The following is a 71,128-nucleotide window of genomic DNA, read 5'->3' as shown; positions in this document are numbered from 1 at the left end:
AGTATACTATATTTTTATCTTGGTAATACCTTAATAGATAATACCCTGGTATTACTCAGGTAATAATATAGTATAATTAGATAAATTATGGTTAATTATGAATGTTTTCAAGTTTAGGAGCTGAAGATTATATTATATAAAAATGCTATTTAAAAATTAGGAAAAGTACGGTTCTCATGAAGGGTTGCAAAAAATATTTTAAAAGACAGAGTTAGCATTGGAGAAACTATCTGTATATTTCTGCCATGAGATTTTCACAGTTATTGTGAACATCTGCTTTCATAAAGCAGCACTGGTTCCTTTTCTAAAGTGCTAGCATAACATTTTTCTTCTTTTCTTGCTGTCCTGTTTGCCTGTGCTCATCCGTTCCTTTTTTTTCCTTTGTCAATATCTATTTTTATTTCATTTAATCTCATTCTTTTGTTTCTAAAAGCACTTCCCCATTAAGTTTCAATTCAAAGCATTCCCCATAATGCCGTTAAAAAACACTTGCACGAAACTGTTGAAATGCATAAATACCTCATAAACAAGTGGCCACACACCCTACATCTTTTTGTCCCTCAAAATCTGTACTGTTTGCTGTGTGAGATCGCAGGAGCTTATTAATCTTTAGGTGCCAGTCTTGAAATAGCTCTTTAAGTCCTGTTCAGCTATGAACACCTTTTGCTTGCAGCCATCCACATAAAGCAAGTTAAATGGATGCTGCAAGTTCCTGTCCTTTGGAACGGGGAGATAACTTATATCCTGTATAAATCAGAACAGAAGCATCCTTTTGGCCAGATATGGGACAATGGATATCAGACCTCACAGCTTTTGTCTGTAGAGCAGTTGTCTCCAAACTGGGGTTCCTGCACTCCAGGGGGTACACAAGGCAATCCACCAGGGTGCAGGAAAAAGTATTTTTTTACCATTAAAAATAAAATTTTAAAATAGTGTTTATTTTGTCTTTATGTCATCCTTTTTTAATTTCTATTTTGTGTCTATTTTGTTATGTACATAACATTAGTACAGTAGTACACATATATGCTTTATAAATAAATATATATATCGGAGTGCATACTCAAAAATTTTTTACTCGTAGGGGTGCACGATGAAAAAAACTTTAGACCGCTGCTCTAGAGCATCTAGTTCACCTTGAGCACTATGTAGCTGTTACATCTGTAATGAATAAAATACACATATAGTCCTCTACTTAGGCCTGTATCTGTGGCATGAAAGCGAAATCCTATCAGCCATTATAAAAACAAGTATCTTCTTTCCCCCTATAAAAATAGGCTAAATCAACTTCCAGCTGCGCCTGGTTGTGCAGTGCTTGCTCATCCTTCGCAATTAAGACACAGTGGAAGCTGAGGGAAGGATGTTTTGACTCCTGCTGTCTCATAAGGGTTTCATGTCACAAAACGCACATGGGGCCTATTTAATTGTTTTTGGTATTCAGCTTATAAATGGCTGAACCTGTGATCTGGTCTTACAAACAGAAGGAAGCACTGACTGTGCAAGGACAGTTTGTCATCTTTTCTTTACGTAAGCTGGAAGAGTTAGGGATGTGTTACTTGGCACCCTCACCCAATTTGAGGATTGAACATTATGTTTTCTAATTCAATATATGTTATTATTACAGTTTACTTTTTTGTGGTTTTTTTCAATTCTCATAGATTTTTTTTTTCTTTTTTTCTTCTGAAGGTGATATATTCAGTACACACTAGCAAAATGCCATTTGCAGAATGACATGTAGACTGCAGGTTGCAACAAGGGAAAGGTGAATAACTGACAGTGAAGTTTTGAATGGCAGTGGCAGTTTTGTCCATACAAGCATTGCAGCAGCTCATCTGTAAAACAAGGCACATCCTCAAATGCCTGTTTTTTTCTGCTTTCTCTCATTCTCAGACTGTGGACTGTGTAGGGCAAGGACTGTGTTTTTGTTCTCTGTCTGTATGGTGCCAATAATTACTTCTATTGCCTCAAAATTATGCTCTTCATAATAAACAACAACTGTACTAAAAATAATAATCACAGCCACCACAACAGCAGTACTTAGGGATGTCAAATGCAGACGGTCTAATCCTGTACTGCTAAAACAGCTTCACTCACCACTGGAAACTGCCTGGAAGGAACCAGACTGGGAGGACTGACACAGCTGTGGGAGTGTGAGAAGAACCCCGTGAGCAGGAGCAGAGGCCTCAGGGCAGTGGATGCACCACTTCCAGTAGGATTTAAATTATAATTTTGTATTAGCAGTAGGTTCGAAATACAGTGTCAGTCTCTTCTCTACAGGTATCGAAGAGAGCCAGCCTTTCTGTTCCTCTCCGTTTACTTAGTCACCATCACTGCTAAGAGCTTCACAACCTCTTTTGAAGGGGGAGCCACGGGAGGCTGCCCGGAGCAGCCCCTGCGGACCCCGAGGGCTGCCAGGCTCCAGTTTTGCAGTAGTTGGGCATAAATGAGCATTGCCATCTGATGGCGGAGCCTTGGTACTGCACAGCAGCTCCCTGACAGTGCAAAGCTGACATTAAAGCAAGTGCCTTGTTCTCAAAGGAAGTGTCTATGACTAAACACCAGATTTCGTTTTTTCTGACACCACTTTACGACGGTTTTCTCGTGATGGAAATCCTGTTTTCCTGAAGTAGGCAGGGTTTAAGCAGGAGGAAAGAGATCGCTTTAATTTTTGCAACATTAAAAACCCTTTTCATCCCCGGTCACTGTGTTTCTAGCTTTTCCTCAGAGACAGGATGCTGGAAACTTTTGCTCCGCTTTTGCTTTTTTCTTCTCTGGGCCTTCTGCAGTGTCACTCACAGCCATTCAGACAAGCACAGGGTGGTAGGCAGTGAAACCCCTCTGAGTGCACATGCTGTGATTTTGAATGGTTGGCATTTGCCAAGTGCCATGCTATTGTTTCAGGTGGCAGCGTGTCTTGTGCTTGGACAGACGGTCCTTATATAGACCTTAGTAGTGTATTTCAGCTGTCAGGAGTGGTGGTTTCATTCTCCACTATGCACTTCTGACAGTGGTTTATAAAATTGTGTCTCAGCCTCACCACTGTAAAGTTGATTTTCCAACACTGCCAGGCTTACTGCTCGGCATGGGAAGCCTGCCTTTCCATTCAGGACTCTGCTCCCACTTACAGGTCAGTCATCATCAAAGGAGACATACTGGTGATGTTGGTGCTACTGCTGAACAGAGACAGATTGAAATAGCATTGGATTTGGGACTTGGAAAAGGGAAAAGATTGATTACTACTAATTTATTTTAGGAAGAGAAAAATAAATAGCTTGCAATTCTACATCTAGCATATTCTGTACTAGGATATCAAAGTGCTTTACTAATTGATTGTCTTCACAGCCTATCCTATAAGTGAGGCAACTCTGATGTATTGCATTTCTCTGAAAGCCACAGCAAAGACCAGGCAAATAATTCAACTTCTGTAGTACATAGCTTTTCACTTCCTTGATTTGGAAGATGGTGCTTGTACCTTACCAGTTTTCTCCTGGGAAGAAATGAGGTATTGAGATTATTTCTCCAGTAGCCTGGAAAACACTGCTAATTAGCTTATGCAGAGCTCCATGGTGCTAGCAAGATTTAACCCAGTGAGTCTAAACCCAATGCATATGTATTGCTGTATGGTAGTGCAGACGCACATGCGCAAAACCCACAGTCCTTTGAAAACTGGAACATACCTCGGTCACTTGACCCTTTTAAATCATGACCTTTGGGTTTACTATCCTTTGTCATTCATGGACTTACTGTTACAAGAGCTCTCACTGTTTCAATTTGTCACCTGGAAAGTATCGTCTCACCTTTGTAAAAAGATAAAACATTTAGATGGGAACAGTGCTATCTATACGTGCTGGATATCTGCTCATGTCTTACTCAGCATGCTGTACCGTATTCTGTACTAATGGCTTTCCAGAGAGTGAAAACAGAGGTGCAGGACTTCTGTTCTCATTCATATGCACAAACATGCAACTTAAGTGGAGATATGATCCAAATCTGTTCAACAAACCTTTTGCCTCAGCCTACTCCATCCTGCTCCTAAGTACCGTATCTGAGTATTTTCTCTGAAGCACAACAGCTCTACTAGATCATGGCTGTTCTCTTGCTTGGTTTTGTAAGCTGTTCCCCATTATTTATCTAATTTCATTAGTGAAATGCATGACTTCTCCCCTAGGTTTTCTGAGGTGCTTCTGTTTCACGGGGACCAGACTCCAATCATCGTCATAGGCAATGAGCAGTGCAACTGAAATAACGCAAGACAGGGAAAACAGACTGAGCACCTCCTGGCGAGACAGAGCTTTGAACACTGTGTTTCAATATGTCCACTGTAGCCTCGTGTACAAAAAAAATGCATCTTCATTATGGCCTGCACTCAAAACGCCCAAGTTTTCCTCCACCATTACTCTGTAACATGCGTGTTGCAGCATGCTGCAAACTGAACCTTCCTCTTACCAGAGGTCATGCACAGCATATCATGTGAAGAGGGGTACAAAACAGGGAATCAGTCAGATGAATTTATGAGCAATTTCACAATTACATTCTTAGCCTTAATTAATAACAAATAACTCTGCCATTAAAATTAATGACATTTTAGAGCCATTGATTGATTTGAACGTCCACATGCTTCTTTGTCTCTGTAAGCACTAGGAACTTGAGCTTCAAGTTTTTAGCCTTACTGATCTGTAGTTATGCTCTCCTAACAACACTGCAGAAAAGAGTCCCTGTCAACAATACAGTTAATTTTAATTTATTATTTTTTACCCTTCCAACAGAGGTTTCAGGCAAGGAAACTACACCTCATAGTTCATAAACCTCAAGCAGTATTACAGAAGAAAGAGAAAAAAGTAGAGAATATATCTTTTGCACCGTACTGAATGATTTAATTGCTGTTACTCTTTCTGTCACTAGTAAAATGACTGTGAGTGAAGCATAGTCCTGAATGATACAGATGTGTATGAGTTACCTGCTTGCACTGCTATCATTATCCATACCAGCATCATTATCCTGTTTCTTGGAAGCTGTGAGTGTGAAATATTCTCCTCCACCCCAATTTTTTATCTTAGTCTCAGCCAGCGTGAGAATAGAGAACAGTGTCATCTCTAACATGCCCAGGAAACAGTCACCTAACTACAGTTTGCAGTGAGTTTTCTTGGCTAGTGCTATTCTAAAAAGGAATAAACCATGGTTTATGAATTGGGCACCTTGATGTGCCTTAGACCTTAGGCCAGCCCTAGCTGCAGGCACTTCATATGAGTGAGATGATCAGTTGCTGAACAGGATGAGGTAAAGACATTAAATACCTCTTTCTGCAGGGAAACAGTTAACTTATGGTCGACAAGGGTGGCTTAGGCAGCCGTATGTTCTGCATGGTAAAAAAGAGCAGATGGGATTAACATGAAAGGTTATTCCTAAAGTCAGATTGCCATGGTGAAAGCAGTTCCAAATCTCTATGCTGGTTGGTATCCGCAGGCATGGTGCTGTACTATATTCCTATCCTGATCGTCTTGGGCACAAACAGACCAAACAGTGTTCTGTGTTGGAGTCTCAATTCTTCCCACATACTAAAAGAATATTCTTCCTGGCAGGTGCGTGAAGGCAGCGATCATCTGCCTCAATACTGAACACAGATATTGTTATCTGTACGTTACTCTGTCCAAGGTGTCTTTACCCTGAAGGGACTTCTTTTCTGTGAGGGCAGTTGGTCATGCTAGCTGTTTTCACCTACACTCCTTTCCAGATTTCCCACTGACCCAGTTGACAGCTGCCATCATCTGACAGCACCTTCTCAGACTTTGGCCTTCTGAGCCACTTTCTGCTCCATCACCTTCTGTGTCTCGTCTGAGATCAGAAATCAGGCTTCCTTCACCTTTCTTCCAGTGCTTCTGGAAGCACTTTTCATGAGCTTCCAGGTGCTCTGTGGCCAGGCAGATGTTACATGTCGCTGCCTCAACAGGTCTGGTTCTCATCAACCCAGAAAAACAAACAGGCTTCCAGTCATACCAGGCCTGCCAGAAGTGTGTGTGTGTGTTTGTGTGTACATGCACACACACTTCTCCTGTGCTTCAGTGTCAGCTCTGCAGTTGCACTGCCCTGGCCCCACTCACACAGTAGCAGTGTCTGGCCCTAGTGGAAGAATTCCTTCAGTGCCACAGCACTTCTGAACTTTCCTAGTCTCTCCCTCTAATCATTTATACTTGCTCTTTTAAGAAAGGGGTTGGAGAAACCATTGCAAACATGTCATCAAAGGTGATATATTTTTCTGAGGTGGATGATGTAACAGTCAAATATCCCCTGTGGAGTTAGCGTGCACTGGAAAAATGATGACATGTCTATGTTCCGAGGTAAAGGGCTGGCATCCCTTTTCAGGGGATGCTCCTCCAGTCAATGCTGAATCTCCCACGGGCAGCACTGAGCAGTCTTGGGTACCTCTTCCACCACAAAATTGCTATCCAGTGCTATGAACTCTACAAGCCTCACCCCATCATTGCTTCAGATGCTAGCTTGGACAGTTGGCTAATATTTGTAAGTTGTTTCTAGGGCCAGAAGAACTGGGGGGAACCAAGTGTTTCTGTGATACCTGCAAGGCCATGGTGTTAAGTTTGTACCAACACATTTCATCTAGAAAATAAGTGTGTCACAGCGACGATTGGCCACCACATGCAGTGCCAGGGTCCTGCTGTACCATGAGGCAGTGTGTCTTGCGAGCCACTGCCTCTCCCCTGATCATCAGCATCTTGTCTCAGGGGATAAGGGCACCTAACTCACCTCTCACTAATTCTGGAGCTTAAAAGGAGCAGGGAAACACTGGTACTCACAGCAGGAAGATACCACCTCCGTAAAAAGGAAGAGATCCTGCCTAAGCACCAGTGCTGAGTTCCCAGCTCAGCTGGAGGCAACACCTCATGTGGAGGCTAGATCTTGGCTCTCCCAGTGGCTCTTGCTGGGTGCCACAGGATCTGGGAGCCAGTCAAGACACCTCTGATACACTCAGAGAAGCGGGAGCCTACAGCTCCTGCTGAGCTTGAGCTGCATCCATGCATTTTTTCCTCTTCTTCAAGCATTGATTGCTATCCTGTTTCCTTATAAAAAGCATACAGTAACATTTTGTCTCCTTCAAGAACAGGAAAGAGACTGTGGGACAGTTTCTTTGCTTGTTGTTCAGATCTCTCTCAGCCAGCACGCATATAAAAATCTCTCTTACTATTTCCTCAGAGTCACACTAAAAACGTGCTTCTCCAGCTGGATCCTTGGTATCCTTGTTGTCTTCTGTGTGTGTTCATGCTACTTTCCTCAGACTCACAGAAATGAGTTCAACCAGCAACCCCTGCCTATGTTATCAGGCTCCTAGGGTGGCAGGGCCATACCTTGCAATGTGCTAGGGTTTGGATTATGGCTTCTTATTAGGTTATCTATCAGAAAAATTCCTGGACGGTGAACACTAAAGCAACAGGCAGGGATGCACCTTCTAGCATCCCTAGTCCAGTTACATATGGAGGGAGGAGGAGGGGAAATGAGCGCAGAAATGGCCGGGCTCACACACTCTCCTAAACAGCACCCCTGGCTGCTACTGTGGGAGGTGGACCCTGGGCTAGATACGTCCCTCGGCTCTCCTACCTGTGTTCTGAAATCAACTAGGAACCAGTACACCTGGATACTGGAGACTGAGCAAACTGAAATATATTTCCCAGGGATCAAAACCCTGACATTGCCATCTACACTGGTTTGTCCCTGTCTTGGCGTACTGTGTTTTGGATATCAGCCTTGTGTCGTGTGATGAACGGGCACTGGGAACTGTACTAGCACATTTGCAGAGCGAGGGCTGGGGTTTAGCCTACACAACCCATTCATACCTGCGTGAGTCATGAAACTAAATTCTCAAGCAGTCTTAAGAATTATCCTTTTCATTTTAACCCTACATGTGTACTCATGCACAGGTGAATTTACTTTTACAATAGATTGTTTGACCAGAACAAAAGCATATAAGGTCAAAACAAAGTTGTTCAGCATGCATCTACAGGCAAGACTGATGACAGTGCCTTTTCTGTAGTGCACTACTGCCGGTAAGATCCAGCTGCAGACTAGATCCCTTGCATGCTAGAGGCTGTACAAAGAAAGCACTAAATGGCCATACATGTGTGATACTGTTACGTTGTGGTTTAGCCCCAGTCGGCAATTCAGTACCACCCAGCTGCTTGCTCACCCTCCCCCCCGGGTGGATGGGGGAGAGAATCGAAGAGCAAAAGTAAGAAAACTCGAGGGTTGAGATAAGAACAGTTTCATAATTGGAACATAATAATAATAATAATAATAATAATAATAATAATAATAATAATAATAATAATAATAATAATAATATTGTAATGAGAAGGAAAACAACAAGAGAGCAAGGGAGGAACAAAACCTAGGGGAAAAAAAACAGTGATGCAACCGCTCACCACCCACCGACGGACACCCAGGCAGTCCCTGAGCAGCAATCGCTGCCCCCCGGCCAACTCCCCCCAGTTTCTATACTGAGCATGATGCCATATGGTATGGAATAGCCCTTTGGCCAGTGTGGATCAACTGTCCTGGCTGTGCCCCCTCCCAGCTTCTTGTGCACCTGGCAGAGCACGGGAAGCTGAAAAGTCCTTGACCAGTGTAAGCACCACTTAGCAACAGCCAAAACATCAGCATGTTATCAACATTATTCTCATACTAAAATCCAAAACACAGCACTATACCAGCTACTAGGAAGAAAATTAACTCTATCCCAGCCGAAACCAGGACATGTTATTATCAAAGAAAATGTTTTTGCTCCTACTGCTATCAGTAAAGTGAGCCTACTTGCAGCAAAGATGGGAAGTTGTAAGATAAAATCTGACTTTAGAACGGGATTTTATAGCTATGTAATAACCAGTTAATGGAAAAAGATTTTGAGCTGCTGCTTATTAATCCTATCACAATCAAATGGACTCTATAGCGATCTAAAGTATAGGTTTCTTTCTACCCAACTCTCACTCCCATTTTTAAAGTCATACCATCTCGCAGTAGTGTCCTAGCTGTATGGGTTGAACTTTCTTGCTAGTTTTCCAGAGCTGACCCAGTATGTGCTTGGCATGTCCCTTCTCTACTTTCTTCTGTACTGTATGCAATTGTATCACCAAAGAAATATCAAGTTAGTAGAGCAAAAGGAAATATACAGAAATGCAATTCTTGTATTGTTGAGTTAAATGCTTCTGTTTCCCATTTTCTTTCACTCTCAAACTGTGTGAATTCCCAAAGTAATCAGCCAGTGAAGAAAACAAGTGTTTCTTAATTCTGTTACAAATTTCCTCTGTGGCCCAGGATAAAGTTTTTTCTTCTATTTTCTTTACTTGCCTACCTACATCACAAGGCAATTATATTGATTAGCTAATGCTTATTCAGAATTTCGAAAATGTGGCAAACTATGCAAACTATGGATAAAATTAATTTTTAAAATGTAATAGTTATCAGTCACTTTAAATGGTTTTATTGCCTATACTTTTGGCATGGAAGAGAATACATATGGTAAAAACCAACAGGGAATAATGGTATAAACAGTCACTCAGACTCATTTGTTGTCCCTATTTTTCAGAGGCTTACACAAAAGGAGTCTTTTGTGGATATTATACTGCATTTCTCCATCATGCTCTATAGTATGTATCTCACTAACAGAAGAGTTTCAGGTCAGACCTTCCTCACGCTGCCAATAAAGCTGGAAAAGCCAACCACTCTTTCTTCTGTACCTTTATGGAAGACAGTACTTTTAGTTGTGCTGATAAACATTTGAGATTATCTAGAAATTCTGAATTGAATCATGTAAAGTTAAAATTACCAGAGCTGAAAAAATGCCTAAGTTAGACCTTCACAGCTGACCCTCTGTGACACTGTCCATATAACTCATCCCAGACAACAGGATCTGAAAATCTTGAACAGATTGTACTTTGAAATACAGCAATGTAACTAGGTATTTCAGCCAGCAAATAAGTCTGCAAGAACGTTAATGGGAGACCTGTCCAGTAATCTAACCTAGGATCAGGGTCTGAGAACAGAGTTTGACCTTTTATACCAAGGTTTCTTCCTTCAGCAGTCTTGAATTTTGCAGGCTCCCAGTTTAGATGTAAAAAAGGAACCTTTTTTTCCATTTGGTTGTTACATTGACAAATGTATCGTGGTCATGACATTATGTCACTCAGTGTTGACAAAAATTATTATTTTCTGCAAAGTGAACTGTTAAAAATTATAACTATACTTTGATTACTTTCTTAGCTTAGTATTGAGTGCACTGAGATCTCTACATGTTTTTAGCAGGTTTTTTTTTACTTTTGTTGACATAGACTTGAAATGATTAATTAAAAGACTTTTAGGTAATACATTTTACAAGATGAGAAGTGATAGCAATGTAATATTCAGGTAGCATATTCTTTGCTCTGCTTGCCTGGTAGAATCTTGTGGATAAGTAAAAAATACAGAGGTTGGAAAATTACGGTTCAATATTTGTATTTCAGAGGCATGTAGAATTCCTTTCCAGGATCTACTGTCTGCACGTTAAGTGCTTTGTCACCCTACAGAAAACTGCAAAGGTACCCACTCTCACAAGAGCCAGTCTCCCACCAAAATGCTGACAATGTTCGTAGTCCCACAAGAGGGCAGTAGGCAAGCACGGTACAGGAAAATCCCTTCCACTGGGTTTTCATTACTATCAACCTTATCGTTCAATTCTGCTTATTAATCATAGAGAAATCCGTACAAATTGTCAGAGTAATTTAATGCATAATATCAAATGAATGCCATTTTATGGCTACTATACTAAGAAATTATTTTTTAGCCAATTTGTACTCATAATTACAAAAGTTTAAATATAAGTTTATGCCTTCTGGTGTCTTTCACCTGTGTCCTGAGATGTGAAGTGCTTTGCTATCACAGTTGTACATAAATATTCTGGATGCTGTCCCAGCATAGGAAATTCATGTAGGTGAAATGAAGCACTTTCTGAAGCAAAGGAGGCAAAAGATTGATTGTCCAGCTAGAAATCAGCCTGATAATTTCCCACATGGTACTCTTCCCTGCCTGAAGTTCTGCACATGCTACTGCAGTTCCTCCTGATCCATCTCCTGCAGCAATCAGGACCAGCCTCAGTCATCCCCTTCACACTGCTCCAGCCCTAAACATCATGGCATAGCAGGGTAGAGAGCATCTGCACGGGTGGAGTGGCATACCTTGTGAGTGATCTCAGTGTTACTTGCTGGATCGTACCCTCCGTCCAGCCAGCCAGCATGAAACTTCTGCAGCTGTGAGACTTTTGCACAAAGAAAATTTTTTCTCAGCAGAAGTGGGATCTAAAGCTGCCTTTCCCACATGGACACTCTTACTTCAGGAAAAAAAGGCCTTTGTGAGGGGGTTTCACTCCCGTTGTCTTTTTGGCTTTCATTTGAACCTACAAGAGGTAACCTTCATAATAAAATACCTGGCGATTTCTCATCAGCCTGTGTCTTATTTTCAAAATAATTACACATTTGGGATTTTATGTGCTGGGAGAAAAGTTTGTTTCAAAGAAGTTAGGTGGTTTTGCATGCTTACAGTTCTAAAACAGCTGTGAACCATGTCTAGTTGAACATCATCTGTTTGCAAACAAGGCTGTGTTTTCTTCTATATGGAAGTGAACTGTTTCAGCAATGTTTAATCAACCGGCACTGACCTTTCTTCTCAAATGCCACAAATGCATTTCAATAAATGTTTAACTACTGATTTCTAAAGGGAAAGGTTCACAACATGTAGGATGTACTTTTAATCTTACACTGATTTTATAGTTACCACACAGCATGGTTGCTATAGGGCTGCATAAGTGCTTTAGGAGGTTAAAATTTTTCATCTGTATTTCAGATGTCTTTTGATGCTTGTGTTATCTCCTTTTTCATTTTGCTTCTGACATCTTTCTCTATTGTCCTAAGATATGTGAAAATACTGATAAAGAGGAAAAAAATTAAGCCCATAGTGTAACACTGGCTAAGCTAGTGACCTTTTCTCTTAACGAACGTGTGTTTAAAAATTGATCAGAATAATCTCAGGATATACCTATACTGCAGTCTCTGGCTAGTACAGACACACTTAGCTAGATAGCTTTTCTAGGTAGCCAGTTGTCCCAGCAGGGAACTCACTGCAGGCTGCAGATTCTGCCCCAAAAGTTGGGTAAATATCAGGCAATTTATTGCACTAAGCTTTATGTTCCCACAACTTGTCTACCCTCGACCATTAGATGTTAATTATTTAATGTCAAGTCCATTTTCTACACTATAGTGGAATCCCAGAAATGACCAATAGACACACATATTCTCAGGCCAGGGGTGTGGAAACAGGTTAATCTGTAGTACGTTGAGTTGCCTTGACTGCAGAAGATTATGAACATGCTATATCTGCTAAAAATAATTACGCTACTTCCCCACAGGGGAAAATGCACGTCTGGATGCACCAGTGAGAAACCAGCACCCTTTCAAATGATTGCTCTTTGCATTCACAGCCTGCTTGTTTCTACCTGGCTTCCACAGTAGGAATGGAGGAGTAAAGCTCTTGTCCCACTTACCTCACCAACTCCAGAAGGGCACAGGTTTCAGCTCAGAACTTGCGGAGAGTATGCATAGCCCTGTGAGTAAGGTGAAAGAGGTTAGTTCTGCTCAGGCATGGGTACAACAGCCTTAGGTTGTGACCATTTTGAACTGATCTTGGCTATTTTACACTGAAGTATGGCTCTTCCTGCAGGTTACTGATATATTTGCTAGGGTCTTCACAATTCAGGTAAACTATTAATTGTTCTCAACTATTCAGACTGCAGTAGCTGCTATAGGTGGTTGTAAAGCATTGTTTACCCTTAAAGAAAGAGCTAATTTCAGTGTTTTGTAAATTTTCCAAAATCCACCTGCCACTCCAAGAACATTTTTATGATGCTGGACTGGTAACCACTTGCCAAATACTGAAATATCCCATTCAGAAGAGCATTACAGCTACTTATATCTAATATCTTCAGGATTGTCTATAATTCTGGGCACAGTTAAATTTGGCCAAAGCTGTGTGCACTTGAAGGAGAAGACATTTACACATACATTTGAAGTATGTAATATATAGACATGCAATGTGCTTTGCATGAAGAAAGAACATGTGTATGCAAAGAGCTGCACATTTTAAAAGATTTTTGCCCTGCATTTGACACCACCTGGAATGATTTCAGTCTGTGGTTTCAATTTTAGGATTTGAGACTGTGCTTATCCAACTCATGGATGTATTCTACTGAAAAGTAACCAAAATTTCTGGATTTCTCTCCTTAGATAATGCAAACATAAAATGATGGGTAGTACAACAATACACTGTACAGAGTAGATCATCCGTATCCAGATTTGTATTTGTCAAATTATTGTGTGAAAGAGTGTATCTAGGATTAGGTGTTGAGTGAACTTGGTTTCACTTACTAGTGCGTGATCAAGCCTTAGCAGGAAAATGTATTGCTTGATTTTGCCGTACGGTCAGGAAGGCTGGAGTCAAAAGCAGTGAGATTCAGGAGGGTCTACATTCCTAGGTGTGTTTTGCAGCAGTATTTGTAAGAGGTGCATTAATTTCTAGCTTTTGGAGTGGGACTTGAGCTACATCTTTCTACTGAACAGGTTTGGAGAGTTTGTTACAAAAATGTCATTGAGTCCAGTTACCAGTGGCAGTTTCCCTGCAGCTTTTGTGCCATTTTATGGTGTTATAAATTTTGAACAAATTGTTACAAATGCATCACAAGATGCATTGGTGCACGTGGGGTTAGCATGATCTTTTTAAACAGAAGAAGTTAATACTTGATGGAATCGGTTACTAAATGTGTGTTTTTCCTGTACCGCTGGGTCAGGGTAAGAGCGTTCCTGTGAAGCAGGAGACACTAGCCTTGCTCTGTAGGTTGTGTGCAGTTCACCATAACCCACATGCCAGACTCAGAGTTTTGCAATCAAGCGATGAAACAAAGCGAACTTCTGAATTTTTTGGCCACGCTTTCCAGGAGCATGAGCACTGAAGTGCGAGCACTGCAAACACTAAGAGCTACCACGACCCGTGTCTCGGTTCACTTTCTGTGCCGTTCACATACCGGATGCCTCAAGCGTCGGTTCCCGCCGCCACACACACACACACACACACACAGACACACACACACTCCAATGCACGGGAATGAGACACGTTCTGGTAAAAACAAAAAAGATGCTTGCGGGGTTTCCCCGCCGCGGTTATTTTAGGGGGGTCGGGGGGAAGGCGGGGTGGGGTCCCGCTCCTCATCCTCATCTCCATCCCCGCCTTCCTCCGGCCCGGAGGGATGCGGGGGTGGCGGGGAGGGGGGTACCCCGCGCCCCGGGCTCTCGCCGCCCCCCCCGCCCCCTGCCACGCCCATCGGCCACGTCCCGGCCACGCCCCAGCGGGGCTAGTGGCGGCGGCGGCGGCTGCGGCTCCACTCGCCCGGCGCCGCCACCATGACGGACCGCTCCGCCTTCGATACCAATGTCATCACCATGACCCGCTTCGTGATGGAGGAAGGCAGGCGGGCGAAAGGCACCGGGGAGTTCACGCAGCTCCTCAACTCCCTCTGCACGGCCATCAAAGCCATCTCCACCGCCGTCCGTAAAGCGGGCATCGCCAACCTGTAAGTCCCGGGACGCCGGGGAGGCGAGGAGGGAGCGCCGGTAGCATCCCGCACCTCGCCGCGTCCCCGCGGGTCCAGGGGATCCTGCTGCCTCCGGGCTGGTGGGCATGGGGATGGGGATGGGGGGTGTCACCCAACAGGCATGTGAGCAGTGTTGCATCCACCCTTGCAGAGAGCTGTAACTCCTTCAGCATCTTGGACTCTGATTTTCTCAAGTGAAATGCATCCTATGGCTCTTTAATAATATAAGGCATGCAGTCTTCGACAGATGTCTGCTGCTGATAGACCTTCATGCAAGCCCTCAGCAGGTTTGGGTGCTTTGAACCAGAAGAGCAAACAGACTGAAAGACAAAGGCTGTCAAAATATGGCAGAATTATTGCTCATTGTAGTCAGTACCTTAATATCAAAGCACCATTTTATGCTATGAGGCGCTTAATCAAATTCAGTGGGGTTTTTTTCATATTGCATCATAGCAACTGGAGTTTCTCTATGAAGCTTTGGATGTCTTAAGGCTTTTAGAAAGAGCATTGGTCAGGAGCAGTGGTGTCTGTAGTCAGCCAGTCAGAGGGGAGTTGCTCTGGAGACGCATCAGAAGGAAATGAGAGCTCTTGAAATGTTAAATAAGTTAAAGTGATTGTAGGCAACTAATCCTCCTAAGTACTTTCCATATTATTGATAAGCCAAAATTGTATGCTGATCTGGGCTTTAGACATGGGCTGCTTCATTACGTAATGGAACATGTAGTAGAGAGAAAATGAATTTGTCTCTACAAACCATGTAGTGGAAAATATAATATGCAAAAGGCCTCTGGCAATACAGAGTAAGATTTATTACAAAATGTATCAGGGAGCTGAAAAATTTGGTGACTGAAGTTAATAAAATAGAAGCAACTGCAAGAGAGCATAAAAGTCCTCCACTTTATGTATATTTGACTATTTTTCTCTGTCTTGACTTCAGACTTTATATAACTGTGATGATAGTTTTTTAACCACTATGTGGTAGCCCTTTCACATGTCTCCTGTGTCTATCAGTAAAGACCAGGGTTTCCCGTCTGTGACCTGATTTGTAACAGTCTCAGGTGCCATTCCTTATGTGTCCTACATGTGTGTCTGTTGACAGCTGCCCACAGGTTCGATGCCTGTGCTGATGGCCTTACCTTATGATCCCCTACGGTGGATTTGACTCTCCACCAGTGCTGGGGCAGCCAGCTTCGGACTTGTGAGCCTCCTTGAGCAGTACGTCTCCCACTGTGGGACTGCGTTTTATAACCGGTGGTGGGATTTTACTTGGCTATCAGGGAATGTGAACAAGTAGGGATTGCCAGGGCCCGTTTCTTTGGACTGTCCCCAGGCTCAGCTGTATGCTCAGTGCTGCCCAGCAGCAGAGGTTCAGAACACCTGGGGAAGCTGTCCCTTCCCAGCTGCAGGCTACACGCAGGGCACCCTGCCATTGACTCCCCAACAGACGGGTGTGAGAGCTGTAGCTGCTGGCCGTACCGAGTTTTTGCTCTGAGGATGAGGACTTGTGCCTCCGCTTGCAAGCGTGGTGTTCAAAGTGCATTGTTTTCTAAAAGCACTTTCACACTTCCAGAAAAATGTTCAAGCCACTGTAGCAGAGAGAGAGACAGAGAATTATGCCAGGTCTTTTTCTTTGTCTCATGCGTTAAACTGAAGGAATGCAGTACATTCAAAGTAGCGTGTTCAGCGTTATTATGAAAACCTGAAATACGAGTATTCAGCCTAATCAATGAATCGTAGCTGAAGTACGTAAGAGTCATCTGAATGTGTGCAGAGCTGGCTATTGTTTTTCTCTTCTCAGAGCTGAACTTCCCCTCTCTCTGTTTTGCATGCTTTCAAAATAAGCTATCACAAGGTCTCCTGGTACTTCCTGATGCCAGATGGTTTGATTCTGATTAGCTGTCAGGGTTTTATTTGTGTTTCGTGTTTGTATTTCTCAGTTTTATTCCCAAGGAAATGTTTACTACTTAAAGTCAAAACTGAAAACATTGAACTGTAAAAATGTTGATTTATCTGTGAGCGAAGTGTTTCTACTGCAATTTGTACATCAAATTGCTAACCAGGAGCAAATTACATAGGAAGTTATAGCATAACTACTGTCGTCAGATTCATTGTTACATTTTAAGTTTTCTAATGAAGTCTTAGCCTTTAGGGTATGCAGCTATAATATCAGAGCCTAGGATTCAGGGGCAGTATTAAGGTCTTAAGAGCTCATTAAATAACACAGTTATTGTAATTCAGCCTTTGCAGCCTGCTCTGGCCATGTTTGCCTATAGTTTAGGGACTATTGAAAGGTGATTCCTTGTTTTGTGTTGCTCATGTTCAGCGTCTTCGAGATTTGCCACCACAACTAATGTTAGCAGGTCTCAGCAAGAATCCACTGGACAGTAAATAAAAAACAGGCTTAGAGAACTGATATATCATCCAGAAGTGCTGTTTGTTTTACAAGACTTTTTACAAATATAAGGTTGCCAGAAACAGGGCGCTTCAGAAGATGTAGTGCCCCGTTCTCACAAAATGCTCGCTCTTGCCATTGCTCTAGCTATGGAATTGCTGGGTCTACCAATGTGACAGGAGATCAAGTAAAGAAGTTGGACATCCTTTCCAATGACCTGGTGATTAACATGCTCAAGTCATCCTTCAGTACATGTGTTATCGTGTCAGAAGAAAACAAAGATGCTGTGATAGTGGAACCTGAAAAAAGGGTTAGTAGCTTTAAAGTTTCTCCCTGCTTGATTTCAAATCAGCCTTTACAGGTGTAAAGAAACTGAAACAGAGGTAAAAATTTCGGAAAACATGTACTTTTCTATATTGGCAAATGAAGGGGGATGGGCGTGGGTGGAGACAGTGTCAGTCAACATTTGTCCTTTCTGTTATTTCTGCTCTCAAGAATGATGTTTGTTGGTTTTATTCTTTTCTCTGTTGTTCCCACTTTCTTTTTTCCCCACCTTTTCCTAATTGTGGAGGAAACTTATTTCTTGTTTATCCCATCTGCTCTCTGGAACTATGCTCTGAGCCAGTCAAGCCCTTTTGTAAAGTAGCTTTGTCAGTAGGACACTGAGGAGCTGTTCTGTGCAAGTCAAATCTTGAGTTCTTTAATTCAGGCAAATTCTCTGTGAAGCCCATGAAAGATTTAGCAACAATGAAAGAAAAATAATTTTTACATATTTGTTATTATTTATATTCACAAGTCTGCGTGCACTTGTTGAGTGATAGTTCCTTTTTCCTAGCTAATATTTTGGTGTGATCATGTAAAAATCTGAGTAAAAATTTAGTGAAAACAAAGAACTAAAACATAATTTAGAAACTATAATAACGTTTGCTTTGTCAAAGCAGTTCTCTCCCTGTTGAGAAATCTTCAAAATTTATTTTATAGGCATTGGATGAACAAAGATTGCTTTAGATCTGAACAAATATGCTTTTAGACCCTCAAAGATCACTGAGGGAGCCTCAGTGTTAATGATTTTCTAAACTAAATGTGAGCTAATATGGTGTGTGTGTGTCAGAATTCCTACCTGCAGAGTAGAGCATTGCTGGACTTAAAAGTTTCTGGCATGCAGGGTGAAATCAAATGAAAAGCAAACAAATGCTTACTGTTGTTATACATTATTATTCAAATGACTGTGGATAAAATAAGGGGAAAACAAGCTATTTAAAAGGTACAGTTGATTCAACTCTTTTCCCTGTACTGTCGATTTCCTGTACCTACAGGAATCCTTAATACAGCAATAGGCAGGGACCATTCTGATTTTTGGGGGGAAAAACTCCCCAAAACCAGGATAAGACCACAGACTGGCTAAGGTAATTTCTGAGCATCTGTCCATTCAGAGCACAGAGTTTCATTAAGGAGTTTAAAGTGGAACATCCAGTAAAGTGAAATGTATGGTTTATGAATGTCAGGTGTTAAAAGCCTTTTTAATCTCTCTAATTTTAGCTCTACATGAAAGAGGCTGATCTTCTTCATTTGTCTTTTTCCTTATAATTCAGAAAGGCGTTTTGTTAGAGACGAGAAAGTGTAGCCTAAATGGTAGATATTACAGGATGGCTATCAAAATGGATCGGCATTAATTAAATCAATGAAGTTAAACTAATCATTAAAAAGTATTCTCTCTTTTTTATATATTAAAAATTGTGTAGGAAAACTTCACCTTACCCATCTCATCATCTATTATTTACTTTGAAGATTTTCCAGCTTCTGCTGTGGCACAACACAGTTGTAATCAGGAATGAAATCTGGGCCAAAGAATTTCTAACATTTGAATTCAGGTCCTTCATAATCTATAAAAGCATTTTAGTTTATAATGCTTTGAAAATTTCTGAGAAAATTTACCTACTTAAGTATTTTTATTTGGGGGAAGAAGGTAAATAATGTCACTAATCTAGTTGTTCCCGCTTTTGTATTTTCTAGGGTAAATACATAGTCTGCATAGACCCTCTAGATGGCTCATCAAACATTGACTGTCTTGTTTCCATTGGGACCATCTTTGCCATCTATAGAAAGGTAAAATGCTCTCATGTAGGATAGGAAAAACTATTGTTGTGCACCTTTTGATGAAATATAATTTCATGTGAAGACTTAATAAAACCTAAATAAACTTTTTTGTGAAAGAGACTTTCAGGACCAGCTTTAAGTTAAATCTGCTATTTCACAGACACTTGTACAAAACATTTGTGAAGAATTTGCATTACTCTCTTAGAAGATGAGGTACCTATATGTACATGGAAGCCTGGGTGATATTTAATTAGCCAGCTAAAGGAATTACCCCTTACAAACAAATCAGGTCTTAGATTTCATGAATATTTGTGTTGAGACAAAATACCACGTGGTTGTCATCTACTTGGGGAATGTCCTTTCAGGTTGTCTTGTTCTCTGTACTAATAGTCCTGTTAGCCTGAGGACAAACTTCAAACACAAACCAGAGCTGAAACATGGCATGTGCATTTGAAGTGTCTAATTCACTCTGAAAGGCAGAAACCTTGTCTGAAGGAGCTTGAAATACTGGATTTACATGTCACAAGAAGGGGGAAAAAGTAAGTCAGATAAAACACAGCCAGCTGTCCGTTTTAATCATCTTTCATGTATTGTCATACATCCTGAAGTAACTATTTTCAGTTTCATTTTTGTATGAAGCAAAAGAAAACAAAAAAATCCCAAGTACTTTTGATCAGCTGTGAACTCTGTGAGTCATGTTTCATTGCTTGCTTTTCAACTGTGCCTTGGAGTTTTCCTCCGAGCTGTGTTCATCATCACCTACAAGGAGGTACACAGCTCTATATTATCTCCTTAATCCTTTCCTGCTTCCTGCATTCCAACTAAGCTTATACAAGAGCATTTCTAGATCAATGTGTTTGTCACCTCCGTATAATTTGTATTAGTGCGTCCAGTAGGAATCTCAGTTGTGGATCATGGAAGCATTTGTGCCACCTCATGCATGGATGTGGAGTAGAAGACAGTCTCTATCCCAGACAGTCCAGCTATGTACCAGCTATAGAAATGAAGCAAAGTTGACTATGGTCCTTATTGTAGGTGTCCCTTGATGAACCTTCTGGGAAAGATGCTTTACAACCTGGGCGTAATCTTGTGGCAGCTGGTTATGCTCTCTATGGGAGTGCCACAATGCTGGTACTGGCCACTTCTGCCGGAGGCGTCAACTGTTTCATGCTGGATCCGGTGAGAATGTCTTCTGTTTCTTTGTTTCTTTATTAGGGATAACAAGGTACTGTCTATAAGAACTGTTTGTCCTCCAAAAAATCAAACAAAGGAGCAATTTTCAAGCTAAGGTGGAGAAATTAAGAACACTTAATAACCCATCAGCAATAATGTCAAGAGATTTTTGCATTCTGCGTGCCCGCTGCAGCGGTCCTATGTGTGATTCAACAATGGGAAGGCAGCCAAGTCAGTGAAGCAAATATACAGCATGTGCCAAATCATGTGGTATTTAAAATAAGCTGTTTTCTGCAATGCAGAATGCCCTTTAAGACTTGTCTTTTCCTTAATGCTGGTACCTTAGTAAACCAGAGAAGCAGAAATATTTAACCTTCTTCTGTGTTTTCAGATCCCACCGTGATGTGTAAAAGAGTAAGTGGTGTGTGGGTGCATTTTACATTCTAGCATGCATTGACTGTATGAGTTTTAAAATAAAAGTCATACTGATCATAGCAGAAAGTAGTTTGCTTTAGTGACCCATTTTTTTGTAATCAGTTAGTCAGGCTGTGCCACCTGCCAGTATTAAATTTTTAGAACCTGCAGTGGTCAGGCAGCAGGAAGTATAACTGGGTGCTCCCTGTTAAGTAACAGCTTAAGTAGCTGCATGTATTTTTGTCTATATTCAGATAGCAGATTTAACTTTGAGCATGCGTGCATGTTATTTTGTTTATTTTTAGCACTAACTTGGAAATTTACTTTAGTGGAAAATAAACAGACCAGCCCTTGATTACAGAGATTGGCTCTCTTGACTCCAGGCTCCCAGTTAGCCCAAGTTAAGACGAACTGGAATTTTTTAATACCTACAGCTATTTGAAGATGTTTATGCATTGCCTCAACTGGCAGCCTCAGTTTCCAAACTCCTCAGAGCCGTACTTTTATTGTAAGTCTAGCAAAAGAGTGGTCAGCTAAATAAATTTACAGGCAACAGCATTTTTTGGCATAGAAAAGTGATAGAGAGCTGGGAATGGTAGCATGAAGAAGCTTGCATGACCCCAGGATTCATGCTTTGTCTGTTTTATGCATAAACAAAACACTTCGCATTTAGACTGCAAATACCATTTTTTCATAAGTACTGAATTATTAAAGAAAGTGGCAGCTGTAGTAAATTTTTCCTGAAGTGTGTGTGTCATTGGTTTTTGCCTTGGTTTGTAAAGAAATGAGCAATTAATGTTAACAAATTGTTTTTCTTTCTTATTGTTAGGCAATTGGAGAATTCATTTTGGTGGATAGGGATGTGAAAATCAAAAAGAAGGGAAATATCTACAGTCTTAATGAAGGCTATGCTAAATACTTTGATCCTGCAGTCACAGAGTATCTCAAAAAGAAGAAATTCCCTGAGGTAAAAGATCCTGTTTCAGAGAAACTTTCTGCAACACTCAAGCAACACTCATAATTTCCAGCTTTACAATCACTGTCTCATGCACTGTTCAGAGCTTGTTTTCCTTTCTTGTCTGTTTAAAGTGTATGTTCATGTAGGACTGGTAATTAGAGCAGCAGCTGATGTGACCAGATATTTCACCATCCTTCAGTACTGCACTGCACCTCTTTCGTATCTTTTTTTCCTTCCTTTCTTTTTTCTTTCTTTTTTTTTTCCTGTCTTCCTTCCTGGCTGGGGGCCTGAGTAACAGTGCTGGAGGCAAACCTGGGCGTTTGGTAGTCAAGTAGAGAGGAAGTCTCATCTGGTGATGAAGAGATTTGATCGGCATGTGTGTTGGATTGCTGCTTCCTCACTGCAGCGTCCGAGTAGACGGAGAGCCGGGCGGGGATGGCAGTGGGTCATTGCTCAGTGGTAACACAGGCTGGGTCCTGCGGGGACCTCTCACTTGAAAAGCTGGTGTAGCTTCAGGGCCCGCTTTGTGGTCATGCAGTTTCCTGGTGTCAGGAGGCCTGAAGCTCTGAGGAGTGCCTGTAAAAATCACATCTGTTCTCATGCCTTACACCTATCATCACTGGAGTTGTTACGTCAGCAACGAAGTGTAAACACTTACTATTGTTAAGTGTTCATGTCCCCTCTTGACTTCCTGATCTTGCTTTGAACAAAGACTGGTGTTTTCATCTGGTATCATGCCAGGCTTAAGGTGTTGTTTATTTAGATACTAAAATGTACTTTCTGGAGTATAATAAGGAAATAATGTCAGTAGTCAACTATTAACTTTTTTGTACCAAAAAAGTTGTAGAGGCTGGCAAAAATGGGTAGAAGAAGTAGGAAAGATCACTTCTTTTGATCCTTGATATTTTTTGCTGCTACAAAAGAAAAAAACCCAACATCAATTCCTAGCGTGTAATCTTTTTCCTACTAGAAATACAGTATTTTCCAAGGGTTAGAACACTGATGGAGAGCTGGATGCATTTTCTGCTCTTGGCACTACCACTCATCTATCCTGAAATCTTCTGTCAGTCCTTTTCCTTGGATTTTCCCAATTAGAAAATGAGGAGGAAACTGAGATTTTCTCCAAAACTACTTCAAATATTACCAGTGAATCACAATATGGAGGAGTTAGACGTTAGGACCACTGGAGGGACGGGAATATTACTCTGATGTCCTCGAAAGTTACATTTATTTAAATGTCTTTCTGTAGGATGGCAGTTCACCATATGGTGGGAGGTACATAGGATCTATGGTGGCTGATGTGCATCGCACACTGGTGTATGGAGGAATCTTTCTGTATCCTGCTAACGCCAAAAGTCCCAAAGGAAAGGTAAACCTGAATAAGCCCAATTATAGACAATGTTACATTATCTAGATATTTCACTATCACAGATCAGTATTTTGATTGCAGAACATGTTTTTTATAACTTGGTAGCTTGCATCTCTGGTTGTGTGGGTATGGCCACCCCTTGCACACTGTCACGAGTGACAGCAACCTGTTGTCAGACACCTATCTTAGGGCTGCTGCTAACCTGTTTCAACTGTGCTGACTTCTTTTTACCCCCAAACGTATTCAGATTATGGAACATACCAGGGGATGCACTGTTCAAACTTCTTTCTACCATCTCTCTACCAAGGCTTCTCTCTACCATCTCAGCCCAAACCATGCCGGCTCCAACCAAGTGAAACATTACAAAGCAAAGTAAACAACCCACATTACCCTGAGATTCCTATGACAAACTAGTATGTAAGAAGCCTAAATGCAGTGCACCCCTTACGAGAAGCTCTGCCAAAGAGAAAAACACTTGGATCTCGTACTTGGTAGCATTGCCTCGTCTGGAGGAACTATGCCTGGCTGCCTCTGCCAGGATGACCGTCACTCGGGCAAGGTCACACACTTACAGGCTGACAAGGGGACTGTTTATTCAGCAAAGATCTTTCATCTGTTTTGTAATTGTCTGCAAATTATTGCTTCAGGTTGCAGATAAGATGCAGTTATTCATTAGAGAAACCTAATGGCACACTCAGGGCCAGTGGTTTTCTTTCTTTTCACGCAGGCCTACGTGGTGTGCTGCCTTGTTAAAGGTTGTGTCTTACATACAAGCGTTATCTCTGTGTAAAGAGCGCAATGCAAACATGAGCTATGGAGAAAGCACTCAGACTGGGCGAATCCAGTATTCACTGTGTTTTGTTTGAAAGAAAAATCCACACATTTCATTTTTGAGTCAAAGTTCATGTGAAATATGGAGTACTTGGGGTGCTGACTGGTTTTAAATCAAATGCCAGATATATTTACATTTCATGATGCTCAGCATTGCCTGGGCTGACCACTGCCATTTTGATTTTTGTCTTCTAGCTGAGACTGCTCTACGAATGCAATCCTATGGCTTTTGTTATTGAGAAGGCTGGGGGAATAGCAACAACTGGCCATCAAGCAATACTAGATATAGTGCCTGAGGATATCCACCAAAGAGTGCCTATTGTCTTGGGATCTCCTGATGATGTGAAGGAGTACCTTGAGATAGTCAAGAAGCATTCAGCTAAGTAAAGAAAGCTTGCTGCAGTCACTGTGCAGATGGGGAGAAATGCCTTACAGCTGAACCAAAGAACACACTGCAGTACTGCAAGACTGTCTGACCTCTGTAGCGAGAGAGCAAATGAGCCATATTTTCATAAGATTTTTTAAAAGTGAAATGTGGTGCAATTGCATTGTGCAATGAAAGGCATTAAAAGATTGCATTAAAGGAAGCATTAAAAGTAAAAGCAAGGGGAAAATATGTTTGCTTTTTCATTTATCATTTGTGATTACACAAAAGCCACTGTGTTGCATTCAACACAATACTGTGTTGCATTCAATAACTAGGGGAAGACTCAACCTTCTTAGACAAGCTACAGACTATCACCAGAATATCTGACTCTGTCCTATTCTAAAAATCTTGGGGGGAAGACTCAGCAGCCTCTTACAGTGAGTGACAGTCTCTAGTTCTTTGGCAATAAATATAAACGCTAATGTGGACACCTTCACATGTTGTTTCTAGGCCCCAGAAGTTAGTGACTGTACTTCAGTCTGGGCTTATTCTGACCGAGAGTTAACAATTGTGAAACATGCACATTAGTGTATATTAATTCTCACACATACTGTTAATATTGCCAGTTGGCACTCTATCAGATCCAGTTACACAAGGATGGAAAATGGCATTTTGGAGGTGAATTTTGAAGTGGATAAAGAGCGCGTGTAGACAGCTTGGTACCATTCTGCTGTGATGAGCTGGCTATATTTACCAGAAATTAACCTGCTTGCTTGATGAAAAAATGAACCTGTGTGTTGCTAGCAACCCCCACCAGGTGTTCTTTGTGTTATTTTGGGAGCATGCATTACCATGGAGAAGGATTCTGCTGTGCAAGCAGAAGTAAGTTGCGAAGATCCCCACAAAGCATACTGACATTTAATATGCTGATTCAGAGCATGCTGCTGGGAGCACGACGTTAGTGCTTGGAGCTAGATGGGCTCTCCACCTGTCTGTGTACAGTTTATGGCCATGGCTCACAAGCTTTTTGAATCAGTCCAAATCTGCAAATCTTTGACATTGCTCACTGCCCATTTACCTTCACCAAACTCAAACTAGGGGACATGTGGATGTCGCTGTTGGGTAGAGTGCCACTGTATATTCACTCAAGCCGTGGTCTGGGAACCCCTGTCTATGGGTGCAATGAGCTATACACCTGCCTGTCTGAGGATTTTGGATACAACAGTGCAGATAGCCTGTCTGAGCTTGGTGCTTCTTGTAAAACAAGAATAAAAGAGTGTAGGGGAACCTACAGACCATGGTGCAAAGGCATGCTCTATGGAGGCTCACACACAAAAAATCCTGGTGGCCCTTGTTCTGACATAGTTTGCGTTTCGAGCATTTGGAGGCGTGCTGGCTAATCTTAGACAGGTGTATACATGCATCCGTTCACCAAAGTGGTAGGGGACAAGGCGTTTCTGGCAGGGACTGAACGGCCTGCTTGCTGCTGGAAATGCTATTTCTGATGAGGGTCTGCTACTGAAGACGGGGCTTTCAGGGACCTGAGCCCTTAAAGGATTTGAACCGTCCTGGAGTTCAAATCCTTAAAGGATTTTGAACTGTCTCCACTGAGCTCTCGTTCTGCTTGTGCGCTCGCTTTCCACGCTGTGAGGGCCTAACTCCGGCCCTGCGCAGGATCAGGCTCCTCTGTAAGCCAAACTCTGCTCTGGGAAACAAGCAGACCATGGCTTACATAGTTTGCCTGATATGCACCTGCAAAATCAGGCACCCCACAAGGAGCAACCATGCAGTATACTGTCTAACTTCTGATTAATTCCCCTCTGGGAGAAGGCTCAAACCCACATCTCCCAGTGGGGTGCCCCTGCTGCTGGTCTGGGGGCCAGCCTGGAAGGAGAGGGTGTACTACCCCGACCTACGAGTGCTGTGCCATGATGTGGGAGAGGACTTGATGTGAGCAGACAGTGGGTGGAACAGCTGTGTGCTGGGGTTCTCCTGTGGCCCGGGCTTTTCTTCACAGGCTGCTCTTTCTTGTGCTAGGAGCAATGCTGCTTCCTCTGCCTCTTCACGTGAGGAGCCGACCACTGGGATATGGCCATGCTCTCATTTTTGTAAAAGAAAAAAAATAATGCAATCCGTGCATTCGTTTTGTCTCTTCATTGTGATTTCAAAAGAAGCAGCAAGTCTCTCTCAGGTTTTGATGAGGAGTGGAGGTGCTAGGAGCGGCTGGAGATGCCTACCTTGCACACTGAAACACTTCCCAAAGGAATTGCATATACCTGTCCTGAGCATTTCCTTACTTGCTGGCTCTGGCACGTAGCCCATAGCACTTTGAAAGGCTCCAAGCTCACCAAATCAGCTACAGCAGGCAGCATGCTGAGAAGGACTCTAAACCTCTCTGAGGTTCTGCATGCTGCTTCTAGAGGAAATGCATGATTGTTGTTGTCATGCACAACTTTTTTAGATCCTTAAGTTTTTAATTTGACCTGTCCCCATAGCCATAGCCGGACATATTTTTTTATTTAACACACTAAGCAGAGGACAGTCGGAAGCCCTTACAGATTTTTTTCTGGCTTTCCTTATATCAGTTCGGACTACAGTGCCTCACTAGTCTGTCGGCACAACTTGACAGCCAGTATCCACAGCAGCCATTTTTGTCTGGTTACAGTGATTCCTCGGCTGTATTCTGCCCTCAACCTCTTCAGGAATCCCTGGGCTGCATCTGTCTATTTTTAAGACACCATACTGGCAGCAGGTAAAGGTTATAGAAGGAAAGGCAATACTGCCCGTGTTTGCTAGGTCAGTTTCCAGTGTTTTGGTTTTGCCTATAGGCTGACATTTTATAGTTAGCATTTTTCACATTGCGAGCTGGGTTTTTATTTCTATCTGTAAAACCTAAGCCCACACTTGAACGGCATCCCCGTGTAGCCAGCAGCAGGGAGAACTATTCGGTGATGTCCTCCCGCTGCCCCTTTCAGAGTCGGAGGGTGGGTTTGTCACAGCCTCGGCTTTCGGCCCCCGTTGCGGTACTACCCGCTGCCCCTCTCAGAGGCTGAACCGTGGCATTTGGCGAAAGGTCGCTGGCTCCAATTTCAGCCAGCACCATCCAAGCAGCTAACATTTCAAATCGGTTAGAAGAGGTGTCAACTTTAAGGCGCAGGGCTAGCCTATATGCCAGTGGCAGTGTGATTCATCCCCGAGAGCTCTTGTGTAATCTTTGTATTAGAGGGCAAATGTCCCACAGATCTGTCAAATTGAGGTGTTTATTTTTTTTAACCTTTCCACGCTGTTCCAACCCACCTTACTGAGCGGTTCTCAGGCTGGTAAAGAATCATCACACATTTTCGAAACAATCTGATTTCTCCCTCCCGCACTAGTAATTATTTGGCATTATAAATGGTAATTATTTATATAGCTTAATCATTCAGTTTAGTCGTTAAGGTTTTTATCATTCAGTGGGATCACAGTATTTATCAAAACAGGGTAAAGTTTTCATGCAACCCAGTCTTGCGCCTTTATCCAAGTTTTATTCTTTTATTTCTCTTCTGGTTCCACTGTTGGTTCCAATATTTCTGAAAAGCTTGGGTGTAGACTCTGTGTTCTTTACGTATTAGTGTAAGTTAAGTTCTTATTGAAGGAGTGTTACTTGAGCAGCAGCTCAAAGCATTGTGCTTTATACATACTAAATAGTATCCAGTACCTGTAAAAAGCATTTGGGGATTTTTCAGTTAAAAAAAAAAAGAAAGAGGCAAATAATGGACTTCTTAGCTCTGAGAACACCTTTGAACCACTAACTCCAAAACAAACTTTCTGTTAGAAGATGATCTGAACTTTGTCTTTTTGACCAGTGTAAAAGATCACTTGGAATCAACAGTAAAGAAAATCTGCACGTGATGTTTTAACAAATGTTAGAAGCCATAGGCCAGCCTCCACCCCATTGCTTATTTGCTAAATTGATTGGGTATCCCGATGGTACTCTAGCTACACAGCAGAGAGATTTTGCATTAAAAGCATTCCAGTACTGGTCAGGCTGACAACTGTCATGATGACAAAATAATGTGCAGAATGTAATGGCTGTACTTTAAGCCAGCAGATCTGTTTGCATGTATAATGTGAAACCTGTCCCCTTCTTTTATTAATAGCACCATGTGCTATCCCTGAGCTCCCTAAATGTTATATTTTGGTTTTGTACAAAGCTTGTTCGAAGAAAGAAAGTCTCCTAACCTAGCAAAAACTGCTCTGGAATATTTGTCCTGTGATGTGAATGGTACCGTATACTTTTAATTAAATCACAGTGGTAGAAAAGAGAAAAAGAAGTCTTCAAGATCACTTTCTTCTTCCATTATTGCCTTGGAGGATGTAGTGCAAAATCTACCCATTGCTCCACCTGAGGAGCTCTGCTCGCCATTCCTTCCTCCTCCTTAGAATGAGACTTGAAAAACATCCCCAAAGCTAAGCACACGGGATGCAAGCAGCGCTGAACTGTGTCTTTCTACTTGTTGCTAGTGTTCAGTGCCGTCACTCTCTGAGACGTTTGCTTGAGGCTTGTTTCAAAGTAGAAAACCTTAGCATTCAAATCCCTTTACAGCTCTCCAACTAATGTATTGTTCATATGTGAAGAGGCGCTTTCAGGAAAGTCCAAAGAAATGCTAAAGATTAAAAAAGGAATGCAAAGGGAAATAAAAACTTTTTGCCTACAGCTGCAGTTCCTGTTAACAAAAACAAAGCTAGGTGTATGTTTTGCTACTGAATTTTGTTTCTGTCTTCCTGGCATGATTGTAGTGCAGTAATTTGGGTTAAATGAATTATAACAATGAAACTCAATGAAACTTTTCCTTAACTCCAGTTTTTCTTGTTTTGCTTGTGGGCTTTGCAGATCTTCTGCTTAAAAATAAGAGAGTGCTGCTAATAAGTACAATGAAGGCTACAACATATAATTGTTCTTACTGCCTTATCTGAGTGGGAAGATAGTGCTGTAATTAAAATCTGTAATTCCAGTGTTCCAGATAGCATGTACCTAGCTCACCAACATTTCTGTCTACCTTCGCATTAGCATCATTTGATCCAAGTATATTGCTTGTAAGGAATTGCAAACTTGGACATCCTTATGTTTACATGTTGCTCTACAACAACAAAGCCGACGCAAAATTTCATTTTGTGAGTTATGACACAGACATGCTTAAATCAGATAAGCTTCATTTGTAAATTATTGAAGACATTATTACTTTGTAACCAATCAAGCCACAGCTCACCAGAACTTCTCATTCACGCAAGCCCTATAATATTACAAGTAGCCCAGACTAGGAATCAAGTCATTAAGGTGGGATTGCAGCAGCCCAACCAGCAACATAAAACACCTTTAATAAATGCATGTCTAGATGCACCCTGCACCTCCTGTTGATTCCCCTGGGATGTGTCATACACCGTCAAAACCCTCCTCTACGGAGGAGGCCAAAAGGGGGTGAGCAAGCAGGGACTAAGGCGATACGGGGGGGGGAACTTCACTACCCGGAGTCGGAGCGCAGTGGGTGCTCTGCCGCAGGGCACTACGGCACGCGTGGTTACTGATGCCTTATGCCTTCATTTCTTGTACCTTGCAAATTGTGTGCTTTGACTTGGCTATGCTGAGCTCGTTGCTAAGCCCCAGCTACAGGAAAGCAGTTTCCAGCAAAGCAGCCAGCGAGAGTTTTGCATTATAAACAAATGCACAATTAGAATATGTTACTAGATCTGCACATCACTAATTTCAGTGCACGGGGAGGGCGGCCGAGCAGTGGTTGCTCAGCTGTAATCCTGTCTCAGGCTCCTTTCCTGCATCCCAGAGGAGCTGTGGAGCCAGCCTGGGGTGCAGTTATTCTGAGCACTCAATCACATGGTCTCAGAAACATCTTAAAAAACTCTGACCAGCAACGCAGCCAACAGCTTCGCCTCAAAATAAAACAGCTACCCAGGATCTCAACGTGGCAAGAAAGCGTCTCGTCCAGCCGAGAAGATAGCAACTCTGGTACCCAGCAAAAATGTCCGACAAAACCCCCTTCGAAACGGATATGCTGACGCTCACACGATTCGTTATGGAGAAGGGACGCCGCGTTAAAGGAGCGACAGGGGAGCTGACACAGCTGCTCAACTCCATGCTGACTGCCATAAAGGCCATTTCCTCCGCAGTCAGAAAGGCAGGCCTTGCCCACATGTGAGTCCGACCTAGCAATGCGGGGAGGAAGAGGAGGTAGAGAGACAGCTGCTTGCACAGCAAGGCTGGGGAGAGGGCAGGGATTCATAAATGCATTGGAATTGTCTTTTTTAAGATGAGTGACTGTAAGCATGAGGTCAGAGCCTGGATCATCAAGAGTGGGAAGTGGGAGATCTCTCTTTCTGGAGCATTTTAATACTGGGCGCAAGATAGACATTTAGACTAACTGCTGTTCTGTAATATTTTACTCTAAACATGTAAGTCAGAACTTCAGTGACTGCTCACCTCATTATCCCTTGTAAATGTTGATATTGATCTATTTTTAAATCTACTGTGAATTTGCAGAATATCACACCATGATATTTTTAATGCAGAATATCACACCGTGATATTTTCTGCTAACACCCAAGCCCAGTGCTGAGCTGTGCAAATCAGGGCTACGCTTATCTTGGGAAGCTGATGTTCTGCCTGACTGCAGTATAAGTAATGGTCTGAAGCGACAGCCCTGCGAGAAATGCTATACGCTGCCATGCATGAGTGCATATCCCCTTCCTTCCTCAAATAGTATCAGGGTTACAAGTGTGCAGTCTTAAAAGGCCCTATATGAAAACCAAACATAACTATTTGGCATCTAGTTGTTTAGCAAATGGGATAAAGGATTGCCTTAGCAAAGCTGTTCCTAGCACAGCCAGGTGAAATAGACATCAGTGTCATTCTTTTAATGGTGTTCTATCTGAAGTAGTTCAGAGAGCTGGAGCGTCCTAATAAAATTATGCTTTTAAAATATACAGGCTTTGTTATGTATTGAAATACATGTTTCTGTACATGCCTGTATGCACAGAATACATAAAAAAGACAGGGAATATATTTGCATAGAAAAGACAACATTTGTAATTCGTTCTTTCCCCGCCCCATGGAAACACCAAAATGTATGGCACTCTGGGTTTTTTTTGTGCTTCTGTTGACTATTTGGTCAAAGTCCTCAATGATCTTTGCAAATCATGAATTCAATGCCTCAGTACTATCACCCTCACTTTACAGGCATAGATCATAATATGTAGAGAGGACGTGAGACATACTCAAAGTTAACAGCAGTGTCAAGCTCCTATGCCCTGACTGTTAAACTATACTTTGCCTCTGTACTTACTAGGTGAAGCTGAGCTGTTTTGCATCCCTGACTTAGAGGAATGGTTGCTTTTATCTCATTTTTATCTTTCAATATGCAACCTCTGAAGTATTTAATAAGCGGGGAGAACCTCTATTTGATAGACTAGAGGTGGAATAGCCACCTAGCCTATAGGACACATGGCTACTGTGCTAGATGAATCTTCCCTTCAGAAGGAAAACAGCCATTATGTTAAGGAGCAAATGTGTCTTTCTATAAACAAAAGTTTCAGGTGATGAACCAGAAATAGCTAAAGTATCCAAACACACAAGTGAGTAACTTGCACCATGCAAATTACAGCAACTAACCATGAAATTTCAGAAATTCCCATGGCAAACTTTCAACCATGGTGACTGGCTTGCATCCATCTGCATTTGTGAAGTTAGAGAGCTCTGATTTTTTCTAGCTTCTCCAAATAGGAGACTGTGAAATGAGACTTTTTTAATGTTAAAGAGCTCAGCATGGATTTTTAACAAATTTGCCATTCAAAAGTAAAGGAGGACTTTTTCCAAGCCATAGACTTGAGCTGGGAATTTGCCTGAAAACACACTAACTGGAGAATGGGTGCTTAGCACTCCTGAAAATCATGGTCCTTTCCAGTATCTCAAACCTGGCACTCCAAAATAGAGTTCCCCAAACGCTCAACACTTTTTTTCCATAATGAATAAAAATGCTGTATCTATTCCCTGTATGATTTGTTATACTTCTAAGATGCCCAGACCATACATGTTAGGTCTAAACAGTGCTTCCGCAACTGGAAATCTCAGAAATATGTATACTACTATATGCTACATCATTAGTATAATGCTAAAATCAGGATAGGGAACAGAAGCATGATCCTAACTCATCCGAGGATCACCGAATAAACCAGACCTTGATCCTGAGATACAGTTCAGCATGGGGAATTATCTAGGAGTGTCTTTAAAGCTTCTGATTTTGGGGTGGCTGGGGACTGAGTGGACGTGGGTTAAAGGACCATCACGGAGCTCTGAGCAGCCAGCGGCAGGAAGGAATGCAGATGCTAATCTGCCCCTTCTCCTTCCTCAAAGCTGCTGCCGCCTGCTTCCTGGGGCTGCTAGGGAAGGCTGGCACCCACTGGCCTGGCTGTGGGCTCTGCTTCTGGCCTGCAGAACATCCAAGCAGGAGCAAAAGGACCCAGGTAAAGCCCAAAATGATGCCATCACCCTTTCTCGTGCATGCTTTCATTTTCTAGGAGCAGCAACGGTCTCCTAATGCACCTTAGCAGTTTAATACAAAGGTTAGAGGTGTGGGAAGATGAGAGGAAGGAGCCACCCTGACTTGTTTTTTTCCCAAAAACCTGTAACATTGGCCTCCCTCAGGTTTCTTGATATTTTTACTTTTCTGTAGGTTTGGTATAGCTGGCACTGTGAACGTGACTGGTGACGAAGTGAAGAAGCTGGACGTATTGTCCAACTCCCTGGTGATTAACATGCTCCAGTCCTCCTACAGCACCTGCGTCCTGGTCACGGAGGAGAACAAGGAGGCCATCGTCATCCCAAAAGACAAGCGGGTCTGTGCAGCTCCTGCCTTCAGGGGGTTATCGGCTCAGGCAGCAGCAGGTGGCACTCTTGTTTCAAGTATGAAACCTGGGCCTGGCCCCAAAACCAACCCTTCCTGGGGGAATTCAGAAAATTTGCACCATTACTGCATTGTTTTGATTAATAACTGTGGTGGATGGCATGGTTTCAACAGCTAAAGGAGCTGTAGAGGGTAAAATTATTGCTAAAGTTCTGTGAAAGGGGGAGAATAATTATTTTGGAGTTTGTTAACATATCCCAGATCCCAGGTGTAAGTGTACTATTACATTCCCTGACCGCTGGTGTAACCGTTTTGGATTACACTAATATTTAGGCAAGATAAAATGAGATGAGAACCTGGCAGAACTGGGTTTTACATTACATGTCCAGAGGAAACACCTGACTGCTTCATCAGGCTTCCCCCAGGAGGGGATCCTATTGCAGCAAGATACTGCTCATGCTGATGTAACCTACCCTTTCCCAAAGATGTTTTCTTTCTGCCTTCTTACCCTCAAACCTCACAACACAGGCAAATCCTTTTGTTCGGAACAAAATAAAACATATGTACTCAAGGAAGATGCTCGCTTCCAGAATGAATCACCCCGTTTGCTTTCAGGTGATTTCTTGCATTGCTTGGCAGCAGAGGACTGCTCCTTTCTGTCATCAGATTTTGTGCTGTCTGAGCAGAAACATGCCCTCTCCTATTTCTCTGGCAGGCTCTGCAAGGAGTGGGTGTTGTGCTGCAGGGCCAGCTGGGTCAACAGTGCAGCCTTCTCCGACAAGTCATGTCGGCACATTTGGAGGGCTAAACGCATTCATAAAAACATGGGTTTTATTAAGTAAAAGGAAATAATGGTGCAAGACTACGTATCATTTAATGCTTCCCTTGCCACTTCTGTTTTAGGGTAAATATGTGGTGTGCTTTGACCCCCTTGATGGCTCATCCAATATAGACTGCTTGGCACCGATAGGAACAATATTTGCTATCTACAAAAAGGTAAGAGGATGAACGAAGCACACACAGCACGATGCACTTGGTGAAAGCAAAATGTCTTGGGTATATCAACTTGTTTAGTTTCTTTCCTAGGTCCTTTAAGTGTCTTTGGGATGAACAGTGCCTTAGAAAGAGTAGAAGAGTAGAAAGAGTAACACATGAGATTCACGTATGCTAAAATGCTGCCTGAATTCCCAGGAAGGGGACATTCGGCCCCATGAAATTGTTAGGTAGCAGTACTTCCCTCCTCCAGACAGACAGGCACTTAAATAAAACCCTCTCACCATCAGGCATCTGGTTAGGTCCTTCAGTGATGCTTTACTCGCTGCAGGAGAGCTGAGGGATGTCGTGGTGCCTACGAATCACAGTATTTGACTTCCTGGATACTGACCAGTGAGGGCTAATGGTCCCTGCCTGGACTGTATCACGGTTAGCAGTGTGGTGGCCTCCCGGTGCGAGTTGCTATGCCTGTTACAGATGGGGGTTTATAAGCATGCTAATGATGGAAGCCACCTGAGGCGGAAGGAAGCGGTCACCTACAGTGACCGGGGCCCTGCCAGCAAGTCTGCTCCCATGGGGCTGCACAGAACAGCAACTACGCAGCCAATTAACAAACGTTAATAGTTAGAGTCATGCCAAGTCTTGTGATTTGGTTGCTAATCTCCCAGCAGTTGATGTTTTTTCCTAAAGCCTGAGCTCACAGTCATATGACTATGGGAGACCCTCAGTCATCACTGTTGTGAAGTAACATTTACAGTACTTGTGACTGCAAAGAAGACTTTGCAGATTCAGACACTACACTTCAAACATATGAAGATACATTTTTAAAGTCCGCTCTCATCTTTTAACTCATAATTTTCAACTGGCTAGTCCTTGTTTTTTACATTTCTGGTAGGCAATACGCTAATCATCACTATTGAGAATATGCATCTACTAGTAAACCAAGTCGTTATGGCACATCTCAACAGGGCCACGGCACAAGCCAAGTGCTGGCATATGGCTGTCCACACTGTTAATGGTTAGTGCAAACCCCCATCACAGATGCAGCCCAGGCCAGACAACACTGAGATGATGCCTGGGTATGGCTTGTGGAAAGAGCAGCCCAGGGACTACCTCCAGTACCATCTATTACCTTGCTTTTTGCAGGGAAGAGAGTGTATGCTGTATGGATGCAATCCATGTCAGATGCCCTTATGGTAAGCAAAGGGGCCCCCACCCTTTTCATTTATCTTTCTAAAGAAAGCCTAAAAGACTACAGCACTTCCTGACATTTACAGTAGGCAATAGCTGTGTTGTCCACTATTCTTAGAGGTGGTAAGCAGCATCTTACAAATACTAAACATTAGCTTTCTGTTTGCAAGTGTTGTGTTAGGTTACTCTGCGTAGCTATAAAGGCAAGTGCTCAGTGTGATTAATATAGCTTAGCAGGATGAAATACTGATTCGATTTCTCTACCATCTTTAACTCACCTGTTATGTGTGTAAAGACTACGGACTGCCCAGTCTTCCCTAGGATTCTGCTTCAAAATAGAAATATTTCCCAAAGAACTCATGTTGTTCCCAAATGCTCAAGTTTTCAATTAATTTTCTGATCCTTCCATAGTTATTGTTGTTCTAATATATATTAACATATTTGTTGTAAATACTGTTTCTAAGTTACTGGTTTTCATGTGGGTGGATACCCTTCAGCGCTTCATAAAAAGAAAATTACATTGTTTTGTACAAATGCTTCATATCCAAATGAAAACCCTGCTGCTAGGATGAAGCACAGTTCATCAATTACAAGAACAACTTATCAATTTTCGTTGGAAAGTTAGAAACAATGTTGAATTTATAGACTTTTACTTGCATAATTATTGCCATTAAAATGCTAATTCTAAAGTACATGTTAATTAATGTGCCTTCCTCTCAGACAAGACAATTTCATAGCAACACTATTAACTGCAAACACTATTAACTTCAAATCCTTTGAAATAATGAAATAATAGTACGTGCTTTATTGATTGTTACTGAAGGGTAGTGTGAAAGGAATAAAAGTGAGAAGTTTATCCCAGTGGATGATAATCAGTTAAGAAAGAAAATATAATTTCAAGCCATTTAAGGTTCATGAACATAATTTTGGAAAAGCTAGAACAACTGTAATTCCAAAGGATGATCCTTAGCACCTGTCTGATATTTGGTACCTTCCAATTCTCAGATGATTGCATGACTGATTTTCTCACCATGTCAGCACCTTAACTTCATTTCCAAGGGCACACCCTCCAGAACGGAAATATTTGCCTCATTTTAGGAAAAAAAGATAATCAGCACTTTTCTACAAAGGCCAGATGTCGTCAGTACATTTCAAACCTGAAAATGGTTCTCTGGCTGCTCCCAATCCAGAGCCACCACTATGGTGACAGGTACCATTGCCTCCTGCCAGAAAAGCACTGAATCAATTTCTTAGAGAAAACCACTGGGAAATAAACGCCATCTTAGGTTTATTTAATTTTCCACCTGGCTTTTACTTTCTGAAGCATGGGTGGTACTGTTAAAAAGACCAGAAACATCAGAAAAGTGGGGCTGAAGGAGAAACCTTGCTGAATCAGCAGAAGTCAGAGCAACGGATGGGACCTTGACAGTCACTGCTTCTGAGGGGCTCTCAGCTGCTGGAGTGCCAGGATGTGGTGGCAATAAGTACTTTTTGCCTGGATTCTTCCCAATTTTTCATGCCACTGAGCTGAATCTACAACTCTCAATTCATACTCCACATATATGCTATGAAACTCTGCTGCTTTGTTTCGTTCTGGTTTTAATTTGTCACGTTGCCCAGTGCCTCAGATGTATTTTATTCCCCCCCTCCTTCATTGTCATGAGGACAATGTCCTCCCCTCCATGTGGTCCCTCATGGAGAAGGTGTAAGAATTCAGGGCAAATGCAAAGGATACTCATGAAACACGTGATATAAACAGAGACCTGGAAACCAAGTCCCTCCAGAGCTGCTCCCAGTGCTGATGAGAACTCCCTCATGTGATGTGGGCAAATCATACATGTAAAAATTTTCAAACTCAAATATCACTTGAGGGTATCCCTATAGCCAGACTCTGTGGACCTTGTTTCATCTGCTTCACACCAACAATGAGCCAAAGTGACTCAACATTTGTCAGTCAACACTTGTCAGTGCTCCTCTGCAGTCCCTCTGCCTATTTCAGTGCTTTGCATAAAGACCTCTAAATAAATTTTACTGCTGCCATCTCATAGTCAAAATTCAATAGAAAGGAAATCCTTCTGTGCACCAGAAAGAAGTGAAAATATTCAGCAGCTATCAGAGTCTGCTGGCCAGCTTAATTCCCTGGTTTGTTTCACAGTACATGGCACTTGGCAGGACAAAACTCCTGCAGTCCTAACAATGAAATATCAGCTGATCTCTAGGTTTTTTACATTCTGACAAGCTCTGCAAAATGTTTGTTTGAGACTGAGCTTTTTTCCTTCCTTTTGGAAGCTGGCTCCTGGAAACACAGTTGTGAACAAGGATGGAAAACCAAGTGAATTCTGCCCAACTGTCCATCTCCTGAGGGAGGAGTTCCTCTGTTTTTTTCAGAATAGTCAACAAATATGTGGTTTCTCAGCCATATAAACATAGAAAATGCATTTAAGAGCTAGGACTGAAAAGCTCATTTCAGAAAAATATATTTTAAATCAGTATCATATGTAACCAGCAGCTATGTATAGTGTATATACAGCATGTGCTATAAAACAAATGTCTTTACTGTATTTATACAGTAATAATATCAAATTTATATTTATATTACAAATAAAATTAATTTTTATTTAATGAGGAAAGCATACAAAAAGCTAGGAGAATCCTAATATGTTTCCAACTAGTGATGTAAATGTGTGCTTAAGTCTGCATTTCATGTTGCAAATAATTAGCCTACTATAGACAACCATTGCTTTTGATGGTGAGATGTATGTGCTATGGGGATATATTTTTGAAAGAGAAGATGTTATGTAGAGTATAATAGTTGGTTCTGTAAAATATTGTTTAGCAAAAGATTAGCCACTAATAGTTAGTATTCAAAGCTCTGGGATATACAAACTAGTCTTCTTTATGTGCATTATAACCTCTCTGAATAAGCAGCTTGACATAGGGTAATTCCAAGGAATTGCGTACCAGATGTATTTCTACATGCTATATTTCACGTCCAATGAAGAGCTGATTGGCCGCAGGACTTTTTTCCACAGAAGAACTTGGCAAAATAGTAATAATAAAAAGTTTTGAACAAAATACAGTTAAAAACTGTAAGTGAAAGTAACAAAAGTAACAAAATCTTTCAGCTGAAAATGAAAACCTTTTGATGTGGAACCACTGTCTTCATATGCCATGGAAGATGTAGTTTTCATGTCCCACATCTCAGTTTTCCTCTAGATGTTGGCATACAATGATGAACGGGATCCCCAGGTTACCCTTAGCCTTCCACCTTGCCAGGACCCTGATGGGCACCCTGAGAGCTCCAAGCCACGGGGAACAACAGAGAATTTCTCTGTTTGTTGGAGGAAAGGTGTTTTCCTTTGGAAAATTGTGGAAGGCATTCTTGATGTTTTAAAGAATTTACTCAATATTCATCAAATATTTTATTTCCTACACAAAACAGTCTCCACTGATTTTTATTTTTTTAACCAGATATTTTGGGCTAGACCTGCTATTTCTATTTAGCTGCTACTCCATCTAATTAAGCCAATGCAATCACTGAGAAATTGTTTGAGTTTGGAAAAATAAAATGCTAAACCAGGGCCTGAAGAAAGGATCTGAAGGGGTTCTCACTTTAATTCCTCGTGAACCACCATTGAAACATCCACAGAAGATCCACCACAACCGACAAGCTTTTACAGAAACATTAATATGAGGCATTCCCTGCCCATTTTGTAGTCCCAGGAGGTGAAGGCTGGAGCCAGCCTTCCCAAGTACTCTTGGCTGTTCTCCTCTCTTACCCCACCAGTCAAACTCGTGTAAGCCGTGGCTGCGGCACATACACACACACAATAAGGAAATCTGCCCCGCATTATTATTGAAGTGTTGTTTTTATTGTTTCTTATAAGAACTTAACCTTCAGTCCAATGGTAATTTTTCCTCAGGAAACAGATGATGAGCCCTCTGAAAAAGATGCGTTGCAGCCCGGACGCAATATTGTTGCTGCAGGCTACGCCTTGTATGGCAGTGCTACACTGGTCGCCCTCTCCACAGGGCAAGGAGTCGACTGCTTCATGCTCGATCCGGTACAGTCATGGTGTTAATCACATTGTCACTATCTTTTAGAGCTTTCCATGCTTGGGTTTACTCATTTTTGTTACTCCTTGTCTCTGTAATCTAGGCAATCTATTGCCTAGATAGGCGATGATTCTGTTTTTCACCCATGTCCTGGAGCATCCCACCTCCACCTTACAATTATTTAACAATACATGAGTATGTTGGTTGCAATACCTCTGTTTGTTTTTTCTACTCAGTGGAAGAGAGTTTAAGTTAAATAGCATTTGAAACCCTGCTCATCCAAACCAGACTGCTGGTTTGCACAAATACTTAAGAAAATTTACTCTGAACAGTGTCTTTGCCTCCACTTAAAGGACCCCTGCTTTTTTACTGTTCTTGCTTTTTCTGTCTGTAGAAGAACCTCAGCATGTCAGTGTTTAGCCTGGGGCAAGGACCATTTATTGATACAGTTCATGCAGAGTGATGTCTGATTTCCTGAGTGCAATTTAGTTTTATGGCTAAGTCCTCTAAGCTGCATACCCAACAAGTTGCAAAAGCACAACCATACCCATACAAATGGACATGTGCCACCCCCTGGTGCCCAGCCCAGGAGCCCAACAAGGGTTACTGGAGGAATGCAGGAAGGAGATCACTCATTTGAGAAACCAGCATTAGATGTGGGCAATAGCATAGGAGTTCTTTTTTATAAAAGGATGCATTATTATCAAAACTCCTTTTAACCTTTATAAATAGGCTCATTCCAAGAGGGAAGAAGTGGGAGCTGAACTGCTCTGGTTAGAAACAGAAGAGAAGGTGGAAGCTGCACTCAAACTGCAGACAACAACACCTGGGGGTAGCTGACCACACTCACTTTAAGATATTTAGACAAGGCAGTCAAGAAGAGTTCAAAAATCAGAAGGCAGTGTAATTTCTTAAACTGTAACCTTATGATTTGTGGACAGAGATCCACAATCCATCTGCTTTCAGGGCTGACTGGTGTTCATTTGATATGCTAACTATTGTAGTCGAATTGCTTTTTGTTTATACTACCAATGTGACAAGTTTTCATGAAGTTAATGCAGATTTTGTCCTTTCTGCTCTGTTTGAAATGCTGTGAAGTTATACACAAAACTGGTGCTGAAAGGACCAAGCTGTGCTAGCGTTTCTGCCATCTCTAGTGTGACAACTGTTACAGAAAGTCAACAAAATGTTCTGCCGCTTGCTAATGGCTGGTCTATCTGTTCTTCTGTAGGGTCTCGGTGAATTTATTTTGGTGGACAAAGATGTTAAAATCAAGAAGAAAGGGAAGGTATACAGTCTCAATGAAGGTTATGCGAAGTATTTTGATCCTGCAATGACAGAATATTTACAAAAGAAGAAATTCCCTGAGGTAAGAAAATATTAGCGCTGTACCCAATGTGCTGTGCGCTGGCAAGCACCGCCTTCCACGCAGTCCTGGCCAGCGGGAAAGGATTTGAAGCCTCGCCGAGTTCAGCACCGTGTAACCCTTTCGTGCCATCAGGTCCATTTTGAGTATGTATCTGATGTGTTGCTTTCTGGTGCCCTGACATCTTTTATAACTTAGACTTTGGTAAGTAAATTCATAGCTTGTTCATCACCGTGTGGAGGAAAACGTGCTGTACATGAAGAACCAGGTTTTTCGACAAAGCTCTGAAACTGTGCCAGCAAAATGTTGGGGCACTCTTGTTTTCTAGCTTATCTGAATATGCAGCTCAGTCATATGTGCAGCTGGGCATCTGGGGCTACGTACTGCCCAGAAGGTGCTTACAGGGATCTGGTTGGCATCAGCTTCTCCTTCCGGTACATGCTTGCATCTGAGAAATGCAGCATCACTCTTGCACTGTCTACTTGCATCATATGGAGCACAAACCAACCCATAGGTTGAAAAAAAAAGGTGTGAAGCACAATTTCACTATATTCTATTGTTAAGAGGATTATACTGTATCCCTCAGAGAGATAAAGCTGAGAACATCCCATGTCTAATGAACTTCCTCGTGGGGCACATACAGCTCTGTGTGGCCTCTAGTCAATGCTAGGAGGACACAACACAAGCTCTCAGTGTGGAAAGCTGGAAGCTCTCCAGAAAGTGTAGCTATGTGACCAGTATGTCATAATGAAATATGGTGACGCCTAACAGCTCAGGACTGAATTTGGCCAGGAAGCTGGTTTTAATGCTCTTCTTGTTAAAAAAAAAGCCATAGGATTATTTTTTAGGCTATTAGTTGTCAAGAATACTTATACAGGGCTCATGTAAAAATCAGGATGTCCAGCAGAAGACTTCAGGGTGCTGTACAAGGAAAATGTAACAAGTAAGAGTTTAAACCATAGTTCTGTGAGAAGCTCGTTCTGTGCTGAAAATCTGAATTTACTGCATTGGATATAGCTGCAATGCTGACCTTTTATCAAAACCTCTTTTCCGTATTACCCTGATTGTCGCTAGAGAGGGTGTCACATCACAGCATTTTAAATATATCCACTTTGAATATTGGAGGTTATTTTGAAACTTCAAAGTCTGGTTTCAGACCAGCTGTGAGAAGCAGAAGCCCACAACACAACTTTCATACTTCCTGAAAACTAATCCAGCTGGGAAAGAGAAGGAGATCTGTGCTCCTCATTCTGCCCATGTTATGCTGCACTATGTATTCAGTATAATGCACTAACACTGGATTTATTAATCCACTGGATTTATTAATCCACTGGATTTATTAATCTGTGTTTTTGCAAACCACCCAAGTTTTCTTTAAAGTAAAACTCAAACAAATAATCAACCCCAGGCAACTATAGAAAGACTGAAGAGATTTCAAACTCAGTGGAAAGACCAGACAGAGATATTTCAACACAGGCTCAGTGAGGACAGCTCTGTCATGTGATTTATTAAATCCTTAGGTTAGGACATACAGGAAAAACCTCATTTACAAACACTATTTTATCTCGAATCTGTGCTTCATTTGAGGAAAACTTATTGAAAGTGTTGTTTCACTAATGCAACAGAAGTTGGCAGAAGGTATTTTTGTTACTTTAAAGCAAGCAGCACAGTAGTGTACAGGTTATTTGGGGCAGGGGAAGCCTCCTCAAGGGTGCTGAGCAAGCACATTGCTTTGCTGCTCTGAGATGTAGGGTTGTCTGTGTGAGAAGGGCCAAGGCACCAGTGTTATGGCCACAAATCACAAGGAGGTGCCCTGCCCATCTGAAAGCTTGTTATGAACCTCAGTTTTGGAAACAGCATTGTTTCTTGATTTAAAAAGGACGTTATATTTGCATTGTGGGACGACAAGAGAGAGAAGGTGTTGCTACTCTTCCATAGCATGAAACCTGCTTCCTGCCATCATTGGTAAGCCTTACCAGCTACAGCTACATTGGTGATGCTCCTACCTTCCCTGCAGCACCCAGGTGGAAGATTGCACAGCTTTGGTCTTTGTCTTCTTCTCTTCAGCACACAGGAGGTCAGTGGGGGGTATCTGCTGGACAACCCCTGCCTGTGACTTGAGGGGGAACTGACTTGTGGGGCATGGGGGACCCCTTCTTACCCAGGTGGACCACTCTCACCCTATGACCTTCTGGCTACTAGAAGCCAAGAGACTAGGCATTAATTTCAGCTACTTGTCACTGCCTTATCCCTTTTTTTCCTTTGATCCTACCTCTATTTCCTCCTTCCTGTGGTTCTTGGTCAACATGCTGTTCAGATGACTCTCTAACATTTTCACGGAAAACTGAAAAGTTAAACATAAACCAGGCAAAGCAGGATATTGTCCACAACATGTCCCATGTTCTGTATCACTGTCATTGGTGACCAAACATTACAAATCAACCGTTTATGCGGAGAGGAGAGCTTTTCCCTTACTATCCAACAACAGTATCCCAGATCAGACAGTTTGGATTACAAAGCCTTGTTGACCCTCAAAGTTTCTTGTGGACCACCATTCACTTAAGGCATCAATTCTGAATTAAAAGCACTGGAAAAGTGCTGCTGTTCTGCAGGTCAGCTCTAAACCTCCTACCATTGTCATGTGGATCTTAGTTGGAAGTTTTTGTCTAGACACACCTCTTCTGGAACAAGAGTTCGGAGTAAAGCTAATTTTTTGTTAAGCATCACGAAACCTCCTGCTGCTTAACCAGCTTAAAGAGCAAGCTGCTATTTGCAAGGCTGCCTGTAATGCAACACGTTTACTGCAGTCTGCACTGTATAATGGGCACTGCTGGGCCAGGAACTATTTCTGCAGAAATTTCACTCTTAACTCCTTCCCAAAGTGGGCTCTTCCTCCAGTAATGCTTGCAGGCCCCTAGCCTCTAGATGGCACTGGTTCACTGATGGTAGAACTCAGAAACGTGCTGCGGGCACCCTCGTACTTGGCTATTCCACCCATTTTTGTCTTTGCTTCCTACGGCCACAGGAGAAGTTGAGTCTCGTCACAGCTTGTTGATTGAGAGCCACGCAATGGAGATTCCGTGGTTAACGATTTGTCTTAGCAATGCCATCAAAAACTTATCGTCAATAGCACATTTCGGTTTGAAGCATTCTTCTGCCAGCCAGCCCAGCTGTGCCTGAGTGACATACAAAAGCTAATAAAAACACTGTGCTTTTGTCACCATAACTGTATGTGGAGGGAGGGATGCAGGGTGTTGCTGCTGTAGTCTGTAGAAAAGACTTCCCCCCCCCCCCCCAGTCATTATAGTTATGCAAGAAAAACATGGTCTTGTTCTGCTGTGGAGGAACATAGCTATCAGAAATCAGTAGAATAAAGAAGTGAGCAAGTGACTTCCATCACATTGTGAAGAAAAAATCACACGACCTATCTGTTATAAGCCATTTTTGTTCCTCTGGGTTAAGCAAAGAAAAGCAGTGGAAAGGGTGAAACTAAGAGCAATCACAAGTTTACTCAAACACCATGGGCGCTGACCAAGGGAACATCCAAGGTTCTCCAACTCTTTCATTAGCATCAGCCGAACCAGTATGAAGTGCTCACTGGACAAACACACAGCTTGGCATTACTCAGAACTTGGGATGAATTTCCCTAGCATTCATGCTCTGTTATTTTGTTTGAGAAGAAAGCCTGGGCAGTATGCCAACACACATGCAATACATATTAACTCTCTCATCTGTAAGAAAAATGCATGAGTGATCAAACTGGAGAAACAGGAAGTAACATTTCTAGTTACTAAAAGGACTATTCCTCCCATGCAGGTAGCTGGACGCTCAGGGAAGTGAAAATTTTATTTCAGTCTGTGGTTCAAGTCAGGAATTTCTCTTCTGTATTTTTTCTCAGCACAGTCTCAGCACTGTGTTTCTAGCAGGTGAATTTCTCTCAGGGTAAGAAGCAACTAAAATTGTCAGTGGCATCTCATCAGCTTCACATAACACTGCCCACGAACACATAAATTGTGTCAATGACCTGCACACGAATAGGAAATACAGCACATCCAAAACATATCTGCTGATTCATGCACAGATGGCTCCGCTGTGCAGCTTATGGTCAGTAAATTTTATACATGTGGGTTGCAGACTCCTGATTTGATAATGTCATAGAAGTAGTCTTTAGCAGTCTGTTTCAGGGCATGCTTATGATCGATACGCTACAACTTTTCTTAAGACTTGCTTCATCACCTTCTGAAACCATAAAAGAGAGCTCTTCCTTTGATTGTATTTTTAAAGCTAATTTTAGCTGTAATCACATCTTTCCCTGAAAATTGTCTTTTCTTAAACTGCAAACTTGCTTTGGAGTTGCTTTCTTTAACACCTCTTAAGGTGTTTTTTTCTGACGTCAGATTTTTACCATTGCAAAGTCACAAGTGCAAACAGCTGTGAGATGGACAATCTATCATTTGAAGTCTAAATATGTAATTATTTGAAGGTAAGCCATGAAAAATAAGAGACCAAATACTTAAACGTATTGTTCAGTTGTGCCTGGAAGTAATAGGGCCGGGTTTAAACAAAACTAAATATAAAAGCTCCAGGCTGTGTCTTATCCATCATGTCTTTCGCACTTTGTATTGTTTTCCTCCAAATTTTCAATAGTTCTAATGTGTACAAGAAGAAAGAATCATGGAAAACAGTGCAAGTACAGTTGAACAAGGGTTATTACTTAGGCTGGAACAGTTCTCTGTTCCAATTTTCCTACCAGCTGAATCAAATATCCAAGTCTTACATTTAGTGGCTTAGGATTCAACTTCCTAGCATTGTGTTGCATTATGCTGTGTAATTTCACGAGAATCTTTTCCCATTTTAAAAGAGAGTAAATATCAAAATTTCACAGTTGCACAGAACAGTTTGAAAAAGCAATTTCAAAACAGAATTATGTTTTTCTCTATCTGTGTTTTTTCCTCCCGCTTGTGGATTTTTTTCTCCCAGCTAATCTCATGATTTTGCTGGGAAGGGTGACTAACTTGTGACATCTGAAGGTCTTGGAGCTGGCAATGCCGAACAAGTTCTGTGTGTATTTCTCTGAATCTAGTATCAGCACAAGGCAAGCTTTGTAGAAAGCACTAAGATCTTTTATTAGATGACTGATCCAGACAGACAAAACATGCAAAGGTCTTTTTAAACTTTTAGCATTGCAATACACAAATACATATGTGTATTAAATGTACATAAAGTCCCAGTCTCCAGTAATTTTCTGGGGAGGCGAAAATTCCTCCTCTGTTTCATTGAAGACAGAGTGAGACATATCAAAAGACCAACAGACTTCTTGGCATGGTAGCTTTCAAAAACCTTTCCTTCAGTTTACATTTGTATTGTGTATCTCCCCTTCATAAAAGTATGGTGACGCATCGCTTTTCTCAGGTGGAGCTTATTTGGTGTATATAATTCTATTTGTGCAAGACACCTTGCTTGTCTTCTGTGTTTCCTACCTTACCATTTTTATGACCAGCAAACCTGAGATGGGTATGAATACTTCCCTGATTGCTCTCACTGAAATGACCTCTCCTTCAACAACATTAATTTCTAAGCTGAGAGCAAGGAAAACTATGCTCATTAATAAATTGCTATCTCCCAAGCTAAGCTGCAGAATGAATGCTATGACCAATTTCACAACTTGACAAACAAGCTAGAAGGAAAAAGCTGGAGTCCTCTGGGAACCATCTGGACATGCAGTGAAAAGTGACATCCTTCCTCATGCCCTCCCTTAGGAACCAGTGAAGGATCAGCAATCAAATGGGTACCTTGTTCTGATAAAGTGAAGAAGCTTTCATTCACTGTTTGCAGCCCTTGCTTAAGGGCTGATAAAGTGAAGAAGCTTTCATTCACTGTTTGCAGCTTTCATTCACTGTCCGCAGCCCTGCCTCACAGGCTGGGGGTTGATACTAAATTGTGCACTCAAATTACGGGCACCCTGGTTTCCATACTGTGAATGCAGCTCTTTAAAGTGCTTATTTTAGAGCCCCACAGGTGATCGCTATGTCTCACAAAAGGCTAAGCTTCAGGCTGGTTTAGGCATTTACAGTGTCCATAAGCAGCCGTTGATTTAAGCAGCTTTGATTCCTGTTTATAACAAAATTACATTTTGCCGTGCTACCAGCTGTCTAGCCTCGTCGATATAATGCTTTACTCTCTGTTTTTCAGGATGGCAGTTCCCCATATGGTGCCAGGTACGTGGGCTCCATGGTAGCTGATGTTCACCGTACATTGATGTATGGTGGGATCTTCATGTATCCTGCTAATCAGAAGAGTCCTAAAGGAAAGGTAAATCATTTGACTTACTCTCTGGTGAACTTAGTCAACCTAATACCTCTGGTTTTCCCAGAGATGTAAAGGAATAGTTTAGATATATAAACAGATAATAATTTTCCATCCCTGGAGAAAATCATTAACGGATATGATGGTCAGCAATTTAATTTAGGCAAGACATTTAGGCAATTGCCAATTTAGGCCAGAAATCTTCCTATGTGCTTTTATATTACAAACTAGTCAAATGGTTTTCACTGTAACCAAGGGCTTTATTTATTTTTCTAAAATGAAACATTTCAGTCCCGTAGAAACCCATTGAGATACCTATGCCAGCTGGCAGATAAAGCACAGGCCTAAGGAAGACCTCTGCACTTTATACTGACAACTAGAGTCCAGGTGGGATATGCTGAGCTCCAGACAGGGTTTTGTCCAGTGTTAGACAACCAAGTTTGCCTCCCTACTGTTTCTAAAAGGTACTGAGCTTACTATCACCAGCCCTGCAAACAAAGGCTCCTACTAACTGATCTGAAAGACTCCGTCAGTGGAAGGTGAGTTTCATGTGTGCTGAGATCAGTGTTCTGGGAAAAGAGTACTTCCCATTTGGACACCTGTACAAAACACACCGTGACCTAATGCAGTGCAATGCAATGCAGTGACTCCCTGAATCTGCTGGGCCATGGGCCGTAGTCAACTTCAACTTTTCTCCTGCAGCATCAGATACCCTCATTATCAAACTTCTAAAGAAATATGTTTTTAAAAAGATCTGGTTATACAGCTGATCTGTGGACCACCAGTAACCTGCAGGTCATGCTTAGGAAATGATTGGCTCAATGCATAATAGATTGGTCATGGTGTTCTGACTCCAAGACCACCTTCTTTCCGGGTCAATACCATACTTAAAACCTTCTATTCAAATGTTTTTGTATCCTTGGCTGGTATGTGCAGGAATTTGCCCTCATAAAACTACTTGCCCTGTCTCCCCCACTGGTATAAGAACACCCTGATGTCCACAGTTCTTTAGGGACAGAGGACTACTGGTTTCATCCTGGTGAGCATGTATTTATCATAATAACAGCAGCTCCAAGTGGTCTAGGAAACAAGGAGAACAGGAAAAGAACTGTCCTCAGAATACACAACAGAAAATGTCTGCATGTTTGTCCAGGCAAATTTGATTTAAATATTTGATACAGCATCCCAGGAAAAACAAAACCAAAACCAAACACTCCCCCCCCGGCCCCCCAAATCCCCATTAAACAGTGTGTATCTGTTTGTGTATCAGAGCAAGAGACAAAAAAGGAATTTGCTGTGTGTGGGAGAAGTGGGTTTGCTGACTGGCCTCTTCAAATTAAACTTTTTGTTTTGAAATCTGTGTTAAACCATTGTTGAAGAGAACAGATGAGAAACAGGACAAAATAACAAATGTACAAAGTACTTGTATAATTTTATAGAAATCAAGATTTCTGCACGAGTTAGCCTACATTGACTATTGGACTGATCTGGCTTGCACTGCCATAGTAGAGAGAGTAATGAAAGAAGCAAAACTGTACTATCATTACAAATAAAAGTTTTCTTGTTTCCCTCTCAGAGTGCAGGTGTATGCAGTTCTTTTCACATAAACCTCTTCTTGTTGGAGAGATAATGCCCTTGTGATAGGGGCCCTGATCATCATCCCCCTGAAAGACAGTCTATGCACTTTGATAGAGAGCTGAGAGGAAGCAAATGTCACGGGAATTGATCCAAAGGCTTTAGAGCAAATGTAAATGGCATGCATGTAGGTCTTAGCATACAGAGCTCCTTCTTTAAGTTAAAGAATGAGAACAAAATGCTCAATAAGCAGTGCAGAACCAGCCAACAAATAGATCCTATTTTCAAATCAGATATGTTAAATAGTATTTTTTATGAACTTAAGGCTTACAGTTCTTTAATAGGTGAAAAATGTTAAACCTATCTGAAGACAGAGCCCATCTGAAGACCCCTAAGTGCAATTGCACTGCTACCTGAAGGAAAACTGCTTTCCTTAAGCCACATAGTCACAGTTAAGCAACAAGAAACTCAACACGTGGTTCCACAGTGGTACTACTGCTGTTTTCTGGCTCATGATCTTCCAGAACTTGGCCATGCACTAAGGAGAACAACAAAGGCTATTGGTCCTATGTTGCCTATCAGATGGAGTCCTTGTACCAGAAGTAGCATTTCAGTGGGCTGTAAAGATAAGGATGAAGGTAATATGCGCTATTCAAGTTTGTGATATATCACGGTTTTATTACAAACAGCATGATAAAGGAATGATGGGTAGTAAAGTCCTGTGTCCGACCCATTTCTTTGTCTCTATATACAGTTGCATTCTGTCACGCCTCCTTTTCCCCAGAAAACATTCTCTCTTTTGCACATATGAAAAGCCCTTTAAACACAATATGTACTAACCTTGTTGTACATGAGCTCTTCATAGACTGTCAAAGATTCAACTAAACCTGCAGAAATAATACCTGTTAAAAAATAACCAGCTATCATCTATGTCCTTTTAAACATGGAAACTTTTGGCATATGTCCCAAATAAGTTTGAATTCCACCAGAACACAGGAACCCCAGAGATAACATTTTTAAAGATGTGAACAGATACCAGGGTCCAAACCAAAAGTGCCTCCATACAAAAAGGGAAAATTTGCTTTTAATAATTACTGCAGTTACTTCTGAAAACAGAGTCACTGTCTGGATGAGTTCAGGCCACTAATATCTATTCGCATTTCTGAAGGGTGCAATCAAATCCTGAAATTTGAAACTGGGAGCGTCAAGTTTCAAACTCCAAAATATCCTGACCAAACACAACGTGATTACCCCAAGCTTTGAGGTAACACATAAAGCCTGTACATGAGAAGAGATTTTGGCTTTTCTTTCCCGGTACTGTTAACTTAGCTGGCTTAACTGTTTTGCTGATCTCTGCGGGCCTGACAGCTACTTTTGACATTTTTGACAAAATACAGCTTCACTGATGCTGCACATCAGTATGTCAGCTTGGAAATGATGGTGGTGACACTTGAATGCAGGGTCAGTACGCTCTTCCTCGAAACAGAAGTGTGAAGGGAGGTGAGAGGAGGAGAGGGAAGAAGGAGGGCTGATAGAGAGGCATTGCTACTTAGGTCAATTGATGTTTGGTACAAAATTTGCCAAAATCACAAAAGGAAGGTTAGGTTCTGGTAAGTCCTTTGGTGTAATTTCCCCCAAAGGCAATCACGTGTTCCCTCTTTCTTTCTAGCTCCGACTTCTCTACGAGTGCAACCCCATGGCTTTCATCATTGAGCAGGCAGGTGGGATAGCGACTACAGGGACTGAGGCGGTGTTGGATGTGAAACCTGAGAGTATTCACCAGAGAGTCCCTCTTATCCTCGGCTCCCCAGATGACGTGCAGGAATACCTCGCTTGTGTACAGAAACACCAGAAGAGCAGCTAAAGGCTCTTCCACATCAGGCCCTGCTCATCCGTCTTCAGGCTACAGAAAAAGTTGTACCTTTCAAGATGGTGGATTTGAGCAATTAGCACTCATCTCTCAGTGCAAATCCCACTTTATGAGAACAAGAAAAATAATGAGAATGGCTGATGGGAAAAACAAAAATTTCATTTCTCCATGCAGACAAATGTAAAAATCCTTTAACTCTGATTTATGCAGTGCAAATGTAGAGACAGAGGACTGATTATTAAACAAAAGCGACTTACTTTATATAATATTAACAAAAAGAAGTGGATTGTGTCAGTACCCCCCCCCCCATTTGATCTGAAGCTTTACATCTGACATTACACGGTTGGCATTGTTTGAGACAGGATTTTCACATCAAGATTCACAATGCCATTATCTGGATTTTCTGCCAGAGGTTTTGTTGCAGGTGCTTTTTATCTTGTCAGCCCTGAGAAGACCAAAACTCTCGTGCTGTCTGAAACAGTGTTTTTAAGCTCCAAATTATATATGTCTTGGGTAATTAATACAGATGAAAAGGCTGCAATGTTGCCAGGATATTTCAATTCTCGTAGGAAGAGGAAGATGCCTGGTGTTATTTACAGGCAGGTAACCTTCAATGGCACAAATTACAATAAACCACTGCTACAGATGTGACACTCAAACCATGCGTATTTCCTGTTTATCCATTGTCCTCTGCAACAGAAGATGAGATATTGCCACAAAGCCACTGTTACATCTCCATTTTCTTTGCCTTTGAAAGGTTCTCATTTCAGATTGAAGCTTGCCCTTTCATGCACGCTACACCACCGTTCCTAGCCACCTCCAGCACACCCGTCCTGTTGGTGCCCTAGTGCCACGTCGTAGACTTGACACCACCTAAGGATATCGGGAATCAGCTCTCAAACTAGCAGGCATTCATTGACCAATGAAGCAAAAATTATTAATTAAAAGAAATGTGTGATTATGTTAAGTGATAAGAGTGTGAAAACTGGGGTTTAGGTCACTTTAGGTATTAGACACCCCGATGCCTTTAAACCCCTCCTGTGTCATTATATGGACATTTCTTTTGGTGACCACCCTGCTGTAAGCAACTCCTGCTCCTGCTGCTCGTTTTCACCCCTGCTCCACTCCCCCAGCCATGCTGGTACAAGACTTTATTAAGAACACTCTGTGAATTACATTAGGACATAGATAGGAGTTAAAAATACTCCTGCCAAGAAACTCCAATGGCTATTTTTAAACTTACAACTATGTTCTATTATTCATAAAGAAGAGGCAGGCTGAATAAATGCAGACAGAAAATTATACAGGACAGGTATTTACCCTTAGGTATTGTTATCCCAGGGGTGCGGATGTGATTTCAGTACTGCTTCAGGTATCAAAGCACTCTTTCTGCAGGTCTTCGTTTGGCACACTTTAAAGCTATAACTGACAACTGCCCAGGATCAGCAAGTACAGCTTGTACTTGTTTATTCTGTTCCTCGTCATGTGCTTCCCGAATCTCTGCTATCAACAGCAAAACACACGCAGCACTTAAATCCTGGAGAATGATGAGGAAGCAGAAAAAACTATGAGGGCTTAGGTAATAGCCAACTTTATACTGGAGAATGCAACTGTGCACTCCAACTATGAAAACGAGTAGATCAGTTTTCCTGCAAACAAAATATGCATACAGTGTATGTGTGCATACATATATATAGGTTTATACATATATTTTATACCTATATAGTCACACTCTCTCTCTCCTGCAGTCTCCATATAAGAACACAAATAGTTGTTGATGTCACCAATTTATTGAGAAACTCTACTGCATTTTTAAAATTGGAAACCTAAACCCAAGCATAATTCGAGGCTAGTCTAGTAAGCTAACAATACCAGTACAGCATCAGAAGAAAGATCACTTGTAACCTGGTCCTGTTTCCAAGGGGCCAAGAGAGATGATTAAGGACAGAGCAAGAACAGGGACTCGGTACTCCCCAGTGTAACCACAGGGCCTCTAAAAGCAACCACTTTTTAGGGACATGCTGAAAGAAAGTTTGCATTGCAGTGGGTATACACACTGTAGTGATCTGTGTAAGATCTGTGTTCCTGTGCTGGCAGCTAAACTACGTATTTGCGTCCTACAATGTGTCAGTCATTCAGTGCCCTAGTGCCAGCATAACAGCACCTGAGTTGCCTTCATTTAAGTATCATTTCACAGCAAACCTGCATATAAGCCCAGCTGCTAGCCTTCCCATGATTTTTTTTTTTTCCTGAGTTTGCACCAGAAGCACTTGTTAGTGGAGGAGCTAGCGCTGGGTCACCGATCTGACAAACAACTGCGGTTTGGGTGGCTGTTGATGCTTAAATGATAACGCTCACAGTTTGTGGGCTGCCGGGTAGCTGGTATCTACAAAGAGCTCAGTATCTTCCCTGTATAAACAACCCATGCCAACCCCAAATGCAGATTAAGAAAGCAGCAGCTTTCTTTGGTGTGAACTGATTTTCTTCTCCAGAGTCCCACTTTGACCCTACCGCACCTACACTGTTTTCCTAAGAACTTATATGTCCTCTGCTACATATAGCACAACCCTGCACCTGGACTGCTCTACAGAGTCCTTCTTAAACCCTCAGGATGGAGTGTAAAGTTTCCCTTCCCAGTGCGATACCAGTTCAGACCATTTCTCCGGAGTTCTCTGACACAAACCACAGGGTGTCTGTGGTGGGGAGTCACCACCGACGAAGCCCTTGCGATACGGGGCCACAACTTCCCTTCACGGTCAGCTGCCAGGGTGTCTGAGGGCATCCAGACAGCTGAGAAAACGAGACGTAGCATCTTTTATTTTTTCTTAAGAATTCAGAGACCGTATTTAGTGGTTGGAGCGGTGAGAAAGGGGACGCACCATGAGCTGCCATCGATGCTGCCGGGAGGAGCAGGGAAGCTGGCGTGGACCAGCGCTCATGAGGGAGGTGCTCTGACTCTGCCTCCGCTTACAGAAGAAGGTGATGCCTGATATCAGTCCTCAGGTACTCATCGGCATGACACAAAATTGGAAATATATGGAAACATCAAGTACATGAAGGAACAGACATGCATTTAAATATTAGTTCCCATGTGTGCCTTTATATCAGTATTTAATGGTTTCTTGCATAAAATTATATATAAACCAATGCCAGCTTGATTTCCTATTATTTTTGGAGAAGGATGTGGAAAGGGAAGCATACTAGTTGTATTGTACCAGCTATATAACAAACATGACTGTTCTTAAAGCACTGTTTTCCAACTTGTTGCGAAACCTAATTCTTATTTCCAATTTCAGGACACCTTTGCACCTACTTCAGAAGTAAAATAAAAGCAAACTACCTAAACCTGGTGGTATCCAATAACACAAGAAAACACAGAAACCCCACCAGTCTCTAATAAATGAGCAGTTGTTCGCTAATTACTTCGACTGGAAATTCATTTAGTCTGAACAGCCAGCCGCAGAGGTGGCCTTGTGACTGCAATCACAAGATGGGGGATCAGAGAACAGGCTGGGGCTGGCAGGCTTCCCACCAGCCTCACGGCACCCAGCCTGCCGGCGCTGATGCCCAGCCAGACCAGCACGGCAGGGAGCTGATCCCGGGCCCTCTGCAACGGGAGCTCACCCTTCCCTGAGAAAGCAAGGCAGCTGAAATGGAGAGGCTGATTGAAATACCGGATCAAAAGCATTTGTATCTAAAGTCAGTACTTCTTTCTGTTTTCCACGAAACATACACACAGGGAGTTTTGTTGGATTTTTAATGAAGCCAACTGATATTTCTGGAAAAATCAGGCAAGACTTTCCTTCATTTATAAAATGGAAGCAGTATACTTCAGGCTAATTACAGGCAGAGAAAAAGAAAGAGATCTTAATTTACATAGATTATACTAACCAGTTGGGCTCATTGTGAGAAAAGGGTGGTTGGTACCTATGGAACAGAAGAAAGGGATTAACATGAGGAAAGATGATAAAATCATTAACTCCTGCAAGACTGCAAAAATAAAAGTATCTATTTTCCAGAGATATCCAAGGTCCAAATGGGGGTACATGTTGTGGTTTAGCCCCAGTCGGCAATTCAGTACCACCCAGCCGCTCACTCACCCTCCCCCCCGGTGGGATGGGGAAGAGAATAGGAAAAGCACAAGTAAGAAAACTCGTGGGTTGAGATAAGAACAGTTTCATAATTGAAAAAAAAAAAATTGTAATGAGAAGGAAAACAACAAGAGAGCAAGAGAGGAACAAAACCCAGGAAAAAAACAAGTGATACAAGCGCTCACCACCTGCGGCCCGACACCCAGGCAGTCCCTAGCACCAATCACTGCCCCCCGGCCAACTCCCCCCAGTTTCTATACTGAGCGTGACGGCACATGGTATGGAATAGTCCTTTGGCCAGTGTGGATCAACTGTCCTGGCTGTGCCCCCTCCCAGCTTCTTGTGCACCTGGCAGAGCATGGGAAGCTGAAAAGTCCTTGTAAGCACCACTTAGCAACAGCCAAAACATCAGCGTGTTATCACATTATTCTCATACTAAATCCAAACCACAGCACTATACCAGCTACTAGGAAGAAAACTAACTCTATCCCAGCCGAAACCAGGACAGTAAAGCAGGGAACAAAATGAACACAGAGATAGAGGATCTGCACACAAACAGTTACCCAGAGGTGCAGAACCCCAGAATTTTTGAGGAGACAGTCCCCGCCATGTCATCATGGACAATACCCACAAACCCCAGGCACTGCTACTGAAAACACTTTCAGGTTTTGTTCTTAGCTTCCTGCAAATACAGATGTGGTTTCAGAAAACAGAAAAATGAAAGCCTTAAACCAAGCATGTGATCTGATTCCACCAAACTGATCTTAATACTTCATGGAGAAAGGTGACAGATAGGTTTTCCCACTGAGATCCACCCTGGGGGGGGGCTGCTCTCACCCGATGCAACGATTTGCATCATGGTGTTGCAGGATCCTGTTCATCAGGAGCCGAGCACGTTTCTGCTCACAGCTTTTGCAGTTCTGGCCACTACGACCCATGAAGGGAGTTTGGCGAGCCAGCTTGCAGAGGGTGTTGGCCGGGACAGCTATGCGCTCACATGTCGATAAACAGAGCTGGGCCTAAGTGTTGTTCTTGTCAGCGGCTGAGCAGATCACCCGGTGAATACTTTATCACTTGTGAAGAGACACCTCCACGGAGGAGGTAACGCACCCGCCCAATTATCCGGCCAGCTGTGCTCGGGCTGAGTGTGCCGGGCCAGCCTAATCCCAGCCCGCGGCACGGCCATGTGCAGTGTCTCATCGGCTCAGCATGACGCTGAAATGCACTGTCAGCACATACATGCCTGGGAAAGAAAGAAGTCAACTTCTCCCCACGCCCAGCCGCTGCAGCACTGGTCTCGCGGTCACGTGCTGCCAAAAGCATAGCTCTCGGAGACCGGCGTGGCCGGCGCTCGCTTACCGGGTGATGCACTATCTGTGCTTTGCCCTTTTGATTGCCTGGTTTCCTGTTTTGTTCCTGCATGGAGAATTTTCTCCCTCTTTTAACAACCCGGCGTGATTTATTATTCCAGCACAGGAAGAGAAAAAGGAGGCTGCTCAAATTAAAAGCAAGGAGGGAGGATAAATGGAAGGGAAAGGGCCACGCAGGCGAACGTAGATCTGAAATTTAAACTCAGTGAAAGAAAAAAAATGGGGATGTTTACCTTTTAGCTCTCTTGATGCTACACTGGGAGAAAACAAAGCCAAAGGAGAAGGCGAGCCTTCTCTCAGAGGTACACCCACAGCTGCTAATCAGCGGCACGGCCTCTGGCAGGCGGCTTCACTGCTTACAGGCTTTTTCCTCTCCCATTCCTCAGCTGTCTGTCAGTTTAGATTAAAAACTTGGTGGGGAGGGAGGTTCTCTTGCTTTTTGGTTTACAGAGCACCTAACAAAATGGGACTATAAAGTTTGTTGAAATATCTGGAAATACTGCAACTGAAAGAACACTTCGTACTAATTCCTGATGGGCTTCCTAGGACCATATTTGCTTCTGAAATGCTCTATTATGTTGTGAGAGAAATGTGATTGAACCTTGTAATGGCACTGAATCAGAAAACAGAGGTTCCCTCCAATTCCTCCTGTGATTAGCGAGCAACTAATAGCAAAACGGCAGCAGTATTTATTCTTAACCTTTGCACAAGGCATTGTGATTTCTATATAAACACAGAAGTTTCTTTCAACTACAGGAGAGTATTATCATAAATCTCCAAAAGCCAATGCAATTTCACATCACAGCTGATGTTTTCAGTATATATTTCGTATTCCAACAAAAACCTGCCTTCAGCCAGTGCTTCATGCTTGAATGAGGAAAGCAAACTGCAATACTGGTAAACATGGCTGAGCAGAAGGAATGTTAAGGGGGCTGTTGAGAAGAACTTGCATTACAATTCTTGCATTGCTGTGCTATTATGGTAAAAGATTGTGGTATGTGCTTGGCCATACACATATCGAGAAAAACTGGCCACCTGCATATGCAGCAATGAACTGTTCAAAGAGCTCTGTGGGCAGCCCTATCTAGGTTTTCTCGGTGACTTGTTACCAGCCTCATAAACTAATATATTACAGAGATACATTTAGAGATATACGTCCTCTGGAAGTGGAAAAAACCACCTGTGACTCGGCAGCTCTGAAGTCACCTTTATTTCATCTGACTTTTGGATTTTAAGCAAAAGCATGTCTGTTCCAAGACACATGCTACAGCCTCAAGGAGTTCTCAACATCCCATTTCAGCATCAACTTCCGAGACACCTTAAGCCAGTTTGAGTGTCTAACAGCCCGGCATTTATTTTAAACAGTTTTATGTCACTGCATGCATGCCGTGCAGGAAGCTTTCACAAGTAATTAAAAAAAAAAAAATCAACCTAATCATTAAAACCAGAACTTAGAATATTTCCACTGTGGTTCCTGAGATTGCAGGATTCCAGATTCCTAGCAGACGCAGAAAGTAATTGCTGTAATAGCTTCAGAAGGCCCTTGGTGGCACCCCAGGAAAGCACACCTGAACTACTCTCGCCCTGGAGGAACTCACATTAACATAGACAAAGAACTCTGAAACACAAAGTTAATTCCAGATGAATGTCCAAAGTGGATCAGATGTCACTAAGCATATGGACAACCCTCACCAGGCTGGAAAATCATCTCCTCGCTCAGATCTCAGCCCAACCACAATCTTTCCCTGGAGGCCCTCACAAAGCCAGCCTTACCCGGAACCATCTTCTGAAGGTGGCTGGGGAGGGGAATAGCTCACTCTCTGACTTCGCTCCATCTTTGGCCACTTCTTCCCAAACCAGAAGGACTGCAGAAGGTAAGGTAGCAGTTATCAGAGTGGCAGCACCAGCTGACTCCACACATTGGTATTTCTAAAATATGTGTTTCCCAGCATCACTTTATTGGGAAAAGCTGTTAGGTTTCACTCAGAAGTAGGTTTTGGATCTCCTGGAAGTGGTGAGAACTGTAAGTGAACAAAACAAGGAAGAAGCATTTTAAAAAGAACCCAGAATGTATTTTATAAATGCCTGTCTTCATGGTTTCTTTGCCCCTTTACTCGCAAAGGTTGGCAGCAGCTGTTCAACAGACACTAGCATGATGGAAACAAAAACTGCTGCAGAAATCAAATTTGAAGACCACTGGAAAATAAATTCATGCAACTTAGCATGAAAAAAAGAAATAAAGCACAGTCATGTTCCCTGTGAATGCAAGTGAAGGTGGCTTCTTCTGAGGCCTCTAATATATCTAAACTAATCAATCCATGGATCAGGTCTCCACCATGTGGCCAACGCTCCTCCTCCCCAAAATGAAGTTTCAGGTTGGGCTCCTTGTCTGTTTTCAGATGAGCCTTATTGAATGTCATCTAGGTTAGGTTTTGTGAACTGAATCTTTGCGAATGAAATTTTGTGTCTGATTATATCCTTTCTTCCAAATGCTTTAGGTGCCCCTGCACTTACCTGAAATTTCACTAATGATTTGATAAAGCCCTGATTACAGAATGACAGAAGATATCCCCATTAGTGATTTAATCTTAAACAATTCATTCTTCAAAACAGTATATTAGTTAAGCCTTACCATTTCCTGCTATGACTTCCCAACAAAAAGAGTGAAGGGTATTGGGATAGACTTCAATTAAAAATGGGCTCTTAATCTGTCGTATACCTTAATAAAGTGCAAAGAAAGCTAGAAAGAAGAAGCATCAGCTTACATTATCACAGCCATCAGGGTATGCTCAATTCCTTGGTTATAAATTGCAGTTAATCTCTAATATGTAAAAACTGATTAATTAGTAAGTATTAAGAGATACATGGCAGGATTTTTAATTGCATCAAGGAGATTAATTAAAGAGCAAATACTGCATAACTGATGTTCAGAAGTTAGAGGTTTTGTCTTCTTGTTTTTTTGAAGTGGACATTCTCATTTTCCTATCCCTCTGGTTGCCTCAGAATTATGTGTTCACCAAGTACCCTTATGCAGATCATGAGTTAATCATTCACTATAGTAAAACATCACTGATGATACAACTCATCACATTTTCTTCCCTGTAAGGTTTCAACAGAGTGAGATGACAAATATTTTGTCACTGTAGTCCTTCAAAATATTGTGAAAGTTACTTTTCTGCATGGATTGTGTAGGGGAATAATAATAAGCTCATTTATTCCACTGTTAATGTTCAAAAATTGAGTTAACATTAGCAAAGATGAAAAACAATGCACATAAAAAAAAATAAAATACCATTCTACTTAGCGGTCACAGATAGGATGAGAAAACGACTCTTTTTAAAGGGAAAAGAGAGAGTTTCCTACGTGACAGTTAAATTAATTTCTCACTGGAGTTTGAAGAAGCACTTCATGTGTAAGTGGAATAATTTATTTTCATGGTTTTCCTTGCCTCAAGAGTCTTTAGAAAGTCATGACCAACTACTGACAAATACAGTCATTCACCAGGCAGATCAGAGAAACTGTTCTTCTTATGAGACCTTTAGGACAAGCACAGTCTAAGAAGCACCAGCACATGGAAACCAAATGCAAAACCTTTTTTCTTCCCAAATTTAAATAATAAAACAGTTAATTTTCACAATGAAGACGAAAGGAAGCCGTGACTGCAGAGCTTTATCACTGTACAGAAGTGCCATCTACCATGCATGTAACATAGTGCCCAAATCATGTATTTAGATATGCATAAGACCCCATTAACAACAACAGTAGCTGTAATTTAGACAGGGCCTAAACAGGGCAGTCTAGATAGGACGTTTTACTGATAATACATTTGCAGTAGTATCTTTACAAATAATGCATCTTGTAATAAAGGCAACTTCAGCTATCAGCAGGAATATAAAACCAAAGAAAGCCTGGGAAAAAAAAAACTATTGGAACACAGTCGTTAAGAGCTTTAATTACCCATAGCTTTTCTGGGAACAACTCAGGAGCTTTCTGTGGGTGCACGCATAACGTGCCTTTGCTGTATCTTCAGAAAGGAACAACTTCAAAGAGAGACCACGCTTTCCCCAACAGGACATACACCATTATGGAACCATCTGCTACTTTGTAATAGTACTTCTAAAGTAAATGAAAGAAGAAACAGCTCTACAGAAGATAAGGCCACTGCAGTGGAATCACAAAACCAGATTTAATGTAATTCTTGAAATGTAACAGGTTTTAAATTTCTACCAATGTGCCTAACTGCAACTTATACAAAATTTTAATGTTTACAGTGTCACATAAGGCAATTCCGGGTGAAGCTGTTACTTAAGAAGACTGTGTAAATATTGAGTTATCTGCATGACCTGACTTATCCTGCCCCCTTCTTGATTATTCCACTCAGAAGAGAGGATGTTCAGCCAGAACAGTCAGCAAGTTTTAAAGCATACGAATTATTGTGTATTATCACATTTTATCACTAAAAAAGTCAGAGGCTGATGGCTCTTTCGTGAGCTACATTCCCATTCATGTGCATATGCTTTGGAAAGTTATTTCCTTTTCATTTCCCATCTGTTCATAGAAAATATCTTGTTTTCCCAGCAACTTTTATTAACCTTGGCCTTTGTAACCAAACACCTTTCCCTGCTGCCCATTTTTTTCAGCAGTTCAAGCTGTAGCAGGCTTTGTACTGGTCTCACCCTGCACTAGATAATTCTCACTGTCTTGCTGTTTTAATCAATATAGAAAACCAGTAACAGCTTAAGTGCTATTAAGCTCACAGTAACGTCAGCTTCCAGGACTCAAGTGTTGAGAGAAACAGGTCTCCATCCACCCCAGTTCTGGGGCAGCAAGAATGAAAAGCAGCTACTGCATAAGGAGCTTATGCAGTCACCTCCCCAGCAGCATTTTGATCTTGCCTCCCATTTTGAATGTACAGGCCACTGCCATTTCCTTCTGAAGGTAAGCCTTTAGAGGACCACCAGTTTTATTTCCTCCATAGCTTCCGCCAAGCAGTGTGGATGCTCTCTGTAACAGGCTTAGCAAGTCAGTTTAATAGCTAAATTCTAACCGGTATTTCTGCACTGTGTCTTCTTAAATAGCCACTGGCATGAGGCAGGCTCTTCCTTTTAAAAAAAAAGTTTGTAGGGAGATTCACATTGAAAGGATTCATCTATAAGCAGCACATGGACAGACTCACAACTGAACAGTAGTTAAATTCTGATTATTCCAGATACCTCATCTTGTTTTTCTTTCAAAAAGTGTTTATGAAATGCAAGCTTAAGACTTATCTACAATAAGGAAATTCAGCTTCCATAACTTGTAGTCCAAGCGTTCCCTTGTGTGCATGGCTATCAGACTCAGGAAAGATACTGTGCATAAAAACCTGTGGGTCCATAAACTCTGAACTGGTGCTAGTTAAGCTGCAGAACTAGCCTCTTTCCCCACCAGCCCAAATGCAAGAGGGGGGTGAGTCAGCACCCAAAAAACGTGTAGAAAACACTCTTTCCCCAGCCAAGCCTGGTATAGGGGGAACATAGTATACAAGTACTACCTATCTCAAGAAACAAGCTTTCTCTTTGAACAGCCCAGGTGCTTTAGGTGTTCCTGCTATATCCTATAATGCTCAAAAAGAAACAACTGCTCTAACTATGGAAGCATGGTACTTTGAGGTGCCATAAGAAAACATTGATGGTATCAAAGCTAAGTGGAGATCAGATGCTGCATGCAGGATGTGAAAAGACTGATGATCTTTGTTATGAAGTACAAAGAACCAGAGATGGTATCACCTCTGGGTCACAGGATTAAGCCAAGATTCACTTACAAATTCTGGGGAGCAAGTAGCTTCAAAGAATGAGGGTGATTTTCAGTCGCTTCTACTTTAGTTGATAAAGACATTTTTCCACTTCCCATTTTTCCACTTTCTATTTCAAATAAGTTGTCACAAATACTACACCATTTTATAACACCTGTTAGCCATTCCCAGATAGGGTTGCATTTTAATAACTGATAGAGAGGCAGGCACATACACTTCAGTTAGTAATATGATTTAGGATGCCTATTTGATAGAATTCCCAAGTGGAAAAAACACAGACCAAAAAGCCAAGTCATCTGTACACACTGGAATTTAAGTGTTTATTTAAGAAGTAAACCTTTGGGCACATTGCAATTTAAAAAAGGAAAAAATACAAAGAAGAATCTATTAGATTAGGCAGTCAAAACCCAGCAATATTACAAGCTGTTTATATACCAACATTTACATTATTTAAAACAAGTGGCATGTCACCAACATGTAAAACATACTTCAAAAGTTTAAAAAAATCAAGCTGACTTTTGAAGGATACAAGTCTACCACATGTGTGAACATGGGTTTGGTCATTCAGTTCAAATCCCCTCTTGCACTGAAATGTTCAGTCTTCAAGTTATACAAGTGGATAGCTAGCAGCTGTTGCTATTCCACAGTGGTTCTTCCTGTCCTTGGCCATGTAGATATATCCTTTGTCACCCCACTTCTCACCCCAGCTGAAAACAGAAGTAAAGGGTTTGTTTTCATATTCAGAAGATACTTATTTACCCCCCAATAAGTGTTTACATTGAAAACTGCTGCCTTCCATATTTGTGGAGAAAAATCAAGATAGCTGCAGCCAAACTAAAGTGCTTTCCAGCAATTAAATGCATGTTACAGAAGAGGCACCCCAAGCTCACAGAAATAAAGAGTGCAGCCATCCTCTCACTAGGTAGAGACCTTGATGTGCAATCCTGGATTACAGGTGCCTTAAGCTCAGACACTGCTCCTAGCCAACTTTAAGGGAGGACCAAGACTGCAAGCAGCATTTGAGGGTGGTGCCTCAGTAATGCTGAGAACATCAGACAAGCTCATGTGATGTGCCCTTTGGCATTAATTTATTGTTTTCCCTTCCACCTAGGAGGTAACTCCATCTCTAAAGTTCAAGTGTTACTCTATTTCACACAAATGAGCAGCACAGCTTCCAAAAAATCCATTATACCCCCACAACCTGGTTTCCTCCTGCTCCCCTCTGCTCCATCACTTTAACATCTACTAGCTTCATGGCCTGTTCTAGTACTGAGCTCCCTTGAATTAACTGAAAAAGCAGAAGAATGAGTTTGCTGCTTTGGGCCTAGCTTATTAGGCTGCCAGCAGCATGAGTCAGGTTTAACTTCTGTCATACAATACAATCTGAGAACAGTCTCCAGATTTTCCACACACCAGTTTTAATTACTGTTGTCTCCCTACCCCCCACTACAAGTGACAAACTACCTTCCCTTTTCCCCAACCCCTAAAGGACAAGGCACAGAAAGAGATCTTACCTGTTCTTAACAATCCAGTATTTCTTCCCATCTACATCTTCCCCCTCAAAGCCATAACCTACAACCAGAACACCATGGTCCAGGTCCTCACTGCTGCAGTCTGGTTCATAGTAGATACCTGCAGAGGCATAAATTCACATGTGAACATGCTCATCTATAGGAAACCCTTCTCCCTCACCAGAAGCTTTGTGTATTTCAAATGAAATATTGCACAGCTTCTTGATAGTCAGAGAAAGGAGTCATAAGTGCAGTGTATCATGGCAGAAATTGAGGGACAAGTACACACATATGCAAGAGAAGTACAGAGTGTGGAGAACCTGGCTAGAATTAAAAGGACTCCTGATTACATCCTATGTCACATAGTTCTTTTTTCACCTATTAAACTGAAGGATAATGAATATTATTAGTATTCAAAAAAGTTCTCTGCATGCAAGTTGCTAACAAATCCCCACCTGACTGATAGAACTGGAATGAAGAGTGGCCTGCATCAATAGCAACAGACACTGGACCCACAGCTGCTACTGCTTTCATGAGAGCTCTTTCATGTCCTTGAGGGATGTCAACAAAGCCAGTGTCATTAGCAGCACTGTACTCTGCCTTGTAGCGACAATCTTCATCATCCTAAATAAAGAAAGCCCTAGTTATTACATAGTTTTCCACTTAACACATAGGTGAGCACAGGAACTACCAGACATTCTGTGACTTTGCTGCCTTGAAAAAAAAGGAATTGAAGAGGATCCAATTGCTTCAGCAGTGCTTTGAAATGAGAAGAGCAGAGGAAGAACACACAAGCTGCTTTTGAGTTTCTCAAAGGTACAGAAAAAGCAAAGGACAGTGGGGCCCAAAAGGAAAGCTTTACTGGGATGCAAAGGACCATCACATCCCGGAACCCTGCCTTCTTTGGTGGGCAGGACAAATCTCTCTTCCAGCAGGAAAGAAGCCCAGAATGCATTAATGGGCAATGGAAGAGAGCCAAGTATTCACTAATTACTAAGCAATCCAGAAACTGCTCATTGAACAAACACTCAAAATCCAAAGTTTTAGTCTGTCCTAGTTTGAAAAACCGTACAGAATATTTTCAAGTTAGTCATTGGTATTATGACCTTACATACAGCATTCATGTATTTTGTGCTTCTTCACATTATCTTTTTTTACAACGAAGCCTAAGCTGTTGGTGCCACAGGCATTTACCTCAGGAAAGAGGCCTAGTTTGGAAGTCAGGCCACGTGAAATTGAAACAGATCGAAGTTAAGCACATCCCTCCCTTACCCATGTGGTAAGATTAGTACTTAAGTTGCCTCCCCTCAACTAAAGGAACAGAGAGTACACCTCAGTTGCTTACTTTTTGTACTCAGCAAGTTAGGCGTTTCCTACAACCAACTGGGATCTCTGGAAGCGCCAAGATTAGGAAAAAATTGAGATTACAGGGATGCAGGGGAACAGGAACCCAAATCCAAAGGCTTTGTTGCTTGCAACAAATGGCATTGCTATTGCCCATTCAGTCAACACAAAGTAAGCTGCAAGGAAAGATACTTTATAGTGAACAGAACTCCAAGTGGTAAAAAGCCAAAACCATGGGCTCTCAAGTGATACCACAATTTACTACTGCTCTTTTGTCTTCTTGGGTCTGTAACTTTTGGTAGATCATTAGAGATATTTTAGAAGTCTGCCCACTATCTGCATTTATGCACATTTAGTCCAGAAGTAGAACTTAAGGCATTGCCAACAGCTATTGTTAAAAAACAAATTACACCAGCTGCAAGAATTAGCTGGTCTACAGGTAGCAACCCCATAATAGCTCAGTTATGGGAAGCTGAATTGCATCCCTACAACTAAGTAGCACCGTTGACAAGGGCTAGGTCCTGGTTTGGTGTGTCAACCAAGATAAGGCATGATGTCTGATAGGAAGGCAGCAGTGAGGGGGGGGAATAAAAATACTTGCTCTAGTTTTTTCCAACTGGTCTGATAAGATTTTGACCTCAAAGACCAGTGCAGTACTATTCCTAATGGGGCTAGCAGTCATTCTAGTTTTCTTAGGAAAGATGCAACAGGAAGAACACATGTCCTGATTACTCCTTAGACATCTTCCTTTCTAGGTATGAGTTTCCCAACACAGAGTTTGTCCACACAAAAGACGTGACACCTGCAATACAAGTTCAGTTATTACACTTACCTTTGCTGTGTATGGGTAGGAGTCCTCTGAATCAATTCCCCCATTATCCTGCACATACTGGAAAGCCTGGTCCATAAGACCACCATTACAGCCTTGATTCCCTTCAGGGCGAGAACAGTCCACCAGATTCTGCTCACTCAGTGAAACAAGTTTGCCAGTTTTTCTGAAGTGCTGCCCTTCAAGAGCTCCCGTTGTGCTGAAGGCCCAGCAAGAGCCACACTGACCCTGAAGTGAGAAATGGAATCACAAGTTACAAATCCAGAAAGACTGGGCAATTATAGTTCCCTTACCACTGATCTAAACATGAAAAATGCAAAAGCCACAAGACAACTTCAGTTTCACACTCCTAGCATGTACAAGTGAAGATACTACAGCCTTTTCAGTTCTTAGACATTTAGTACAGAACTCCTAAAAAACCTTAAAGGGGTACAGCAATTTTATCAAAGTGACACTTAATTTAGAAAGCTTGCACTACGTTTCATTAAACAAGTCCACAGTGTTTTTCCTCTATGGAAGTGGAGGTAGCATTTAGGAAACTGGACCTCTAACTGGTTAAAAATCCACCATCAAAGAATACCTGGTCTTTAACTGGAGTTACATATCCCTTCTCTCTCCAGTCTACTGATCGTGGCACTTCCAGGAAGTTGGGCTCAAGAAACTGGGATCCTCTGTACTTCCTTTCTGACTTCTTGTGTACATAGCCATTCATCAGCTGCCTGAACTCCTCGGTTGTCTGAAGAAAATTCAAGACATGCAGTCACTGTCTATTACACAACGCTGTTTAGAAAAGTATGTTTCATGCCTCTATACATACCATGTCACCAAACTGATTCATTCCCAACTTGTAGCTGTGTTTTCCTAACGTGTGATCCAGATTATGGAGTTCAATCATTTTCAGATTCTTCTCCCACACCACTCTCCTCCAGCTTTCCTCTCTCTGAGGGGCCAGAAAACAACATACTTCAAGGAGGCAATTCAAACAAAGTTCACTTGCACGGTATTATGCTTCGTTATGGCTTGTATACTCGGGCAAACGTAGGCTACTCGAATAGAAGTCCGAACGCTGTTTAAGAGATGGTCTTTTTGCCACCCTCGTTACAAAACCGCAGAGTACAGTACAGCTGAGTTGATGCACAAACACAGGAAAGGGACCGAGGAAGAGGGGGATTATCCTTCCCAGGCACAGACTATAGCCAGCGTTACAACAAAGCAGAGATGACTCAGCTAGCAGGGCCCAGATGAGTGCGCTCAGTGTTTGCCGAGCTGAGCACGTATCCCCGGGCGCTCACCTCATGGTAGTCCTTGCTGTGCCACGACTTCCACAGCTGCCAGTGGCCGTCCAGATCGGGGTCTACCCTCGGAGCGCCGAAGGCCAGGCCCAAGCAGAGGCAGAGGGTGGTCAGACACAGATTCATGCTGGCAGATCTGCCGGGAACAGAGGAACCGCGGTCAGAGGCAAGCCGCCCCGCGCTTCGCAGCCCCGAGCGCGGAGGGCGATGCCAGACCCGACACGAGCCTGTCTGCCGACACACAGCTTGTCCCCCGCTCCTTCGTAAGCCGATCACAGGAGAGAACGCGAACGGCGCACCCCAAACAAAGCCCTCCAGGGCGGACAGGCAGGGCGGCTGACCGCCCCCACCCCGCCTAGCCCTTCCCAGAGGCCCCATGAACTGACCCGCCTCTGCCCGTCCCCCTCCGGGAGCGGGGCCCTCGGCCGCGACCGTAAACAACCTCGGGCGGCAGGGCCAGAACGCGGGGCGGGTGGCCGGCAGCCTCCCGGGGAGGCGGCCCCTTGCCGGCGGGAGCCGCCCCGCCGCAGGACAAGGACGGAGCCGAGGCCCGCGGGACGCCGGCCCCCGCCCCGCGCTCTCCCGCCTCGCAGCCGCCGCTCACCTCGCTCGGCCCCGCCGCGCTCCTCCCGACTGCCCGGCCCGGCGGCGCCCGGCCCCCGAGGCCCCTCTTATACCCGCCGCGGCCGTGCCCGCCCCGCCGCGCCGATTGGCGGCCGCGCCGGGCCTCGCCCCGCCGGGCCGCGCTTCCCGCCGGGGCCCGGGCCGCGGCCCAGGGCGGGGGTCTGCGCCGGGGCGGGAGGCGTCGCCGCGGCTGCCCCCTGCGGGGCTGGCCGCCCTCAGCCGAGGGGAGCCGGCCCCGGCGCCGGGCGAGGGAAGCGGGGCAGCCGCTGCGCCGGGAGCTCCTGAAGAACGATGTGGGGCCACCCCGGGGGCATCCCGCGTCGCCGAAGCCGTTATGTTGGGCAGCGTTTGTCTAAGTATTTATTATGAGTGCCGGCAGGCTGGAGATAGTGGCTGCACGGTGAGCCGGTTGGAATTTAACCCAGGGAGGACTCAAAGCCGGCAAGTGGCAAACTAACGAAAAACAAGATGTGGAGAAAAAAGACAAAAATGGTGGGGCGTTTGCAGTTGCAGACCCAGCCGCTTCCCCGCATTCCCGCTGGCGGCTCTTGCTCAGGTCAGGGCGGCGAGGTGGCTCCCGTGCTGCGCCGAAGGTCTCCAGCCCTGTGCCCCCTCAGACTGGTGGCAGGCCGTGCCGCAGCCAGCTGCTGCCCGGGAGAGCTGCTGCCTTTGCAACCGCGCTGCGGGTTTTGTTAAGCATGGCAGGTGGGGCTGGCACCGAGCGGGTACGAGGGAGCATCTCCCACTGGGCAGGGTCCCAGTGGTGTGGCGGCTACACCGGTACAGGAAACATTTCCAGGAAAGTCCTTCTTATTCCCCCATAATTTAATATCTGAAAACTGCTTCTTCCTGCCTCTGGACCTGAGCCTGATAAGAGCCAGATATTTTACCACCAGTGTGGCTAGTGTTTTTATGCGTAGCATCCAGTAATATCTACTGGAAAACACTGTTCGTGACACCAAGAGTTGCAGCACAGCTGAGATATTAAAAGATTTACACATGGACTTGCTCCGCATCTATCCAGGAGTAGGCCGACTTTGATTTTCAACAGGGAACTTGCTTCTAGCAGAATAACTGCAAGAGCTGTGCAAGGTTCCCCTTAAACTCTTGTAAAGCCAGCATTGCTGATGACTTTAGCGTGCAAACTTGAAAGCACATATTTAGAGTAAAAAGCAGGGTTTGTAGACTGTTGCACAATAGCAAAAAGGAAGAAATATCATATGTGCTTCTCCCTTTTTTGATGTCTTAAGACACACGCTGTGTTGTTAAAACAAGCAATGCATGTTTCCTTACCCAGATTATCCTGGGAGCAGCCTTTGGTCCAAGGAAGCTCCACAGAGCCAAACACATAATGAGAAGTTGGAGAGGTTGTCTTGTCTTTCAAAGTACCCGTGCAAGTCTCCTGCCACTGAACCAGTGTACTGATTCCCCCCAAAATGTGTAAATACACCCAACAATGGTGCTCCTTGATTAGTCAGTAATCATAAGCAAGCCTTGTAAAACCTCTGAGAAAAGAAGATATTTGAAAGCTAAACCACTTATTAAGTGAAAGCTTGCATATGGACACCCCGGACTGATCTCTTGGGATGGTTTATACATGTGCAGCCATGTCACTTTGAGCAGGAATGTAAAACATGGAAAGGACTTCTTCACAATAGGACTGCAGCAAATGCACACTGGATGGATTACAATTTTTAGGAATTACTTGCTCATCATTTTCATATTTACTTGCTTTGCAAAGCTGTGTTATAAAATTTCTTTGTGGTTGCAATTTCTTAAAGTTTTTGTTTTGCCTTAAGTTGTTACACAGCTAGTGGCTGACTGACGATACAGACATCATAGAAACATCTTCTGAAAGGAAGAAAAAGTGTGACATGCACTGCAACAATCAACATTGCAGGCTTGCACAAATTAGAATAATTAATAGTGTGTGTAGCTTTGAAAAATTAAGCTAGATATCCTTGTGCTTTCTGTTCGACCATTTGTATTTCCAGTTGTCAAACAACAGTTTCAAGACCAGCCTTTTCTAAGGAACATTACCCATTTCCATATTGGTAAAGGAAAATGAAAATGCATGCATGGAGTAAGATTATGTGTTTGTACCTTTCCAGCATGAAACTTTTCACTACCTAACCATTTCACATGTAAATACCTCATGAGAGTTAGAGGAACTTCATACAGTTTAACTAACTCATAGTTAGGTTTTTTGTGGGTTTTTTTTTGAGTTGTGTGGGATTTGAAAAGTTTTTACTTAACAGCTTTTTGCTGATATTTTCTGTGCAATGGGACTTCTCAGTCCTATTTATGTTAGCTTTGTTTCTGTTATTGTATCTGATACCAGCTGAGCGTTGAAAGGCTACAATTAAGTTCTCAATGAACTATGTATGAGGACTTCTTTTCTAAAAGGGCAAGATGTTTAGCTGGCATGACAGGAGGTAAGGTCAAAATTACAGAAGGTCTTGCACCATAAATCACATGTCTGCTGCTCTGTAATGTGCTTTGAGATGCACCAAGACAAACGGATGCTTTTCCAGTCAGTATGAGGTCCTGTCTCTTTGGGGAAGTTACCATGTAGTCAGCTAGCATGTGATACCACTGTGCTACCTCTCCTCGTGAATACTCTTAGTGCACATACACACACGCACATGCCAGATACCATTTTTACTAAGAAGATAAGCTCACCCTACAAGTTTATTTAACTACTGTACATAGGGAAATGTTAACTGCGAATTTACTTAAATTCTTGAAGGAGACAGGAATATTTCCGCCTCCAGCACATTGACTTTCAGCTTGCAGTGAGTCATTACTGTTGTGTAGACGTATCGGTTCCCCAGGTATTTTGGGAAGGAAGCCTGGGAGCCCAGGTGCAGAAACATAAGCATATGCAAGGGAAATCAGCTATGGTCAGAGCTTGGTCATCACAAGAGTGCCATACAGAAACCTGTGATAGGAAGCTGGCCTAGGACTACCTCCAACTCCTGGACAAACTCTTCCTCTCCAAGAGTTGTCATCAATGTGAGGACTGCCAGCCATGCTGCAGAGACTGTTCACCACTTCAGTCAAGGTAAAAATGCCATACTGCACAGCTACTAGACATCCCTCTGTCCCAGCACTGTTCCTACTGCTCCTATCTGTGCACCATGATCTGTTCACATGCCAAACTGCAAGCCCAGCATGGTGGTGGTCTGCTGAAGTGAACAGAGGGTCAACAGCAGCAGTCAGAGGTAATAACTGGGCAGATACTGCTAGAAATCTTTTTCCATCAAACTGTGCAACCTTGTGACACCCTGCTACAGTCACACCAGCCACAGCAGTCTTTCTGCTATTGAAAACATCGTTGGGGGGACTAGCAACCGCGTGGGGGTCTTGTGTGCAAAGCTCTCCTTCCAGGTTAGCAGAGAGAAGGGGTGAAATGAAAGGCTCCTTCAGTTCCTCTGCTTGAAAGCTCAACTGAAGTCATGCCATCCAGTCCAGAGGAGACCTAGATAGCCACACTAATCACAGTAGTCACAGTCCTTTCTGCCATAACCTAAAGATCAAAACTTTGAAGGAAGAAGACCCTTGTCTTCTTCCTTCAATAGGAGAGATTAACTTAAATCGCTCCTATTTGGAGGGTAGCTTTCCAAATTGCTTGGAAAAAAACAGCTTTTGAGGAACTCTATATATGCAAAACTCCAACTATTTTGCCAAAGACATACCACTCTTCTAAGAAGTAGGAACAACACCTTTTAATAACTGTTCATATTTCCATTGCGA

The 71,128-nt window shown here is 42.6% G+C and overlaps 3 protein-coding genes across 4 annotated transcripts; 2 read left to right on the top strand and 1 right to left on the bottom strand.

Moving 5' to 3' along the window:
- The first annotated feature begins 14,429 nt into the window (after positions 1 to 14,429).
- Positions 14,430 to 24,507, top strand: LOC140650603 (fructose-1,6-bisphosphatase 1). The gene is made up of 7 exons (XM_072859151.1): positions 14,430 to 14,650; positions 17,211 to 17,373; positions 19,077 to 19,169; positions 20,196 to 20,339; positions 21,577 to 21,714; positions 22,955 to 23,074; positions 24,101 to 24,507. The coding sequence occupies exons 1-7, from the start codon at positions 14,481 to 14,483 to the stop codon at positions 24,290 to 24,292; spliced, it is 1,020 nt and encodes a 339-aa protein (XP_072715252.1). The 5' UTR covers positions 14,430 to 14,480; the 3' UTR covers positions 24,293 to 24,507.
- Positions 24,508 to 30,286: 5,779 nt separating this feature from the next.
- On the top strand, positions 30,287 to 50,514 carry LOC140650700 (fructose-1,6-bisphosphatase isozyme 2). Its single transcript, XM_072859391.1, has 7 exons — positions 30,287 to 30,459; positions 32,993 to 33,155; positions 34,067 to 34,159; positions 39,271 to 39,411; positions 40,635 to 40,772; positions 46,962 to 47,081; positions 50,320 to 50,514. The coding sequence occupies exons 1-7, from the start codon at positions 30,287 to 30,289 to the stop codon at positions 50,512 to 50,514; spliced, it is 1,023 nt and encodes a 340-aa protein (XP_072715492.1).
- An 11,550-nt stretch (positions 50,515 to 62,064) lies between these two features.
- CTSL (cathepsin L) lies at positions 62,065 to 67,480 on the bottom strand. 2 transcript variants are annotated; one of them, XM_072860078.1, is made up of 8 exons: positions 67,353 to 67,480; positions 66,749 to 66,884; positions 66,274 to 66,396; positions 66,037 to 66,192; positions 65,460 to 65,684; positions 63,739 to 63,907; positions 63,287 to 63,404; positions 62,065 to 62,479 (listed from the first exon to the last, which is right to left on the bottom strand). In XM_072860078.1, the coding sequence occupies exons 2-8, from the start codon at positions 66,872 to 66,874 to the stop codon at positions 62,380 to 62,382; spliced, it is 1,017 nt and encodes a 338-aa protein (XP_072716179.1). In that variant the 5' UTR covers positions 66,875 to 66,884; positions 67,353 to 67,480; the 3' UTR covers positions 62,065 to 62,379. The 2 variants fall into 2 exon arrangements, with proteins under 2 accessions (XP_072716179.1, XP_072716180.1); XM_072860079.1 differs by lacking the exon at positions 67,353 to 67,480 and adding an exon at positions 67,135 to 67,343.
- Positions 67,481 to 71,128: the final 3,648 nt, after the last annotated feature.

The sequence above is a fragment of the Ciconia boyciana genome, chromosome 4 (assembly GCF_034638445.1).
Source record: "Ciconia boyciana chromosome 4, ASM3463844v1, whole genome shotgun sequence".
Lineage (NCBI taxonomy): Eukaryota > Metazoa > Chordata > Aves > Ciconiiformes > Ciconiidae > Ciconia > Ciconia boyciana.
The sequence above is the reverse complement of the archived record's forward strand: the minus strand, read 5'-3'. Positions and strand labels throughout refer to the sequence as shown.

What these genes read in the sequence shown, in the direction of transcription:
- LOC140650700 (XM_072859391.1), top strand. Translation starts at nt 30,287, where the DNA reads ATGTCCGACAAAACCCCCTTCGAAACGGATATGCTGACGCTCACACGA. An exon ending in AAGGCAGGCCTTGCCCACAT is followed by an intron (nt 30,460 to 32,992) that starts GTGAGTCCGACC and finishes ACTTTTCTGTAG; the next exon opens with GTTTGGTATAGCTGGCACTG. An exon ending in TCATCCCAAAAGACAAGCGG is followed by an intron (nt 33,156 to 34,066) that starts GTCTGTGCAGCT and finishes CTTCTGTTTTAG; the next exon opens with GGTAAATATGTGGTGTGCTT.
- LOC140650603 (XM_072859151.1), top strand. Translation starts at nt 14,481, where the DNA reads ATGACGGACCGCTCCGCCTTCGATACCAATGTCATCACCATGACCCGC. An exon ending in ACTGTTTCATGCTGGATCCG is followed by an intron (nt 20,340 to 21,576) that starts GTGAGAATGTCT and finishes TCTTATTGTTAG; the next exon opens with GCAATTGGAGAATTCATTTT. An exon ending in CCAAAAGTCCCAAAGGAAAG is followed by an intron (nt 23,075 to 24,100) that starts GTAAACCTGAAT and finishes TTTGTCTTCTAG; the next exon opens with CTGAGACTGCTCTACGAATG.
- CTSL (XM_072860078.1), bottom strand. Translation starts at nt 66,874, where the DNA reads ATGAATCTGTGTCTGACCACCCTCTGCCTCTGCTTGGGCCTGGCCTTC. An exon ending in ACAGCAAGGACTACCATGAG is followed by an intron (nt 66,397 to 66,748) that starts GTGAGCGCCCGG and finishes CTGGCCCCTCAG; the next exon opens with AGAGAGGAAAGCTGGAGGAG. An exon ending in TACTGGATTGTTAAGAACAG is followed by an intron (nt 62,480 to 63,286) that starts GTAAGATCTCTT and finishes TTCTGTTTTCAG; the next exon opens with CTGGGGTGAGAAGTGGGGTG.